Source organism: Garra rufa, chromosome 14 (genome assembly GCF_049309525.1).
Source record: "Garra rufa chromosome 14, GarRuf1.0, whole genome shotgun sequence".
NCBI lineage: Eukaryota > Metazoa > Chordata > Actinopteri > Cypriniformes > Cyprinidae > Garra > Garra rufa.
The window spans coordinates 38,715,310-38,787,398 of record NC_133374.1 but is presented as its reverse complement, the minus strand read 5'-3'; the positions used below and the strand labels follow the sequence as shown (position 1 = coordinate 38,787,398).

General features: G+C 36.7%; 2 protein-coding genes across 3 annotated transcripts; one reads left to right on the top strand and one right to left on the bottom strand.

Moving 5' to 3' along the window:
• Nucleotides 1-8,400: 8,400 nt before the first annotated feature.
• nmd3 (NMD3 ribosome export adaptor) lies at nt 8,401-27,064 on the bottom strand. 2 transcript variants are annotated; one of them, XM_073817837.1, is made up of 17 exons: nt 26,954-27,064; nt 26,104-26,140; nt 26,031-26,068; nt 25,749-25,883; nt 22,615-22,711; nt 22,448-22,528; nt 21,451-21,579; nt 20,246-20,336; nt 20,065-20,143; nt 19,765-19,861; nt 18,375-18,492; nt 17,050-17,195; nt 14,728-14,840; nt 14,569-14,641; nt 14,368-14,474; nt 9,634-9,704; nt 8,401-9,550 (listed from the first exon to the last, which is right to left on the bottom strand). In XM_073817837.1, exons 3-17 carry the CDS (start codon nt 26,063-26,065, stop codon nt 9,414-9,416), a joined length of 1,509 nt encoding a protein of 502 aa, XP_073673938.1. In that variant the 5' UTR covers nt 26,066-26,068; nt 26,104-26,140; nt 26,954-27,064; the 3' UTR covers nt 8,401-9,413. The 2 variants fall into 2 exon arrangements, with proteins under 2 accessions (XP_073673938.1, XP_073673937.1); XM_073817836.1 differs by lacking the exons at nt 26,104-26,140; nt 26,954-27,064 and having other exon boundaries at nt 26,031-26,074.
• A 16,240-nt stretch (nt 27,065-43,304) lies between these two features.
• ppm1lb (protein phosphatase, Mg2+/Mn2+ dependent, 1Lb) lies at nt 43,305-68,904 on the top strand. Its single transcript, XM_073818411.1, has 4 exons — nt 43,305-43,881; nt 63,651-63,825; nt 65,509-65,670; nt 68,448-68,904. The coding sequence occupies exons 1-4, from the start codon at nt 43,501-43,503 to the stop codon at nt 68,792-68,794; spliced, it is 1,065 nt and encodes a 354-aa protein (XP_073674512.1). The 5' UTR covers nt 43,305-43,500; the 3' UTR covers nt 68,795-68,904.
• The last annotated feature ends 3,185 nt before the right edge of the window (nt 68,905-72,089 follow it).

Genomic DNA, 72,089 nt, shown 5'->3' with positions numbered 1-72,089 from the left:
TCAGAACCAGGACCTGGGCACTGGCCCAGGATTTTGTTAAGTGGAAAAGCACGACCCAACCTGGTTCCCAATTGGGCTCTGGCCCCAATGGAAAAGTGGGATGGTTGAGTTTAAAAATGGGAATGGGAGAAACTTACAGAAGGACAACCATCCACTGATTTAGACAGTAGCCAGACAGAAGCCTCTCCTCAACACATGACACATGACACATAAAATCCTGATTGGGCTTCCTCAATTCTAAGTGTCAAGTCTGAGGGAAAACAGACACAGCTGTGCAATACCATCCTAATGGTAAAGCATGGTGGTGGTAAGGGTGTCTTACAGTAACAGACTTGGAGATTGGTCAAGTTTTCCATCAGGTTCAGTTTTTAACAGGACATACTAAGCTCACAGTCAAAGTGATGTAACAGTGTCCCAGACATAAATCCAGTCAAACATCTCATTAGAGACCTACAACAAAAGGCTGTCCACTAACAGCTCCCACCAAACCTGACAGAGCTTGAGAGGATCTGCAAAGAAGAATGACAGGAAATACAATAAAATGACAATAAAATGACACCATTCCAAGAAGGGAATGGAGTAGACCAAAAGCAGGCGAAATTGCATAACGTGGTTGGGAACAACTGGTATATTGTTCGCCCTCCTGATTCAAGACAAAATGGTACATGCAAGTCAAACTTTGTGAAAATCCTTAACCTCTCCAAGATTTCAAAAGCTGATCACTTATGAGGCAGGACATACATCATATTAACAGTTTTTTTATTAAGACCCTGATAATTGATAAAGGGACGTAAGAAGCAATCCTTCTTTTCACAAACAACAATCCCATTAAAGAAAGGATAATGCTGGCCTCTTGTTTAGGGGTGGAGCTGTGAGGCAGGATATTATAGCCGACTCACAAACATCCAAATTTGTGGGCAGAAATGGGTTCAATGTCTGGACCAGAAGTGTGACAAACTCAGCATCCACAAAATTCTCCTCTGCAAGCAGCACACAGAATACGATATTTTCCAGCAGTCAACAGTACCAAGGTACTTGAGGACCTTTCCTGGTCCCACTCCCACATTGCTTCCTGTCTGTTCTACAATGTCCTATCATAACAGAAGCAAATAAAAAAGACCAAAAATAAATCTGTAAAGGGGTCATCGGATGCAAAATTCACTTTTACATGCAGAACATGTAGTTTGTGTGTTGTCAGTTTGTGTACACAACCACCCTACAATGATAGAAATACACCCTGTGGTATTTTTTTAATCTTTAAAAGTAATATCCCCTTTTTAAAATCAGGTCATTCTCAGCTTCTTGTGGGTGTGACATCACACAGACAGAGGCCCCTCCCACGATAGTTGACTGACATGAGCACCTTACCTTAGCCCCGCCCTCACCGTGCTTAAACAGTCCGACTCCGATCGCCATTGTGTGACTCAGGTGCAGAGGAAGACAAGAATGTCTCAGATTGAGCGATTGAGGTGTTCTGTTGTTGGATGTAATAATGAACACAGCAGTCGTCATTTACTCCCGACATCTGAGCCGCTGAAGATGCAGAGGATTAACGTTACTTTCATTTTTGAAAGGAAATCACTGATCCCTATCTAAATATGCGTTTATGTTCGTTTGGTTATAGACTTCTCATTAAGACCCTAAAGAATCATATCAACTTGTGGAAAATGGGCATCCGATGACCCTTTAAAAAAAAGTACCAAGGCAAAGTACCAAAAGCGATATAAGTAGACTCTAATGGCATTATATAGACAGGCAAACAAGTAACAGATGGACAAAATCAATAAGCATTGGTGAAAACAAATGAGTAAATATGAAAACCAAGGTACACTGGAACTAAATTAAACAGAAAATGCATATAAACTTAGGCTGGGCATACACTGTGCGATTTCAGCAGTTTCTGGTAAATACAAACTCTCACTGTATGAATAAATCACATACGATATAAAGCCAAAGTTCACAATTTATGTCTTGCACTATACTCTCCACTCGTCAATCTGTGACTTGACTGTTCACTATACATGTAAAACAAACACGTGGGATCAACTGCGTAGCCAACATCACTTCCATCCAAACCACACGCCAAGTCGCCACGGTTTAAAGGTTTAGTTCACCCAAAAATTTCAATTACCCCATGATTTACTCACTCTCAAGGCATCCTAGGTGTATATGACTTTCTTCTTTTAGACGAATAAAATCCGAGATATATTTAAAAATGTCCTGGATCGTCCCAACTTTATAATGCCAGTGAAAAGCTGTGGATATTCAATAGTTCAACAGAAGTCCTATCTGTTACAAAATATTACTTCTTACCTATAAGGCCCTTAACGGTTTAGCTCCTGCATACCTTACTAGTTTTCTACCACGCTGCAATCCATCACAGTCCCTAAAGTCGCAAAACTCTGGACTTTTGGTAGTGCCTAGGATAGCAAATTCCACTAAAGGATGGAGAGCTTTTTTGCATTTGGCTCCAAAACTCTGGAACAGACTTCCTGATAACGTTCGGGGTTCACGCTCTCTGTTTAAATCTAGATTAAAGACACATCTCTTTGCTTGGTTGGAACAGCAGCTACGCTAATTATTTCTCTATTTGTTTCTCTGTTTCTGCCACAGGATGAACACCCCGTGGTAACTAGGAATTACACAAGCTTCAGTCTGGATTCAGAATACAGATGATGTCAGCCCTGAAACAACACAGCACTACAAAGTTTTGCTATAAGTTTGTTTGCAAGATATAATAATTACTGTTAATACTGTTTATCATCTGTTTGATTACATCATTAACTGATTTTAACATACATCTATGCCATATGTACATCAATTTGACATAGTCACCACTAGTAAGCTACTAAATATATTGTAGAAACCCAAATTTTCTGCACAGCTGCTTTGCAACGATTTGCATCATGAAATGCGCTATACAAGTAAACTTCAATAGAATTAAAGTCCAATAAAGTGCAATAAATCCAATAATTTCTGGTTAGAATATGCTAGTCTCACGAGAACTGAGTTTTGTTTACAGGAGCAAAGGAAGCAAACAGTGGCTTGGCTTTTATCGAAACACCCTGAAATTTTTCTTTACAAATCCTCGTTTTTCTTTCCACTGGTTTTCTTTACAAAACCGGTGTTTTGTTTTGATTTCTCCTCTGCACTTCCGCATTCATCACATCTCAGGCTTACATCTTACATCATCCACTGGAACGCCACTCTCTCGTGAATGTTTGTACGACAGTTAGCGGACGCTATAGAAATTGCGGTTTATAAAGTTTAAAATATGGATATTTTTCTTACACAAATGCATTGATTTTCTTCTGGAGGCCTTTATTAACTCCCCAAAGCAATGTGGAGTACCTTCTATGAAGGATGGATGCATTTTATTAGACTTCTATTGGAATCTTTTAAATCTTCTATTGAATCTCAGAAGCCATTCACTGCCATTCTAAAGCAAGACATTTCTAATTTATTTATTTATTTATTTGATTATTTAACAGGGACAGTGCATGGCCCTTAGCCTTACCAGAATTAGCTACAAGCTAAATTTCATCTGTAGTCCCTGGAGTAACATACAGTTAATCCAACAAACACATATAAATATGCCATAAAAGCATCATCACACAAGTAGCCTTTCAAACAACAACAAAGTTTCACACTCTTAACGCACATTAAAACACAACAGCAGGACAAAAATTAATAGACGTAACAATGCAATGTTAGGATATGACAATAAAGAGATATAGTAACTCTGTATAGTAGTTATATAACTCTGTATTTATCTGAAAGAAAAAAAGTCATATACACCTAGAATGGCTTGAGGGTTAACTTTTAGGTGAACTATCCATTTAAGTTCTGATTTCGTGCAGACGCAATGAGGAAAAAGTTGTTTAACTGTGTGATACCCTCACGAGGGGCGACCACAATTTCTGACATGTCAGAAATGCGTCTGATTGCCAGTAAAAAGAGGTTAATCGCCTCTTGTTACCCCCAAATGCAGCACAAAAAAAAAACACACACATAACAAAGGTGAAGTTTGGCATGACTCAAGAAAGAGTTGTACAATTTAGAAATCCGCTCAACAATGTATGTATCCTTACACACTCTTTAAGAAAACCAATGGTTATGAATAGTTATTTCCAAATGAATTATTTTTGAATGTTAATGGTAGTTTACGGATGTGCAGTTGGCCTGGAACAAAATCCATCCACAAAGTACAGGTCATGGCATTTTCATCTGAATAATTATTAGCAGCTGCAGTGAATGACTGTGAACAAATACAGACATACTGGGTTAAACACACCCAATCGTATATGCTGTAATATCCTGTTCTTTCCTGTTGTAAATGAAATTACAATGAGCTGAATGCAGACATGCCCTGAACTCAGTCTATTCATCTCACCGACTACAGGGAATAAAACACACACTGCATTACCGCCCACTCTCTGTTTACTCAAGGCTAACTTTTGAAGGAATGTGTTTAATGTATAAAACACTGGAGGGTATGGAGTGGACCAGAATATCAAAAAAGTACTTTAAGGCCACGTGGTAGATTTATCTGTATATAACTGATCTTTAATATACATTTAACAAATAAAATGGACATTCATCTAAAGTGTTTCATCATTCTACTTGAGCTGCTAAAGAAGTCATCAGTGACTGTACAATTTAGACAAACTTTCATTCTGAAGCAAACTGGTTAACAGGTATAACAGTCAGCAATTGTTCTCAGTGTAATAAAATAATCCTATAAAAGCCATCAAAGAGAAACCTCTACAATTCATTTCCAGCAAACACCTTGATTTCACTCTGACGTCAAGACTTGATCAAGATGCTGCAATATTGCCAATAAATTCCGATTGGCAAAATCTTCCAGTGGTAATTGAGTAAAAATAGGACGTTAATCCCACACTCAAATTAGTTTAATGTATATGTAGGCAAATATGTTTGACATTAAATTTACATTAAAACAACTGTTGGGGAAAGTTACTTTTAAAAGTAATGCATTACAATATTGAGTTACTCCTTAAAAAAAGTAACTAATTACGTTACTTTTTATGGAAAGTAATGCGTTACGTTATTTTTGCGTTACTTTTTAAATCTGGGCAGGGCTTGCTTGTTTGTTTTTAATATAAAAAGTTGTATTTTTGTCAAATGTAAAAGCCTTTTCACAGCAAAAGCCTTAGGCTTAGAGAAAAGTAAATCTCCGTCTGTACAGTAGACCACAGAAGAACAAATGCCAACTCTTCAACAATAAAAAAGGAAAACAAATGTTAGATTATCTTGAGTAATTTGTGCTTATTAGTATGGATGAATTGATCATCGAAGGTCGGCAGCAAAGACATCGGTTAATAAAATGGGATTAAATACATAAAGGATATTTGTATTATTTAACATATTTATTGCAGGGTTGTGTTGAATTTCAGTGTTTTTATTCATTTTGAAGAACACTGTGTTTGTTTAGTGAGTGAGATGAATTAATGCATGTTCACATTTATTCTAGAACTAAAGTCACATCTTACAATTTCTCTCAACATGGGGACAGGAGAGCTTTTAATCAATAAATGGGGGAAAGTAACTGGCGTTACTTATTTGAAAAAGTAACTCAGATATTTTCTTTTCAATTAAAAAGTAATGCGTTACTTTACTAGTTACTTGGAAAAAAGTAATATTACATAACTTGCGTTACTTGTAATGCGTTATCCTCAACACTGGCCATGTCAAGTTTTTGATGTTAGTTTGATTTGTACATCTGACCTGTTTCTTGATGCCAAATTGACGTCTTTTCAATATCTACTGCACACTGGGTTAGGTCCTGTAATGATGGAATTTGAATATGTAGGGAGTGGTGTTATCCGCAGGGAACTAACACCAATGTAACAATGTAACGGTGTGAAAATTTCTTATCAGAATTATAGTGACCAAAATGATCACGGTTATCAGTATTATAATGGTATTGTTAAAATGCACTTTTATATGTTTTATATGCAAGTTTGATATTTTTAATCAACAGACAACAAATAAAAATACTTTTTGTTTGCATAATCACTAAAACAATAACATGTCCAATGATGTCCGGATTTCATTGTAATGTAAATGTTCAAATAAAGCTTTGAAAAGTTTCATAAAAAGGTAAACCTCACATTTCAGCGTTTAAATAGAGAAAATGGTCAAATAGAGTCAAAATGGTAACTGATTAATAAATATGTATTTTATCTGCTCCATAAATAATTCTAGATCATGTGTCTGAATTGTTTAAATGTGTAGAATCCACAGCTTGTTTTTATCAACTGGTCAAAACTTAGGCTACAGAAGGACATGCAAATTTGGTGTGTTTTTTGGCCAGATAAAAACTGCACACAAGCTGAATGTAAATGTGAGTGTCTGTAAATCCCCTCTATGACAGGTGGCGCTTATGGAAAAGCTGAATTAGAGCCGTTTCCCATAAGTGGACAAAGCAGTTTTGTGATTAAGAACACTTCTTTAGGTATTACATAGAGCGAAGATGAAAACAAAATGCCATTGAATCTTTTCTGAAGACAGCCAGAACCTTCAGAGGTACATTCATATAATTAATTTATTCATAAATGAATTGGTATAATTCCAGATTTGTTTCTGCCGGTGGGTGCCCAACCCCTAATTGCGAAGTAATGACTTATAGTTAGTTGCATTAGTTACCAAATAATACATTCTTTCTATGAAGGTTGCATTTCACTAAATAAAATACAATAAGCACTTATTCACCGGTACACAGGACCAAGTTTAAGGGTGAACACGTAATCTTTTAAAATAACGCCAAAAACTGCTTCAAATGAACTGAAAACTAGAATAAAGTCATAAAAGCTGCAATCCATTTCTTTATAGTTAACATGAACGGAGAATATCTCATGTTTTTTTCCATGGGTGCTCAGGGATCTGCATCTATGCCCTTAGCACTCTTTTAAAACATCCCAGCCTTTCCGCCCTCTTTTCACACAAAATGAAAGTACTCTGCGTGCTGTGCGCAAACGGGACTGTTACTTAAAACTGCTTTATGCTGTCCAGCAGTGGTACACCATGTTCCTGGAGGCCCTCCAACACTCCTCATTTTGCATCTCTCCTTTATCTGACACACCTATTTCAGGTCTCGGAGTCTCTACTAATGAGCCGAAGAATCGTGGTAATCACATATGGTTGTAATGATAATTAAAATATGAAACGGTAATACTAGATCAATTCTAGATTCTTTGTCTTTTGTTCATGGCCCTAAATATTGTAAGCTGAAGTGATATGGATATTGCAATATGTACATTTGCAGTATTTAGATAACACTGTTATTTCATAGGCAAGGTTCATGTAGCTTTAAAAAATGAACTTTGATATTTATATTTTTGGACAAAAGCTTTGGTGTTGAATGTTAACATCCCTACTGGAGTGTAGCAGACAACTTTGTCACATAAACTTACATAGACTGGTGGCGGAAACGTACATATCTAACCATTTCTAAATGTGCAATGAGCAGTGTTGGGGAAAATTACTTGTAAAAAGTACTGCATTACAATATTGAGTTACTCCCTAAAAAAAGTAACTAATTATGTTACTTTTTATGGAAAGTAATGCATTACGGTACTTTTGCATTACTTTTTAAATCTGGCCAGGGCTTGCTTGTTTGTTTTTAATATAAAAAGTTGTATTTTTGTCAAATGTAAAAGCCTTTTCACACCAAAAGCCTCAGGCTTAGAGAAAAGTAAATTGACATCTGTACAGTAGACCACAGAAGAACAAATGTCAACTCTTCAGCAATAAAAAAAGTAAACAAATGTTAGATTATCTTGAGTAATGTTTGCTTATTAGTATGGATGAATTGGATCATCGAAGGTCAGCAGCAAAGACATCGGTTAATAAAATGGGATTAAATACATAAAGGATATTTGTATTATTTAACATTTAATATTGCATTGAATATCAGTGTTTTTATTCATTTTGAGTAACACTGGATCTGTTTTTTAGTGAGCGAGATGAACTAATGCATGTTCACATTTATTCTAGAACTAAAGTAACATCTTACAATTTCAATAAATAGGGGAAAAGTAACTGGCACTACTTACTTGAAAAAGTCACTCAGATATTTTCTTGTCAATTAAAAAGTAATGCGTTACTTTACTAGTTACTAAAAAGTAATATTATTACATAACTTGCATTACTTGTAACACTGGCTATGAAATACATAGCACATAAAGGCCATGAAACCTGACCACATTCAATAACATTATTGAAAGAATGAAATCCATTTGCCTGCTTTTTGAACTAATTTTGGATCAAGAATAGTTTCAGAGAAATTCTGACAAGACGCGAGAGGCTTAAAGGTGTAACAGCAATTGTTAAAGAAATACAGTCAATGGTAAAACAAGAAAACATCCAAACAAAAGCTGATCTTCTCATATTTTTTATAGGAGAAGTGTTATACATGGTTGTGCACAGAAAAGGCAGAACACTCAAGAAATCCTCAAAACCACATCACTGCAACTGTTGCTGGATCAGTGAATGCCTCTTATACTCCTACAAAGAAGCAGCAGAATTGAAGACCATATTTGTAAAAAACGATCTGTCCAGATTTGACGCAAACCTGTATGAAATCAATGTCACTGTGGCAACTTCTAAAGCAGACTAGAGAGTTTGTATGGGATTAGATCCATGCAGTCCTTGTTCAAGAAGACTGCGATTCCAAACAAATTCATGATGCATAAATAAGTCTGCACTAAAACGATTCGAAATTTACCAAATTCGACTCAAGTCATTAAATACGTAATTATGTACTGATTTCACCTAACTGGGTGTTCATTAAACATCTCATTTTCTGTTGGGCAGAATTAAGCAACACTGCAAATAATGCTTTTCTTACTTTGATTTTTTGTCTTGTTTCCAGCCAAAATATCTGAAAATTCTTAAATCAAGGATTTTCTAGACTAGTAAAAATGATCGTTTTCAGAATAAACAAGTCAAAATTAAGTGTTTTTGCTTGAAGCAAGCTATAAATAATTTTGATTTTTTTTCTTAACACATGGTAGATTATTTTGCTTGTTCTAAGCAAAAAAATCACTTAATTTTGGCTTGTTTTTTCTATTAAAAAAAACAAAAAAACAAGATAATTTTCACTCGTCTAGAAAATCCTTGTTGATTTAAGAATTTTCTGATATTTTGGCTGAAAACAATCAAAGTAAGTCATTAGGTTTTTAACGAGGATGAGTAAATGACAGCATTTTCATTTTTGGGTATTTGTCAACCGGCTGTCATATAGAGACAGGGTTTAAATATTGTATTTATTGTAGCATATTAAAAAAGGCAATTCTCTCTAATGAACATGACAATGAGCCATGACTGTGCGGCTATAGTTTTATCCTTTACAAATGTCTGACACCTGTCCTGCTCTGTGGTGGTTTTGTTCATTCATCAGTCATCATATCAGCTCCTTCTCCACCGGTGGCGTCATTCAGGCTCAGATCCTCCAACATCTCTGCCAGAGAGATCCTGGGGGCACCATCATCATCCGTGTCGCTTTCCACAGGGATCCTTGAAGTATCTGTACAAGGGAAAATAATTCTGATATGAGTACAGTGAGAATACTTATTTAACAGATGCATGGTCAGTGGTGCATTTCTTCACCTCTGAAGATGTTGACGTTCTTCCTCAGCATCTCATCTTCCTCCAGGTCCTCCAGGAACTCATTGTATTGCCTATGAGAAAAAAATAAAATAAAACAGGCAACACGTTAAATAAGATAATGATGATTGATTTTTTCATTCTGAAACACACTTGATGTTTCAATTTGAATTTAAGCAGTTTTGTTGTACTAAAAGAATATAAATTCTTAGACTTGTTTAAAATACCAGTTAAATATCATGATTCATTTCAAAACAACAAGAAAAACGAATTTACTTTGAACACTTCTTTATTTAAAATGCTTCATTAAAATACTAAAGCTAATTAATAATTAGGCTACATGCCATTAAATAAAAAAAAGACATATTAGCTGCTGCTGTCGCCATTATTTGTGCTGTGTGAATGGCTGTATATCCACATCGAGTAAAAATGTCCAGAGCTTATCACTGTTATTGACAAAATTTATTGCAGCGTCGATATGATATTGTTTATAACCCAACCCAACCTTAAATATAAATACAGGCTTCCTGCTGATATTCTGGAATATTCTAGTGTTTTAATGCTTTAACATCACTACTCACATGACTAATGTAATTCTCTGAGTCAGATGAAAACTTATGTTTTAATGTCAGTAACATGGAATAATCAGGTTTTTTTTTTTATAAAGCCTAATGTTTTACTTGCATTGCCGGGTTTCTGGTTTCCATGTAAACAAAGTCAACAGGTTACTTCAGTCTGATTTTATGGGAGGATATATGTGACCCTGGACCACAAAACCAGTCATAAGGTAAAATTTTACAAAACTGAGATGTATACATCATATGAAAGCTCAATAAATAAGCTTTCGGTAACACTTTATAATAACTATCCGTTATAACTAGTTAATAGATCATTAATAAACTGTTAGTTAATGGGTTATAAATGACTTGTTAAATAGCAGTTAATAGTTTGTTAATTATTTATAACTGTGCCTTATAGATAGCCAATAGATGACTTACAAGCTGTTAGTTAACAAGTTATAAATGACTTGTTAACTGTATTTTAATGATTTATAACTATACCTAATAAATTAGTAATAGATCACGAACAAGCTGTTAGTAAATTACTTACTAAAGACTTGTTAAGTATCATTTAATAGTTTATATATGTTAGTGGGACGTTATTCTAAAGTTGCAACTATTCTTCATTTATTAACTGTTAGTAAATGAGGAATAGTTGCAACTTTAGAATAACGTCCCAATAACATACATAAGCTAATAACCAACACTTAACTAATACATTAAGTCACACTTTACAGATCAGTTGTTCATAGTTAACCATCTACTATAAAAGTGAAACATGGTAGAACAGCAAATGGATTGCCGCTGGTTCACTCAGTATAGAGGGTCCAAGGTGTGATAAAACATGTTCGTATCAATAATGCCAATGGCTAGATTTTTATTTATTTTGTTTTCATGTTTAGCACAAAAAGTGCCCAAACCTCAGAAAAGCCTATGGGTGGAACAAGGTTGAGGTACAAAAATTGTGTATTTTAAATATCACATCAAATTTCTGTAGCTTGAACTTGTTCCATCCATTGGCTGTTCTACAAAGTACAAAGTCACTGGTATTAGTAGATGGTTAACTATGAACAACTGATCTGTAAAGTGTGACTTAATGTATTAGTTAAGTGTTAGTTATTAGCTTATGTATGTTATTGGGACGTTATTCTAAAGTTGCAACTATTCCTCATTTTATGGGATTTATTAGGTATAGTTATAAATCATTAAAATACAGTTAACAAGTCATTTATAACTTGTTAACTAACAGCTTGTAAGCTATCTATTGGCTATCTACAAGGCACAGTTATAAATACTTAAACTATTAACTGTTATTTAACAAGTCATTTATTACTCATTAACTAACAGTTTATTAATGGTCTATTAACTAGTTATAACGGATAGTTATTATAAAGTGTTACCAAGCTTTCTATTGATGTATGGTTTGTTAGGATAGGACAATATTTGGCCGAGATACAACTATTTGAAAATCTGGAATCTGAGGATGCAAAAAAATCAAAATACTGAGAAAATCATCTTTAAAGTTGTTCAAATTAGGTTCTTAACAATGCATATTACTAATCAAAAATTACATTTTGATATATTTACAGTAGGAATTGTAGAAAAAAATCTTCATGGAACATGATCTTTACTTAATTTCCTAATGATTTTTAGCATAAAAGAAAAATCAATAATTTTGACCCATGCAATGTATTTTTGGCTATTGCTACAAATATACCCCAGCGACTTAAGACTGGTTTTGTGCTCCAGGGTCACATATATCAGGATACTGGTGTATATGTACAAGCTCGATGAACAATATATTTTTACAGCATTTATTAATCTTTGTCAATGAAAGTGAAAAGATTACTCCATTTCCAAAATAAACATTTCCTGATCATTTACTCACCCCCTTGTCATCCAAGATGATCATGTCTTTATTTCTTTAGTCACAAACAAATTGTTTTTTGAGGAAAACATTCCAAGACTTCTATGGTGCCCTGAGTTTGAACTTCCAAAATGCAGTTTAAATGCAGCTTCAAAGGACTCTAAACGATCCCAGCCGAGGAAGAAGGGTCTTATCTAGTGAAACGATCAGTTATTTAAAAAAGAAATGTACAATTTATATGCTTTTTAACCTCAAATTCTCATCTTGTCTTGCTCTGTGTATTCCGGTTCAAGACAGTTAGGGTATGTGGAAAAACTCCCATCTCATTTTCTCAACTTCAAAATCATCCTACATTGCTGCAGAAGTACTAGACCAAACGCCTTTTACAAAAAAAGGTAAAACAGTAGCTGCGTTTCCATTACCCTTTAAATTGCGCAAATTGAAGTTGCGAATTGAATGGAAACAGGTCAATTGACCAAAAACTCCCCAAAAAAAATTTACGCACGCATGAGGTACTTTTTTTTCAGGCAATTCGAAATAGGAATATTTCGCAAAACAGCAATGGAAAGGTTTTTTTCGCATTTACAGGTCACATTCGATTAAATATAGCCAAAATCCCACAAAAATTTGTTGCCATGACTTATGATTCATGAGAGGAAAAAAATAGGTTTTAGTCACATAACATCGGTTAATGGAAACACCATAATTTCGCAATATTTTTAATCAACATTTATAAAACATTGCAAAGCTAGACATTATAAGCATTTGTGAATAATAAGTGTAAGAAGAATAAAGTTAAAGTCGGCAACACCAAAGCTCCAAAAATATTTTTTAAAAAAATTTTTTTTTAAACTATTGCATAGCGTACGTGACGTTTCAACGTTTTTTTTTTTTTTTTTTTTTGATATGTTTGGAGCTTTGTTGTTGCCGACTTTAACTTTATTCTTCTACTTGTTGCTTTTTAGTCGAGCCCCCATTTGAGACTGATGTGTGTGCTTTTGTTTTGCTTTTTGTATAATAAGTGTATAAATATTCTTTTTTTTTTTTTAAGAAAATGACCTATTGTTTTGCTAGTTAACACTCTTTTTTTTCAGCTGGGATCATTAAGAGCCCTTCGAAGCTGCTTTTAAACTGCATTTTTAACCTTCAATCCTTTGAGCACCATAGAAGTCCACTATATGGAAAAAAATGTTTTCCCCAAAACAAAAAAACGAAAGACATGAACATCTTGAATGACAAGGGGATGAGTAAATTATCTGTAAATTTTTATTCTGAAAGTGGAGTAATCATTCGTTCACAGTGTATTAAAGTTAACAGATAGCACATTTGACTGTAAAAATGTATTAGAAAATGTCAAAATTAGGATGAAATCAGATTAATAAATTCTTTAGACGCACTGTTCCTTGCAAACTAACATAGCTATTAAAGATTAACAAATGAGAACTTACAGCATATTGCTGCCAATTATTATTGATGTGAAAAACAACATAATTTACACATTATATGTTTTGATGAAGCATGATAAAGCAGTTTTTGTTGCTTCTTTATATTAATAAAAGTAACTAACTGATCACATTCATACCTCACACTACAAAAAATGATTTTCTTACTTAGATTTTTTTGTCTTGTTTTCTAGCCGAAATATCGAAAAACTCTTAAATCAAGAAGTATTGTGTTTTTGCTTGAAACAAGCAAACTATTCCACCAATGGGGTAAGAAAAATAATCTTGTTTTCTGTTTAAAATAAGATTTTTTTGCTTACCCCACTGGCAGATTATTTGGCTTGTTTTAAGCAAAAACTCACTTCATTTTGACCATTTTGTTCTGAAAACAAGACAATTTTTTACTTGTCTAGAAAATCCTTCTTGATTTGAAAATGTTTAGATATTTTGGCTGGAAATAAGACTAAAAAAATCAAAGAAAGAAAAGCATTTTTTGCAGTGGATAAAGTCTATTAGGACAAAGCACAGACAAAATTTTAATAATAAAATAAATGCAGTAGACATTCAAACTGTTATTTACCTATTAGAGTTTTATCCACACGATATCTGAATTGTAGTATCCTATCCTATATATATATATATATATATATATATATATATATATACTGTGTGTGTGTGTGTATATATGTATATATGTGTATATATATGTGTATGTATATATATATATATATATATAGTATATATATAGTATATATATATTTTTTTTTCTTAGTATATATATATATTTTTTTTTAGATTAAAATTGAACAAACACACCTATGATTTATTACTTTTTCATTCGTGTTTCTGGCATTTTCCTCGTACTCACTTCTCGTCATCTGTGTCTGTAGCGTCCTTCTCTCTGTCCATCTCCCTCAGTTTCCACACTCGGTTCTTCATCCTCTTCATGCGGTCATAACTCTTCTTTATCAGCACCTGAACACCAGCAGCACATCTTATGAGTATTATTAATTTTAAAGTGTTCTTGTACAGGCCCATCATCATTCACATGTATACGAGCATGTCTTACCACATCAGGAACATGGTGAGGGTTAATCTTATTGAGGTACTCATCATTGATATTGGCATTGGCAAAGTCAAAGCTGAGGTTAAAAACAAAAGCATGTTACAATCAACATATCCACATGTTTTCTGCATTACTTCACTGCAGTGGTGCGTGTGAACTGACCCCAGCACCAGATCTCCGATGTTCAGCAGGTGACCCAGGAAAGTTCTGCAGTGGTACTGATGACTAGAGTCCATCTCTGACGTCTTCTGAACCCAAACCTCTGCCAACATGTGCTGCAAACAGAGACACAAACATCACTGGATCTGTGGAAATACAATCAAATGATGCACCAGATCTATTTGTCCACTTAGGGCAAGTGTGTGTTGTACATAAGAAACAGATCAGGAATCAACAATCCTCTCAGAAAGCTCCTAATTTATCCTAAAAATTCCTACGTAGGAGTCTTTGCTTAAGAGTGATTCAGGACCTAAGAGTGAAGAAAAGACTAAAAATTTTATCTTAGCCTTTTGAAGACTGTGATTGGTTGGTTGTCCAAAAAGGAAATAAAAGAGTACTTTTAAGTGTAGAGTCTAGTATAAGCCTTCACTTTGAAATTTTATAGCATATAGCATATATTTTCCTGTTTTACCGCACACACACATATTATACGTTTATGTATTTTTTTATTTACGACGCTGTTAATGTTGTATTTTCAATTCAATTCAATTCAAGTTTGTATAGCGCTTTTCCCAATACAAATCGTTGCAAAGCAGCTGTACAAAAATGTAGGCTACTACAATATATTTAGTAGCTTGTTAGTGGTGACTACTGTATGTTAAGTCGATGTACATATGATATAAATATTGAAAATAATAATGGTGTAGTGATTATGTGTTGCAATCAAACTTGTAGAAAATTTGTGCAGTGCTGTATGTATTTAATAGGAATTTGAACAGCAACACATTACGGTTGTGAAAGTGCTGTAATGGTTTGTGTGATCTCTTTGCTTATAGAAGCATAGCTGCATTGTTTCCAGTTGACAAATATGTTCATGTAATAAATGTAGTGAATACTTCTGTTTCTTGCACTTTGGTATTTCTGCACTATGTCGGAGATGTTAAGATGTCTCTAATAAAATCGGTCACAAACATTATCTCATGTGTGGCATCTTACTGTCATGCATTGTGTGCAAAATATTTATTTTCCCTCCTCATGTTTTGTCCATTTTCTCCACTTCTAAAGAAACTCTTAAGCCTCTTAAAAGTCCTCATCTGTACTCCGAACAGTTTTAGACCTTAAGACCTCTTTTAAGGGTTAAGATGCTTTCTGAATTACTTTTTTCTTTGCTAAAATCTTTTCTTTAATTTTAAGAGGAAACACCCACATTTCTAAGAATTTTCTTAGAACTTTGTCACTAGGAGCAACTGTTTGCACTAAGATTTTTTATGAATACGGGCCCAGGGCGTCAGTTCACTGCTGCTGATTCTACACTACGAAACACATTTAGCGTACACAGCAGTATTGATTATAATGGGTTCTTTTTCCTTTTAATGTGAGGACACGGTGTGAGTCAATCCAGAGAAAATCAAAGCGCTCAGGTTACACTGGAGCACATCATTCTGTGTTCGGATCAGAATAAACCCTTTTGTGCCTCTATGTATCGAGTGTCAATTAGACAAGAAAGTGGCATCTGAGAAGCCAAACATGCTTTTTCGCGTTTTTCACCCATGTATTTTGATAATTTTTTTCACCATTGCATAAATGAAATAGCCAATATTTGCTTTTTTTTTTTTTTTTTTTTTTTTTTTAGTTGTCTTGCTTTTCAAAAAAAAATTACAAACGACAATTTGAAAAATACTTAACACTTTACATTTGTCTATACATGTCTACTAGAATGTTAAAAATGTTTAGTTTACCTTTTTGTTTTGTGAAACCTGCTTTTGAATTGTAAATCATGCTTGCAGTCATTTTATTTATTTTATTTTTCTGCAGGTCTCAAAAAAGGTCTTTAAAAGTCTAGAATTTAAGCTTAAATATCCTGCAGATAACCTTGTCTTGAAAAAAACATAAATAGTTTTTATATTTAATTGTCCGGACTTCGGCTGGAGAGGAGGGTTCATTACTGGACCTCGAGCTGTTTTAGTTGAAGACCCCCGATTTAAAGCTAGAATTACTTTATAAGCCAATTAAACAGTTTACCTGGCAACCATCTCAATCTTAAGGAAAAAGCTGAAAACACCAGCTAAGTTCAAGTTTGGCGACCTCTATTGAGATATTCTGCTCAAAAGAATTGTTTGTGCTGTTTGCTGTGACTAAATCTGCAAGCAAACCATGCAAGTTCTTTTGATTTGTACTTATGTTTTTTTAACAGAACAATCATGATTAACCATTTAAACTCATCAATCAGCCCTAAAGAACACTGTAGGGACAGTTTGTTGTTCATTGGTGTATGTAGAAGCTGTTCACTCTGATTTCTACAGGAGCACACTTGACGTCTCTTACCTTATTGGATTTGAGACCAGCGCCGGCTCCTAAGCGCTGATCTCTGATAATGTCGATGTCCATGACGATGAACTCCTCCAGCTGACGCGGGCTACACAGACTGCTGAACGGGTGACGCCAGAACGTGTTTCCATCCACCTCAGCAACTGAAAATCAAACACGCGTGACAAGAAAACATCACGCTACTTCATTCTCTTAAGACCTGGGCCAACTTGCAAACCATACTGCAGTCAAAGTTAAAGGAGAAGCATGTAAATCATGCACTTAAACTGTTTAGGGTTAGTATTTTTTTTTATGTTTTAGAAAAATTATGTTCTGCTAGGATATCGTGTTGCAAGCTACTAGAGAAGAGAGAAAAACTCCCCAACAAGCACTTGAACAATAAATCATTGCCTTTTGAACACAAGTACAAATTCTTACATTAAACTGTACATTAAAAACAGGGCTCAGGGAGAGAATGGAGGACTGACTGGAAAGTCTTGTCAGGTTTGTTAAACATAGATCCTCATAAGGGACACTAGGGGATGAATACAATTAACTAGCAGACCGTTAACTTACCAATTAATACTATTAGTCAAACTAAGAAGTGATTTTAAAAAAACGTATGCAAAAGAAAATATACAGAACGTATATCTGTACATTTTTGAGATGCACTGTTGCACTCGCGTCTCACACACGAGATGCATAGAATTAAAGTTCATGGAAAGTTATAAGAGGTTCAACTTTTAGAAAACAGTCTTGAGAATTTCTTGTTTTATTCCATTCCACTGCATCTCGCATGTTTTTAAGTGCAATCTGTGTGTTAGTGCTTTGGCTTTTTGTATTAAGCAATGCATAAATACATTTTGTTCAGAATTATTTATGCAATTTGTGAAATTATATTTGATTTATATATGTTAGTTTAGACGTTATGAACTTTTCTTATAGACAGTCGTTATTTCAATGCATTGAATAAACTATTTAAAGCAACACTCCACTTTTTGTGGAAATGGGCTCATTCTCCAACTCCCCCCCGAGTTAATAAGTTGAGTTTTACTGTTTTAAAATCCATTCAGCCGTTCTCGGGGGGAGTTGGAGAATGGGCCTATTTCCAAAAAAAGTGGAGTGTTGCTTTAACGCGATGCATTTTTTTGCTTATTCTGCCCTGCTGTGGTATCAGGAGACAAGTCAAAAGTTTGCTTATTTAATTTGCATACATTTGCAAATTGAGCAAAAAATAATCATCATACATTTTTGCCAAATTTACAGAGACATCATATCGCACATGAGAAAGGTTTGAGGGACTGGGTTAGTGTTATTTCAGCTGTAGGTGTGCAGTAACTCACTCTGCAGGGTGTTGGGGTCAATCAGGTGAATAGAGCTGGTGACCCGGATGCAAACACACACCTGACCCATGTTACCCAGACTCTGGGCAAGACGTGGAGACAGACACACCACGTTATCCTGCAAAACAGCAGAGAGAGATGTAAACAAGAAACATGGGTTTTGTTTATTTTCTAAAGTTATGCATTTAGGGATGCACCGAATGTTCAGCAACCGAAATTATATAATAAGCGAAAAGGCCGAATAAATTATACTGAACAATGATGTTCAAAGTCCCAAGATGAGAATCATTCGGAAATCTGCTGCTGCCAGCAAAAAGTAGGACTGAGCTCTTCTTGCGGGTTTACCACAAAATAAAAGTCAACATTCATAAATGTGACCCTGGAGCACAAAACCAGTCTTAAGTCGCTGGGGTATATTTGTAGCGATAGCCAAAAATACATTGTATGGGTCAAAATTATAGATTTTTCTTTTATGCCAAAAATCATTAGGAAATTAAGTAAAGATCATGTTCCATGAAGATTTTTTGTAAAATTCCTACTGTAAACCTATCAAAATGTAATTTTTGATTAGTAATATGCATTGTTAAGAACTTAATTTGGACAACTTTAAAGGTGATTTTCTCAGTATTTTGATTTTTTGCATCCTCAGATTCCAGATTTTCAAATAGATGTATCTCGGCCAAATATTGTCCTATCCTAACAAACCATACATCAATAGAAAGCTTATTTATTGAGCTTTCATATGACGGTTACATCTCAGTTTTGTAAAATTTAACCTTATGACTGGTTTTGTGGTCCAGGGTCACAAATGTTAGTATTGGCATTTTACTGTTGTACTATAAAATAAAATAAAAAGTAAGACAAAAATAATGCTAACAATCATTCCAGCAGCTCTATTAATACATTTATTCTAACATTCTTCTTTGCTCAGCAAGGCTGCATTTATTTGTACATTAAAACACATGCCTGATTCATAAAAGTCTTAAAAATGGCTAAAGAATATTATTTTACTAACTTGTGGTTAGGCTACAACGTCTACTAGAATGTAAAAAAAAAAAATCAGTGTTAAATAAGTATTTTTAAATTGCTGTTTTTATTAATAATTTTTTTTTTCTTTGAAAAGCAAGACAAAACTGTAAAAAGCAAATATTGGCTATTTAATTTATGCAATGGTGAAAAAGATGCATGGGGGGAAAAACACGATTAACTGTGTTCGTTAATCAGCCTTCAGACCAGTGTGTAGTTTTGTTCGGCTTCGGCTAAGAATTTTCATTTTGGTGCATCCCTAAATGCATTACATGTGAAATCAAACATTCAATAAAAAAAACAAACACTCACCCAGCATGAACGCACATGTGAAATGTGGAAAAAATGAATGAATGATGCTTACCTTACACACAGGAACAATCTCCAGTGAGAAGGTGCTTTTGTAATTGTAGGTATTGGAGTGAACATCATGAGAGATCAACCGCTGAGATGCCTTCGACCTTCACAAACAACATTCACTATTAGTTTAACAGACCAAAAATAAACCTCATCACAATAGGGGTTTGATTAGATACAAGCCATCAGCTCTGTCGTCTGCCTTAACGGTTCTTATACACTGAATTGAACCCAGTGATTGTTAGATTTTCAAACATATGAGTGAAAACATGACATTTTGAACATGTACTGAATATGGTTTTCTAACCTGCAGGGAACTGTGCACTGCAAGAAATCCACCATCTTCTGAGCGTGCTGCTTGGTGGCATAGTAAAAATCAATTCCCTCTAAAAACACACAGACACAAATATTAAAAAGGAAGAGCATAATACAACATAAAACCGCATCAGACAAACACTGAGAGGAGAGGGGGATGATAGGAAGCATACCATGAATCTCTTTGATGCGCACTGTACTCTGATGCAGCTTGTGCTTCAAAATCAGCTGCTCCAAGTAGTAGAATGTCTTTTTGTGGACTGTCTGTAGAATAAAAACAGTAAATAATACAACGTTGAACACACAGAGAAACTTCAAGTAAACACAGAAAGGAAATATAAGCGATACTGACTGAAAGCAGAAGTCAGGTATCAAATGAGCGAATTACAAAGAAATAAGACAAACAAATACAAAGAGCTTAGGTTGTCAGGTAAGTCCAACAGTAGTATTAATGTAAGAAATATTATAGAAATTAAAATTCAATATAAAACAAACTAAAATTAAATTAATTAGGTATTGTAAGTCGCTTTGAATAAAAGCGTCTGCTAAATGAATAAAATGTAAATATTAGGCTGCTATCACTTTAAGACCCGATTATCAGCATCTCAATGTCTCTTATCATGCATTTAATTCAGTGCAACTTCACATTTAAGGGGATACACTGTAGGCAAAAATGTGTTGTTTTTTATGCACCTATCAAGTTTGAGATTTTGGGTTTTTGGTTTTTCATAAAAAAAATTTCAGACTAGTGGAAAGGAAACATCCAAAAAACACTGTTAAGTGTTTCTTTTATAGCACTTCATCTATTTGTGTCAATAGATTTCAATTACTATACAGATTTTTAAAGGCCAAGAGTTTTTTCTCCTACACTGAGCCATAAATCTCCACTTCAGTAGCTCTTACACACACCACACTTTACATTTTTATTCCTGTCTATATCCTGAAGGATTTTACAGAGGGATTTGATCAGATATTATTTGCTTGATTTTATACATTTTATTCCCCAAAAAACAAAAAAATATATTGTTCTCTGTCTAAGTATTTTCTGAATTATGGAGTGACAAAATGAGATACCCAAAATCCCCCAAGAATTTTGAAACTGACTTCATCTTCGTTTAGAGTTTAGTTCTAGAAATGTATTCAAATTAACGCATATTTCTATATATAATGGCTCATTTGCATATTTAAACCTAACATTTTAAAAAACTTGTAATACAAAAAATGTTGCAATTATAAGTATAATCAATCAACTGAGTAAGTAAGGTGATAACTATTAGTTTTTTTTTTACCCTATTCACCTGCAGTGTCTTAATTAAACATTTTAGGATTAAATACGATTAAATATTTCAGCTCTGCTCTGGGCATGTGCTCCAAGTACCTTCTGTCTGACTTGCACGACTGCTTTCCAGAAGTCTTTGGCCTCCACCCGATGGCAATCCTCACACATCTGAGCGTGAATGAGAAACTCCACCACAAACACCTGCTGCAGAATGGCTCCATTCATGACCTACAGACACATGCGTCTCATTAAAACAGCTCTGACTGTAAATCTGGATCATCTCAGACCCTAGATAGCGCTACTTGATTATGGAAAAAAATATTTTGGTCAATATTGTAATCACCATTATTTAACACGATTTTGACTGGGTCCAAAACTATGTGTTAGCGATTCATTTAAAGATATCAATACAGCAGAAAAATCAATACTGAATACTTTTATGCAAGTCTAAAGTAGTCTAACAGCTGACTACAGAAACTGAAAATAATTATTTGAATGTAAAATAAAACAGCGTCTTCACTGTAAGATTACACATGCTTTGTTTGTTTTTAAAAACTACAAAAAGTCCTTCATTCAAGAGCAGAGAGTGATTTTTCTTTGTATTTTACGTTTTATTAACATTAAGCACAGAGACGACAGAAGGAACATTATTTGTTGCCGCTTTAAGAGCCGCACGGATCCAATATACTGTTACACACGCATTACGATCATTTCAGGCATTCATGAATAATCACAAAGCGCATCGTTTACAATATTTTTGTGTGTATTTGACCATTAAGGTGCGCACCTTGAGCTAAAATATAATTTTACATGACCGTGTTCTGCTCCGTCTCTGAGCGCACACACAGAACAGGGCAAGTTTTCTTTTGCACTTTTAAAAACACATCAAAGAAACATTAATAAATCAAGCACATCTTGTTTTATGAAAGTCACGTTACATGATTTAGCTGATTTGCATGTGAAATTAGGCTTTTATGAAGAAGCACCGCTGGAAAAGGGGCCAGAATGGGGCGCAATAATCATTTGATCTGGATTACTGTATTTTCATGATCGTTGGATTAACTGCACAGCTCTAACTCTAGATCTCCTACTTTACCTCTTTCTGGATGGTCAGCTTCATCTTGATTCTTTTAGAGTGCGGTTCGGTCCATAAGAAGCCAGCATCAATAAGTCTCACCTTGATGGTAATAAAAGAAACACAATGTGAACTCAGCATCAAGCGCAGCTGTCCTGGATACAGTGACGATTCTGGGAGTCACCAACCTTTGCCATGGAGGACTTGAGTTTCTTAAGACACAGAGCCAGAAGCTCCCGGGACTCCAGAGTGCACTGAACCCACGTACCTGGAGGCTGCAGGTACCTACAGAAACAAACAAACAAAAAGACGTGATCACACACTTGTGTCAGAGTTACAGTCATCATTCATTTCTAAATCATTTTCCTTTATTACACTTATAAAAAAGCTGACATGCTTTAAATATCCAATATTTGGGACACACACTTTGACCATTTCTCTCGCATTTGTGACTAAAAACTACTAAAAAGTATTTAGGAGCAGCAGTGCAACTGACCCCATCAGCATATTTGTGTTTGCGCTGAGGGGAGCTTCAAAGGTTTCTAAGAGTTTTTGTAATGTATCACAGACATATCTGACCAATCCTTTCGTAAATAAAGTGTAGAGAGAGTAAATACGAGATTGATTGTGCAGCGGAGAGAGAGAGAGCACAGTTGATTATAATAGTTTTGTGATGAGCGAACTAAGCTTTTAATGATTTTTAAGGGAGTTTGTAAATAAGATATTGATTTAATACAACAGTTAAATAAACAAGTAGTTAATATTAAGTGACTTACATTGTCTGACAATAACACTATTGTCTGATTTTGCTGTGTTTCGTCGTCAAAAATAGTCTGAAACGAGTCACAACTGAGCCGCTGCGCATCTCCATTCAAACACAGCAGTGTTTCGTTTATGAATGAACATGTGTTTTAAAACTAATCTAGTGAAATGATTCACTTGCTTTATTCCTGAATGAACCAGCTGTTCGATCGAATCAAATGAATGATTCAGTAAATATCTCAGTGTCTTGCTGCCACCTGCTGGCAGTTATTTTAAATTTTAGATTTAAAACATTAATCTCAACAAGAATTTAGCCATTTGATTGCACTCCTGCCACCTCTGAGCCTCATTAAACATATGATAATGTAAAAACAAAGGTTTAATCAAAATTCTCCTGTAAATCACTTTAATTAACTGTCACCCGTCCACTCTGTGGGACGCCTGTTTACTTCACTATTTTGTGATAAAATCCTCATCTAATAATGACAAAACATTATATTGTTGGAAAAGTCTAAGGCTCCTAAATAGATATTTTACATTTTTTGTGTTACAAATCACATAGGAAAAATAATAGATTAATTTATGACAAGAGTGCACCTCAGAAATCTACTTCTGCCCTTTGTCACAATCAGACTTCCTCGTTGCCTTTTTTCTATCACACTTTAGAAATCATAAGAAATGATATATCAGCTGAAAACTCTTAATCTCAAAATTCATTCTTTGAAAGCCATTTAAAAATCAGACATTGCATTAACATTAAAAATGGTCATCAAAATCATATGTGACCCTGGACCACAAAACCAGTCTTAAGTCGCTGGGGTATATTTGTAGCAATAGCCAAAAATACATCGTATGGGTCAAAATTATTGATTTTTCTTTTATGTCAAAAATCATTAGGAAATTAAGTAAAGATCATGTTACATTAAGATTTTTTGTAACATTCCTACTATAAATATATCAAAATGTAATTTTTGATTAGTAATATGCATTGTTAAGAACTTAATTTGGACAACTTTAAAGGTGATTTTCTCAGTATTTTGATTTTTTTGCACCCTCAGATTCCAGATTTTCAAATAGATGTATCTCAGTCAAATATTGTCCTATCCTAACAAACCATACATCAATGTGTACATCTCAGTTTTGTAAAATTTAACCTTATGACTGGTTTTGTGGTCCAGGGTCACATATTACAAAATGTTTTCATTCATGAATTATACCAATTTAACTTTGAATTCTTCATTTTCGCATCTCTGTTCAAAAATGGGAGCGACAGTTAAGGGGTTAAGGAGTCAAATATCAGCTCAAATATCATATGGGAAGGCACATTTTTGGATTATTGTTTAGAATGTGCTCCTGAAATTTTGACTGTGCAACTAAATTTTTAAAGTTTGCTCACAAGAAAAGTAAGCATAGAGCCCTGACATGTAACCATATTTTAGATGAACTGAAACACTTTTCACATCCTTGAAAAAATACTGCCATTTATTTGAATTCATTTTAAGTTCAAACCAATTTAGCCAAAACAGTGTCTCTCATTGACTAAGAATGATTGCATGGATTATTGGTTATTTATAATATACACACAAGAGACCTTGAGATCGCTGCTCCCAAACTGTTGAATTTTCCCCCTTTGGTTTTAACATCTAAGGACTGTAGCTAAAACCTTGCTTTTGTTTAAACGCCTTTGCATTGCTTTGTTTTTAAGTGTCTATCACATATTTGGACGAAATATATTTCAGATTAAAAAGTCTATGTATTAGCTCTCATTTGAACACATTTATGAGTAGGTGATTTTTGCATTTTTTTGTACATTTGGAATACATTTTAATATGAAAGTCATTGATGGATCATGATTTATTCGCAAAAGCATTTGTATGTGGGACATCAAATAAAATGTTAAAAGTGATTTAATATACATTTAATTTTTGGGGGGATAATAAACTATCAAAACATGGGTGAAATGATGTTCCATTGTCCTTCAGTGAAGCAGATATATTAATGTAAAAATGATACTCTGAAAAAAGTGCTCATACTAGCTTACTATACTTGAAATTATTAAATACACTTTGCTGACAAATGAGTAAAACCTAGAGAATTAAAGGATATCAGCAAAAATTTAAAATGACAATTAGTTAGTATTTAGGGGCATCTATTATTTTAATATTCTGGTTAATAAATATACTTGACAAAATAGTTGGGTATAGAAACTGTTGTTACATTGAATGACATTTTAATGAGTGTTTTCAAAAAAGAAAAAATGTATGGAAGAAAAAAAAATGTCAAGCTGTATTCAACTTTTATTGTTTTGATGCTTGAATCGGGTCACTGAATGACGCCCATTAATTGTCATTTATCCATTCAGTCATTCTTGGCAAGAGTACATTAATATCATATAGTTTATTATGATGCTTTTGTCTGCTTTTTATCATTTAAAGGGATAGTTCACAGAGAAATTATAATACTACCATTATATACTCCTTATAAGACACTTATGAGTTTATTTCTTGTGATGTTTTTCTCACTAACTCCACTTTGAGTCCATTATAATGACAGAGCGTACCGTTCACATTGCCGGCAGAAATGGATGGAGACTTGCTTGGGAATTCCTTCTGAGATGTCCACTTGAGTCCTCAAGCAGGAGACACACATGTTGGCTGGGTTTGGAGGAATGGGGACGCCACATGTACAGCAAAGGCTGCAAACCCACAGAAAGGCAATACGTTACTCAGAAATGATCCAAACTATTCAGAACATACGGAAGAAAAATGTCTACCAACACTGTTATGAGCTGTCAGTATCACAATAACATTATACTCATGAGATTGACACCTGTAATACTCACATATTGCCTTGGTTGTTTGATGGCGGGGCTTGCATGTACTCCATGACTAAAATAACAATGTTAAGACGATTACTGAAATCACTTTAATGATTAAAAACTCTCAGAAAAATCTAACAGAAGAGATCACAATTTAAGACGAGACACTGCAGGTGAATAGGGTAAAAAGAAAATAACTGATAGTTATCACCTTACTCAGTTGATAACTGCAAACATTTTTAGTATCACAAGTTTTTTTTATGTTAGGCGTAAATATGCAAATCATCCATTATTTAATGAAATATGCACTAATTTGCACATTTCTAGTACAAGAATCTAAACACTGGATCAAGTCAGTTTCAAAACTGACATATTAGAGTCAAATGTTTTTACAGAGATTTTGTCACTCCATAATTCAAAAAAAAAAAAACTTAGAACAGACAGGAAATGTTTTTGTACTATTTTTGGGGAATAAAATGTATAAAATCAAACAAAATATATTTGAACAAATCCCTCTGTAAAAACCTTCAGGATATAGACAGGAACACAAATGTAAAGTGTGGTGTGTGTAAGTGCTGCTGAAGTGGAGATTTATGACTCAGTGTAGGAGAAAACACTCTTGGTCTTTAAAAATATGGATTGTGATTGAAATCTATTGACACAAATAGATAAAGTGCTATAAAACACTTTATAAAACACCAAAAAGACCAAAACCTAAACTTGACAGGTGCATGAAAAAAACTGATTTTCCTCCCCTTGAATTCAAAATACTAAAAACATTCTTGGAACTGGATCCCTGTCTCTCCTGAGCGATGTTTCATATGACTGTGGTTATTTATTTATGGATGATTTTGGGAATCCTGCGTGTATAAGTGCTGTTTAGTGAGATACATGTCACTATAAGCCGCTAACTAGTACAGAAATACTAACGTTAAATCCATACTCACTGTGCTGCCGAATAGACGCTTATTAATTCAATTAGATTAATGTTTTCGCGAGAATATCACATGAAGACAGCACATGTGTCTGCGCTTAGACCGACGCCCGCTGATGACGCCACGACACGTTGTCAGAATGACAGGACCCCGATTGAGGTGCCTGACTGCGCCGGAATGTAAATGCGAGTAATACTGGCACCACTGCATCTCAGAGAGTTTGTTATTATCATGTTGAAGTCAATTCGCTAATTAGAGATCCCATTAAATTCAGGTAAAGCAGAAGCAATGGTAATGCTGAAATAATGTAAGTTAATCTTGGTTGGATATTTGGAATAAAGATATTTTTAAGAGGCATTTAACGTATACAAAGTATACTGCATTTTCAGCTGTTAGACCTTTTCTGAGAGGTGTGTGCCTTTCTAAATCAGACTCATTCAAATGAATTTGCCACAGTCCCACTCCAAGTGTAGGAACATCTAGAAGCAATATGAATGCTCCTGAGATAAATTTTGAGTGTCCCAGAAAAGGGTATGAATACTTATGCAACTGGATTTTTTTATTTTTAATAAATTTGCACAAATGGTACAAACCTATTTTTTGCTTTGCCATTATGGAGTAGGGAGTGTAGATTGATGTGGAAAACAAGTAATTTAAAGTAGTTTAACATAAGGCAGCAACATAACAAAATGTGGAAAAAAATGAAGGGGTATGAATAATTTCGCAAGGCACAAGATCAAATAAATATATTGTAAAATTCACAAACGTTCAAAATTCTTAAAGCTTTCTTATTCAGAGTCTCGAATGCTGTTGATGTAAATACATATTTCAGTCAAACCATGAAATTGTTTTTTTTATTAGTAAATTCACACTGATGAATGTGAAATTTGGTCAATAGAATGAGTAAGTTAGTTAAGTAAAAGAACTGTTCCTCTTTGTCAGGATAGTCAGTAAAAAGACAAAGATGAGATTAGAGCACAGTTTATCAAGAGACATCTTTATCGGTTTCAAGGTAGTCACTTACGAACCTATTCATGTTAAATTAAATTCAGATAATATTGTTTGTATGCACTATATAGCAGGGTGTGTGTGATTGTCTTGCGAATAATTCTGAACATTTCTGAAAGTTTGTGTGCAAAAGTGCACTCTGATAACATAATAATAACGATCAACTTAACAATTACGCTTGCAACTAATTACATTTGAAAGCACATAGCCTACTCTGTGCTCAAAATGAACCTAAAACGTAAAATAACATGTCTATTAGCAGTGTTGGGCATGTTACTTTAAAAAAGTAATTAGTTATAGTCACTAGTTACTTCTCACAAATAGTAACTGAGGTAGTATCTGAGTATAGAACTAATTACCAGGGAAAGGAACTATTGTGTTACTTTTTTTATTCAAATTTGTCAAATAACTTGGATGCCCCCAATATTAAATATGTTAAATAAATGAAATTTAAATTAAATTACATTTTTAGTTTACTCATTAGACTAATAAAGCTTAATGGCACCTGTCTTTTTTTAATATACCTGAAAATACATTTAGCATCAGTTAGTCAAGCATAATATGACATTATGATAATTTAGCACTAAACTTTAGTAATTAGAACTTTAGCAATTAGAAAAAAACATGTATGAATGGACATTTGTCATGGACTGGTGGTGGTGCTTAAGATATTGTTTGTAATTTCTAAGTGTTTCTATAAAAAGGGGGGGGGGGGGGCTAAAAGTAATACTGATAAGATAACAAACCTTATACGAATTCTACTACTAATAACAATATTAAACACACTAAGGATTAATAAGATGCTGAGTCATGAATAATAATCACGTTGACTGCGTTCGCTCAAACTGATTTGCTGAAATCAAAACAGGGACGATAATAGGTGAGTGCCAGCCAATGAGATTGCAGTTTGTGCATTAGCTCCGCCTACTACTGGAGAAACCGGCAGTTCTTAAAGGGGTCTCTGGATGCATAACTCACTTTTACATGTTGTTTGAACATTAATGTGTGTTGGCAGTTTATAAACACAACCACCCTACAATGATAAACATACACCCAGTGCTATTTTTTAATCTTTAAAACAAAGTAATATCCCTTTTTAAAATCAGGTCATTCTCAGTTTCTTGTGGGTGTGGCAACACACAGACAGAGGCCCCTCCCACGATGGTTGATTGACATGAGCGCATGACAATGTCCCGATCAGGTTTTTTTGCCCTCGAGTTCGAGTCATTTGATTTTGAGTATCTGCCGATTCCGAGTCCCGATCCGATACTTTTATAATACATAAAAAAAAGAATAAAGAAGAGTGAAGAAACAGATCCAGGATGTTCCTTATTTAATTCACCTTATTTTAACATTCAACAACTCTATTAACAAACAGAGCACTTCTGTGAGGTAGCTTAAACAATCAAGTAATAAATTACATCAATTCTTCACTTCTGGACATTAGTGCAACAGTAAATATAAAAAAGTCTAATATAAAAACAAATAGCACCTCAACTGAAAATATTCGGCAGGCATGTAAACAAATAAAAAAATAAAAGCGCCACAGTGTTTGCTTTGTTTCTGTGTGGAGTCAAGAGGTCTAACTCTGTGCCGCCGCATAACTATAGATGTGTTAAAAAAATAATGAGAATATATACAGTCAGGTCCATATGTGACTGTAACAATGCTGGATCAAACAAGGAGAATGAGGATCTAGATGCAGTAGTTTATTGGGAATCCGTGATGAAACAACAAAATCCAGAGAAACAGGAACATGATCAGGAACTCAGACACAGGAAAGAGACAACCATTACACATTTAACAACCGACAAACTACAGAGGAAACACAAGGACTATTTATACACAGAGCATGGGCAATGAACTAATTGGTAACCATAGAAACTAACAAGGAGTGGGTGTGGTAAAATGAGTGTCCATGGTGACAAACAAGGGAGCAGAGTGGCAGGGAAGCAAACAACAATGAGAGACAAAGACTACAAACTAAAAGTCTTCAAACACAGACACAGAAACACAGACCAGAATCGTGACATAGCCCCTCCCCAAGGAGCGGCTTCCAGACGCTCTAACCAACTTATACAACCTGGAGGGTGGTGGAGCGGAGGCGGAACAGGGGGAGGGATGGAGGGCCAGGTCCATGTAGGGGATACTGGAACTATGTACTGAGGCGGAGCTGACAGAGGGAGAAGCCATGGCGGAGGAAGGGTTGGCTCCTGCCTGGGGCCGACCGACGGAGGTGGAGCCGGTGGAGCCCGAGGCGGAACCGGAGAGTCGATGGTCCTAGGTGACACCGAGGATCCGGAGGGCCAAAGCGGAACCCAAGGCTCTGGCGACCCCGGCGGAGATGGAGGTCCGGAGGTACGCAGCGGAGCCGGAGTGACAGAGGATCGAGGCTGTGCCCACGGGAGGGAGGAGGTCCACAGAGCCGGCAGGACGGAGTGACGAGGCGCAGCCGGAGGAGTAGAGTCCAGAGGCGAAGGTGGGGCGACGACTGACCGGGGCGGAGCCGGAGAGACGATGGAGCCCGGAGGAGCTGGTGGGCCGACGGCCGACAACGGAGACGAGGGAGCACAGAGCCGGGGTGGAGCCGCAGGGTCGGAGGGCCGAGGTGGAGTCCAGGACTCTGAGACTGGAGGTGATGGTGAGGGATCCTTCAGTCTGGACACCGATGGAGACTGGCAGTCCCACGGCAAGTCCTCTGCACCGAAGGTGGGATGTGGGTGAGCAGAGGGACTGTCAGGAGACAGAGGTGGCGGGACTGGAGCAGCAGGGAGGGTGGGTGGGAACAGTCCATGCATGAGCTCCGTGACCAGAACCGGGCAGACAGGAATCTCAGGACGACTGGATGGAACCAGCGGAGGCTCTGGAAGGCTGGGCGGAACCAGCGGAGGCTCTGGAAGGCTGGGCGGAACCAGCGGAGACTCTGGAAGGCCGGGCGGGACCAGCGGAGACTCTGGAAGGCCGGGCGGGACCAGCGGAGGCTCTGGAAGGCCGGGCGGGACCAGCGGAGACTCTGGAAGGCCGGGCGGGACCAGCGGAGGCTCTGGAAGGCCGGGCGGAACCAGCGGAGACTCTGGAAGGCTGGGCTGAACCAGCGGAGATTCTGGAAGGCTGGGCTGAACCAGCGGAGATTCTGGAAGACTGGGCTGAACCAGCGGAGACTCTGGAAGGCCGGGCGGAACCAGCGGAGACTCTGGAAGGCTGGGCTGAACCAGCGGAGACTCTGGAAGGCCGGGCGGAACCAGCGGAGACTCTGGAAGGCTGGGCTGAACCAGCGGAGATTCTGGAAGGCTGGGCTGAACCAGCGGAGATTCTGGAAGACTGGGCTGAACCAGCGGAGACTCTGGAAGGCCGGGCGGAACCAGCGGAGACTCTGGAAGGCTGGGCTGAACCAGCGGAGATTCTGGAAGGCTGGGCTGAACCAGCGGAGATTCTGGAAGACTGGGCTGAACCAGCGGAGACTCTGGAAGGCCGGGCGGAACCAGCGGAGACTCTGGAAGGCTGGGCTGAACCAGCGGAGACTCTGGAAGGCTGGGCTGAACCAGCGGAGATTCTGGAAGGCTGGGCGGGACCAGCGGAGACTCTGGAAGGCTGGGCTGAACCAGCGGAGATTCTGGAAGGCCGGGCTGAACCAGCGGAGATTCTGGAAGGCCGGGCGGGACCAGCGGAGGCTCTGGAAGGCTGGGCTGAACCAGCGGAGACTCTGGAAGGCTGGGCTGAACCAGCGGAGATTCTGGAAGGCTGGGCTGAACCAGCGGTGATTCTGGAAGACTGGGCTGAACCAGCGGAGACTCAGGAAGGCTGGGCGGGACCAGCGGAGACTCAGGAAGGCTGGGCGGGACCAGCGGAGACTCTGGAAGGCTGGGCTGAACCAGCGGAGATTCTGGAAGACTGGGCTGAACCAGCGGAGACTCAGGAAGGCTGGGCGGGACCAGCGGAGACTCTGGAAGGCTGGGCTGAACCAGCGGAGATTCTGGAAGGCCGGGCTGAACCAGCGGAGATTCTGGAAGGCCGGGCGGGACCAGCGGAGGCTCTGGAAGGCTGGGCTGAACCAACGGAGGCTCTGGAAGGCTGGGCTGAACCAGCGGAGATTCTGGAAGGCCGGGCGGGACCAGCGGAGGCTCTGGATCGAAGCTAGCAGACATCTTGCGAGCGGACTCGAGCTCACCCACAGTAAACGGGGATTGACAATGTGACATGACAAAATCAATGAATTGTGCGAGTGTCCAACTGGGGTCCTCTTCAGGTAGGTTGTAACTGATTTCTGGGTCGAGTCCACTCCAGAAACACTCCTTCAGCATAGTCTCCTCACATGGTGCCAGGTGGCTATATGTGATAAATTCCTCCACATAATACTCAATGGGACGACCGTTTTGAAAAATGCTGCAGAGTACACTTACAGGGTTGATCAAACTTCCTGCTAGATCCATTTTTGGGTCAGTTGTTCTGTAACAATGCTGGATCAAACAAGGAGAATGATCTAGATGCAGTAGTTTATTGGGAATCCGTGATGAAACAACAAAATCCAGAGAAACAAGAACATGATCAGGAACTCAGACACGGGAAAGAGACAACCATTACACATTTAACAACCGACAAACTACAGAGGAAACACAAGGACTATTTATACACAGAGCATGGGCAATGAACTAATTGGTAACCATAGAAACTAACAAGGAGTGGGTGTGGTAAAATGAGTGTCCATGGTGACAAACAAGGGAGCAGAGTGGCAGGGAAGCAAACAACAATTTTTATACAGCGCTTTTTACAATACAAGTTGTGTCAAAGCAACCTTACAGTATTAAAATAATAAGATAAAATGTCAATAAAAGTGCAAAAGTTCCATATTGCAGCAAAGTCAAATTGGAGAGGACTCATCTGGTTCCCATGGCCTTGTGCCGGTGGCTGTTTAGGGTAGGAGTTCTTTCTGATGATCTGTCCCTGGGGCTCATCTAGTTGACACGGTATCCGCTGACATTCGGCTGTAGGTGTTTATCCACCTCTTGGTACGGACTGGATCCGGGGGACTGCAGTGACCATCTGATCTGGGTACGGACTGGATCTGGTGGCTATGGTGACCTGGGAATAAGAAACAAACAGACTAATATTAATGTAGATGCAAGAGTTCCAAGTTGCCACAAAATCAGATTGGAGAGGACTCATCTGGTTTTCGCAGTCTTGCGTCGGTGGCCGTCTAGGTGATGGGGTCTTCACTGATGATCTGTCTCTGGGGCTCATCTAGTTGATGTGGTCTCTGCTGACATTCAGGGCTGTAAAAGGATATCTCTAGGTGCTGATGGGTACAGACTGGATCCGGGGGACTGCAGTGAACGTCTGATCTGGATACATGATCGGTGGCTACGGTGACCTCGGAATAAGAAGGAAAGATACTAGTATTAGCGTAGATGGCATTCTTCTTCTGATGCAACGAGTACATCAGGTGTTTTGGGAAGTGTCCCTGGTTCCGGTTGACCTAAATAATGCAGCCTAACAATCCTTTAACAGATTTGGATTGAAAAATGTATTAAGTGTAGGCCAGGTTAAAGAGATGGGTCTTTAATCTAGATTTAAACTGACAGATTGTGTCTGCCTCCCGAACAGTGTAAGGTAAATTGTTCCAGAGTTTGGGCGCTAAATGTGAAAAGGACCTGCCGCCCGCAGTTGATTTTGATATTCTAGGTACTATCAAATTGCCGGAGTTTTGAGAACGCAGCGGACGTGAGGGACTATAATATGATAAGAGCTCGCTCAAGTACTTAGGAGCTAAACCATTCAGGGCTTTATAAGTAATTAGCAAGATTTTAAAGTATATACGATGTTTAATAGGGAGCCAGTGCAGTGTTGACAGAACCGGGCTAATATGGTCATACTTTCTGGTTCTAGTAAGTAAAAGTCCTCAAACACAGACACAGAAACACAGACCAGAATCGTGACAGTGACCCTGGACCACAAAACCAGTCTTAAGTCGCTGGGGTATATTTGTAGCAATAGCCAAAAATACATTGTATGGGTCAAAATTATTGATTTTTCTTTTATGCCAAAAATCATTAGGAAATTAAGTAAAGATCATGTTACATTAAGATTTTTTTGTAAAATTCTACTGTAAACCTATCTAAATGTAATTTTTGATTAGTAATATGCATTGTTAAGAACTTAATTTGGAGAACTTTAAAGATGATTTTCTCAGTATTTCGATTTTTTTGCACCCTTAGATTCCAGATTTTCAAATAGATGTATCTCGGCCAAATATTGTCCTATCCTAACAAACCATACATCAAAGCTTATTTATTGAGCTTTCATATGATGTATATATCTCAGTTTTGTAAAATTTAACCTTATGACTGGTTTTGTGGTCCAGGGTCACATATATATTTGGACACTGACACACTTTTCATAATTTCGGCTCTGTATGCCACTAGAATAGTTTTAAAAATGATACAATCAAGATGAAATTGAAGTGCAGACTTTAAGCTGTAATTCAAGGGGTTGAACAAAAATATAACACAAAATGCTAAGGAATTACAACCATTTTTATACACAGACCCCCCATTTTCAGGGGCTCATAAGTAATTGGACAAATAAATATAATCATAAATAAAATGTTCATTTTTAATATTTTGTTGAGAATCCTTTGCAGGCAATGACTGTCTTAAGTCTGGAACTCATGGACATCACCATAGACTGGGTTTCAATCCTTTGTGGTGCTTTGCCAGGCCTTTACTGCAGCTGACTTCAGTTGTTGTTGGTTTGTGGGTCTTTCTGCCTTTAGTTTTGTCTTCAGCAAGTGAAATGCATGCTCAATCAATTTGAAATCAGAAGATTGACTTGGCCATTGCAGAATATTCCACTTTTTTACCTTTAAAAACTCCTGGGTTGCTTTTGCTGTATGTTTTAGGTCATCGTTCATTTGTACTATGAAGAGCCGCCCAAACAACTTTGCTCCATTTAACTGAATCTGGGCAGACAGTATATCCCTATACACTTCAGAGTTCTTCCGGCTGCTTCTGTCTTCTGTCACATCATCACTAAACACCGGTAACCCAGTGCCTCTGGAAGTCATGCTCATGCCATTACATTGCTCCACCATGTTCACAGATGATGATGTTGTAGGCTTTGGATCATGAGCTGTTCCAAGCCTTCTCCATACTTTTTTCTTCCCGTCATTCTGGTACACATTGATTTTAATTTCAGCAGTCCAAAAAATGCTTTTCCAGAAGTGGTCTGGCTTTTTTAAATGTTTTTTGACAAAGTCTAATCTGGCCTTGTTTGCACCTTGTGGTAAACCCTCTCTATTTTGCTCTGGTGAAGTCTTCTCTTGATTGTAGACTTTGACAGTGACACGTCTACCTCCTGGAGAGTATTCTTCACTTGGCTGGATGTTGTAAAATGTTTTATTACCATGGAGAGGATCATCCAATCATCCACCATACTGTTGTCTTTTGTGAACATCCAGGCCTTTTTATGTTGCTGAGCTCACCAGTGTGTACTTTTTCTTCTCAGAATTCACCAAACTGTTGATTTGGCCACTCCTAACGTTCCTGCTATCTCTGATGCATTTCTTTTGTTTTTGAAGCCTAACAATTGTCTGTTTTACTTGCATGCAGAGCTCCTTTGACTGCATGATGGGTTCAGAGCACCAGCTTCCAAATACAAATGGCACACTTAGAATCAGCTCCAAACCTTTTACCTGGTTAATTGATGTAGAAAAAATGAAGGAATAGCCCACAACTGTCCATGAAACAGCTTTTGAGTCAACTGTCCAATTACTTATGGTCCCTTAAAAAAGGGGGGAGGTACATATTAAAGAGCTGTAATTCCTTAACCTTTCTACCAATTTGATGAGACTGCCCTAAAAATTAAAGCTCAGAGTGTGCACTTTAAGCCCATATTCATTGTATAACTGTAACTTGAATATGTTTTGGTCAACAGCTAAAATAATAAAAATTGTGTCAGTGTCCAAATACATATGGACCTGACTGTATATATATATATATATATATATATATACTAGAGGTTGCGTTAGACTGTTCATTTTGACGGACAGGGTTGTAAAAATTCTGTCATAATTCATTATTCCCCGTCATTTTAATTTTCATATTTTAATTATAACACATTTAATTGCATTTCTTTTTGTTCACGTTTTAATTTTTAATATGTTGAAGAGAACAGATGAGACTGCTTCACTTTTCATGTTCAACACCACACCCCGCAGTGACATCGATTTTCATATTCTCATTTTAATCAGCAATATTGATGAGTAAATCCCAGTCGATCTTTTGGTCTATGCTGTCAAACAAGTACATAGTGCGCCTCCCATCCAATAAATCGTAATGAAACAAAGTCTCAAATTTCAAATTCAATTTCATTAGGAAGTTCAAGAAATAAATACCGTTTTGGCGCTCTTTAATGTGGCATGATAGTTGTAGCTTCTTAGTACTATGCGCCTGTGAGTAATCAAACGCATAGCAAAAGACAAAAGATTAGTAACAGTTTCGTTTTAGTTCTGGAGCAAGTGCTCTGTGTCCACACTGGAGCGCACTCGCCACCAACTGGACAGGGCTGGGAATTACAGCTAATAATTACACTAGATCACCCTCTGTGGAATCTGTCAAAGTGACGGACGGCCTTCAGATTCTTTTGTAGCAATGACGGACAATTTTCAGTTAACGCGACCTCTGATATACCACATGATCGGATCGGGACATCCCTAGTATAAGGTTTTTTATGCATCTTTGCAAACGGCCTTTCTTAATAATGTGCTTGTTGGCAAGTTTTGCTGCTAAACACGGTTTAACACGGGTAAATGCGGCTAAAGTAAACATTACGGCTCATAATCCCAGGCAGAGAGGGGCGGGGCGAGCAGAGCTCATTTGCATTTAAAAGACCGTGCAATAAAATGAGTTGAGATGAGCTGATTTTGACAAGGTAAAAGGGTGTTCTTTTACACTACTATTGAGAATTTTTTAACCAAAGTATATTATAGACTTTTCATTAAGACCCTAAAGAGTCATATCAACTTGAAAATGGACATCCGATAACCCCTTTAAAAGCTGAAGATTTCCAAATGAACTCTGTTATTTTGATAGGAAAATACAATAAAGAATATTGTTTACATGTAGCGTGTCAATTCTGCATGGTATAAAAGACTATCTCTCTCTGTATCTTAATAAATTTGTAATTAATGTTTTCAGCTGTTACATCTGTTACAACTTCAAACATTACGGTCAGACTTTCTCAATCTTTTATCATTTGAATTAAGACTATTTAATATAATTTAATATTAAAACACAGCCACCACAAAATTAGACCTCTTTTTACTTTGAGATTGTTCTGAGGTTAAATAGAGTTTTAAAATCATAGATATGACAGGAAGCATCTAACAATGTCAGTTAGACAGTTATTCTTAAAAAAATCCTAAAGAGTTCATCTTTAAAAAAAAATAAAGCAGACACAGAACACAAACCCAAATAGGAAATAAAACAGTTATGGAATAGTCATGTGTCCTAAACTCCTGAAACATTGGTGTCTCATTTTAGAGCAGTTACTGCAATTTGGGAAAGAAATCAATTAAATCTGTATGTGTGTGTTTTTAAATATTCAGATGTAATTTAATTACGCTTCTTTTTTCTTAGCAATTGTATTACAGTGATTTTTGTAATTAAACTATGTAACACCATTACATATAACCAGTTCCTTCCTAACATTGGTAAAGAGACATTTATGAAAGCACAGACTTAAATAACATTTGAAAAGTTATTATACATTTATTGAATTTGTGAAAATTAATAAATATCATCTGTGCAGTGTAGAAAAGAATGAGTTTATTAAATACTGAGAAATATAGACAAAATGTCTCTGCTAGGGAAAAAACTAAAATAAAAAACAGCTAAACCTATAGCCTAAAGCTGGAATGGTCTGGCCAGTCTTGCAGTTTCCATTTCATAAATCTAATCTCCTTAATTTGACACAGAATGGGAGCCCAAGTAAAATTTAAAAGCATTTTACCAAGAAAAGTCTGTTTGTGGCCATGCTGGCTGCTATTTCAGCTTTGCAAAACCAACTCAAAATGTGGAAATACCTAAATCTCAAAACATTTTTGACAAACTCGCATAACACATTTCAAACCAGCAATAAAATCTGATGTGAACAGCCTCGTAAATGTTTTTTTAAGCTAGCATTAAAAAGCATCTATTTTGGGTTAGTCCGGCCAATGCAATAAGGGCGAGTCTCAGCTCATGTTCATGTGCATTTGTGCTTTTGTTGACATACAATGGCGTCTATGTGCCTGTGTCTGTCCACAAAACCACTCAGACACATGTCATTTTAGGTCTCAGAAAGATGCTCACGAGCCTCCCCGTTGTGTTTATAGAGGCACTATTTAGAAGGCAAGACATTCTAGAGTCGTCATATTGCACATTGCAATTCAGGTGCAAAAATGTTGTACTGCCAAATGTTTAGTTAGTATAGTTTACTTACACAAGAGTTCTAGTAACTAAAAAAGAGCTGTGATTCTTTACTTTAGGTTTACTCTTGACTTAGTATTGCTACTCACTGACTCCCAGAGTGCATTGCGGCATGAATAAATTATGCAGTTATCAAGCATATTACCCCAAATATGAAAGGACTGTATCAACCCAATTAAAAGCTTCTCAAGGTATTTATATGGTTTATAACAATAAAATAGTAAAGGGTCATTAGTTAACATACATATATATATATATATATATATATATATATATATATATATATATATATATATATATACACAGTTGCAATCAAAATTATTCAACCCTCCAGAGACTGTAGTAGTTTACAAATACAAGCTTAAAAAAATTGCATAACCAATTACTGGCATATTAAAAGTGACAATGTCAACATATAATGTAATATTTTTGAGTTTGTTTTTTTTTTTGCAATCAAAACTATTCAAAAAAGTGCAAAAAAGGCAGAGCTTATGATCAGAAGAACACCATCTTCATCGTCAAACTTTGAGGTGGACCAGTCCTGTTCAAGGGGTGTTTTATTGTAGCAGTAAGTGGAAATCATGACCGTATGAAGGACATCATGGATTCTTTGAAGTATCAGGCCATTTTGGCAAGAATTGTGATGCCTTTGGTGCAAAGACTGAAGCTGAAGATCAATGGACTTTTCTGCAGGACAATCATCCCAAAGTATCCAAATCTACTTATTATTGGTTCAGGGTTCAGTCATAGAATGTTCTTGAGTGGCCTGTTCAGTCTCCAGATGTAATTCTCATTGAAAACATTTGGTTGAATTTGAAGAAAGCAGTGGCAAAGTGAAAACCAAAGATTATCAGTGATCTGAAAGCTTTTTAAGGCGAGGAATGGCCCAAGATTGAAGCAGAGAGGTGACAGAAGCTTCAAAGCACTTACAGGCAGCGTTTATTGGTGGTTTTAAAGAATTAAAGATTCTGCACAAAATTTGACTTTTAGGGGTTGAATAATTTTGAACACAAACATTTAGAGCCAATTTGATTTTTTGTTTTATTATTCATCAGCTTCCATTTTCAGAATGACTCAAATGTGTATTTATACATTTCTCTAATAGTGTACTGATGCCTTTGTTGAGTTGCTTTTACAAAATTGTGTTCATGCAGCAAAATGTCTTGCAGGTCAAGGGGGTTGAATAATTTTGATTGCAACTGTATACATAATGATTTAATTAGAAAATAGATCACTTTATTAAAGCGATCTGCTTATTTTGCTTCCCTTAAAATCAAATAACTCTGATTTCATGATGCATTGCTGCATCAGCTAGAAGTAATGTACAGATTACTCTTTTGTTGTTTTTGATTGCTTCCATTGTCCACTTTTTGTAAAGCGTCTGCTAAACGTCTAAATGTAAATGTAAGAAAGTTATAGTAAAATAAAGAAAGTTCCAAGTGCCCAACCAAAGAGAACACTAATCACTAAAATGGTAAGTTTACTCGAAGCAGTAAATTGTTTTAATTGCCTTGAAAGTAGCTGTAACTTATTAAAACCTAGTAAGTGTAGCAACTAAGTAAAGATATCTAACTAAATATAAGTAAGGTAAACTATTGGATTTTACAGTGCAGCTTTCCATCTTTTGACTCTTATGTGGCAGGTGGCGCTATTACACATCTTCTGAAAGAGCACACGAAGGAGGATTTGTGTTGGATAGTTGTTGTTTTTGTTGTTTGCATGATACAGATGAGGACATCAGTGAAAGACAGAACCCAGTGATCAAAGCTGAACCACAAAACCAGTCTGAAGTAGCACAGGTGTATTTGTAGCAATAGCCAAAAATACATAGTATGGGTCAAAATCATCCATTTTTCTTTTATGCCAAAAATCATTAGGATATTAAGTAAAGATCATGTTCCATGTAAATTTCCTACCGTAAATGTATCAAAACTTAATTTTTGACTAGTAATATGCATTGCTAAGAACTTCATTTGGACAAGTTTAAAGGCGATTTTCTCAATTAATATTTAGATTTTTTTTAACCCTTTGATTTCAGATTTTAAATAGTTGTATCTCGGCCAAATATTGTCCTATCCTAGCAAACCATTCATCAATAGAAAGCTTATTTATTCACACTATTTATTCATTCATTCATGTATATGCATATATACACACAAAACTGGGTAGATTACTTACAAATTGTACTCCATTACTGATCGCAGATTACATGATAAAAACTGTAGTTAGTACACAGGAAAAATGGCAGAGTTGTTAATATTTTTAATATGTTTTTCCTCAAAAATAGTTGTTTTTGCTCTATTTTGAGTGTACAGAGTAAAAAGTGTCACTAGAGTGGGAGCAAAATTTCAGAGTAACTGTGACTCCTCCCCTAACTGTTCTCATCCCTTCCTTGATCCGCCATTACTGTTAATCGCGACCATCGACTGCTGCTGCTTTGGGTTCAGATGACGGCACGCTTCTGCTGGATGGGAAAGGAAGTACAGTTTCAAAGTTTTGTTATTTTCATAATATTCGCCTCTGCTTTGAGCTCTGAGTCAGAACATTTTATAAAAACATTTTTTTTTTATATTACAGAGATCGCTTCTCATGTTAGCTTGAGAACTAAGTTATGCGAAGTTATATTGAAAGCAAATAACTTAGCTAACATATATATTATGAGAATTGGATTGTAAATGGACACCAGTAAAACTAGCTAACATTAGCTGCCTATCAATGCTGTCTACTAAACTATTGTGACAAGCGGCTCGAGTTGTGCACCACATGTACTTGACTCGGAAAAGAGTTAATGTTAAGTTAATGTTACACCTAGCGAGCGGCACGGTGCAGCACGAAAAAATACAATAAAACCTATTTTGCTGTCTACACTGGATGCTACGCGGCTCAACATTGCAAATCCCCGACAGTAAGTTAATCAAAAGACTAGAGAATGCCAAAGACATGCCACTCATAGGCTGTACCCGAAATCGCCCCCTACACCCTATTCACTATTCCCTACATTAGTCCACTCGTACAGTTCACTTGAAGGAGTGAATGAAAACGAGTGAGTGAATTCGGACACTAAGCGCACCGGAAGGACTGACGCTTTTGCATAGTATTGCTTACTGTTTAACAATCATTTAAAACGGACAGTTCGAGTAGTAAGATTAAAGGATTTATCTTGAACTATGTCAAGGAGTTTATGTATAAACCTTGGTTAAACAATTTAATAATCAATTTACAACAAATGTGTACCTGTGTTGTACACTGCATTACGCAGTGGAGGAGCGCGTTGTAAAATGAACGGATGGATGATTCAGCTGCGGGCGCCATCGTCTGGTGAGACGTGGGAATTCAGTCGGCGCGTGACTCTCACAGTGCATTATGGGTTATCTCTAGCTGTTGAGCGTACAACGGTTGTACACTCGTTTTTGCGGTGCATTGTGGGATTGAATGAGTGCACTCGAGAACGTCCACTATGGTTTCGAACACCACTTAAAATGGCTGTCCCCTCAAATAATGCCCTATTTGAGGGTATAGGGGGCGATTTCGGATACAGCCATATAGTTTTGAATGAGAAAAAATGAAACGTTCATTATGGCCGCGAAGCCCCGCCTTCTTGATGAAAGAGCCAATCGTTGATTAGTAAAGTCAGTGCCTCCCTGCAGCTGCCCTTAGAAGTCCCGGTTGCTATAGAAACAATTGCATGCGCACTGGATCAGCTTGCCTGAAAAATTAAGTGTTTTTAACGCTATTGGAGCACAAGGAATCATATTTATGAGGCAGTTCTTGTCGGATTTCTTTGGAGATTTAAAATATGAATTTTACATACATGACCATAGTTACTTGTGGTTGGCTTGGATGTGCGTCACTCAGAAAACAACAGGCCAATCAGAAGAGAGGCTCATGAATATTAATTAGATGGGCCAAAATTTACCTATTCTTGACAGAGCTCCTAAAAAAGGAGCTGTAAAAATATATTGAGATGGATTTTGGCACTTATACCGCAGATATATATTCTTAAGGACATCAACAACAACAAAAAATCCTCCAGAAATGTGTACAATATGGGACCTTTAAAGGTCCACTGATAAGCAAAATACAACTATTTGAAAATCTGGAAGGGTGCAAAAAAAACCAAATACTTAGAAAATCGCCTTTAAAAAGTTGTCCAAATTAAGTTCTTAGCAAAGCATATTACTAATTAAAAAGTTTTGATATATTTAAGGTAGAACATTTACAAAATATCGTCATGGAACATGATCTTTACTTAATTTCCTAATAATTTTTTTTTTTTGGCATAAAAGAAAATTGTATAATTTTGACCCATACAATGTATTTTTATGTATTGCTACAAATACACCTGTGCTACTTAAGACAGGTTTTGTGCTCCAGGGTCACATTTATACATAGCTTTGTGTATTTTCATATATCATATATAAATATTCACAGCAATGTTACGCAAACAAACTTTTATTTTGAATTCGATTAATCGCGATTATTAAAGTTAAAGGCACTACTACTGTTTTCATTTACTTATTTTTTTCTCAGTAATTTAATTTCGCAGTAAACACTCAGACTCGCAGTTTCGTAGTTCCTGTTTTTTATTAATCATACACTACTCCAGCAGAGCTCGGACTTTTATTTTGACAGCTTTCGTGTATTTCTTCATGTAGTAGAATTAAAAATAAACTCGTGTGAGACCATCTTCTTGTGTTAAAGTGTAAGATCGCAGCTGTTTTGTCTCACTGACAGTGACAACACACATCTCTCTGGAACTGACGAAGAACGCCTGTCTGTCAAACATCAGCACACACGCGCACACACGGGAGCGCTGCATCGAGCTACATGCACGCGCAACGCGCGCACACGCTATACAGAACACCTGCACGCGCTGCCGCGTCGGAGGACTAAACGCCATTTATTTACCATTTTTGAAGGGAGGAAAGCGTTACATCTGACTGTTATTTTAAAAATAGAATCCGCTAATCGTTTTCAAAAGGAAAGTCTTGACGCTGACAGGTTTTGATGTGCGCGCTGGAGGAGAGCAGGAGTCTGTCTCTGATGTGCTGCCGTCATTAGTGGAGTGTGCGCGCGCTGGAGGAGAGCATGAGTCTCCTGTCTCTGCTGGCTCGGATCATGCGCTATCTCCTGCTGCGGCCGGAGACTCTGCTGCTCTTCTGTGTCAGTCTGGCTCTCTGGAGTTTCCTCTTCCACACGGATGAGGTGAAGACCATCGTGCAGTCCAGCCGCGACGCGGTGAACATGATGAAGGGCAAGGTGGCGGAGATGATGCAGAACGAGCGCGCGGCTCTGGACGTGCTGGATGAGGAGTTCTCCAAGACATGGCAGTACAAGAGCAGCAGTGCAGCGGTGTACTCCATCCAGGGCAGGAGGGATCACATGGAGGACCGCTTTAACATTCTCACAGATGCACTCAACAAGAGCCATCCCACCATCTTTGGCATCTTCGATGGTCATGGAGGAGAGGTAAACATCTGTCTGTCTCTCGGTCTGTGCATGCATCTTTTTTTTTGTAAGCCATAAGCTGAGACACTAACTAAAAACAGGTTTCTTCGATAAAAAAGGTACAATTGTCGATTATTGGGGGTAACGCATTACAAGTAACGCAAGTTACGTAATATTACTTTTAGGTTACTAGCAAAGTAACGCATTACTTTTTAATTGACAAGAAAATCTCTGAGTTACTTTTTCCTCGTATATATTGATTAAAAGCTCTCCTGTTACTAAAGATGTGACTTTAGTTCTAGAATAAATGTGAACATGCATTAATTCATCTCACTCACTAAACAAACAGATACAGTGTTCTTCAAAATGAATAAAACAGTAAAAAATGAATGCAAACCTGCAATAATTAAATATGTTAACTAATACAAATATCCTTTATGTATTTAATCTCATTTTATAAACCGATGTCTTTGCTGCCGACCTTCGATGATCAATTCATCCATACTAATAAGCACAAATTACTCAAGATAATCTAACATTTGTTTTCCTTTTTTATTGCTGAAGAGTTGTCATTTGTTCTTCTGCGGTCTACTGTACAGACGTCAATTTACTTTTCTATAAGCCTGAGGCTTTTGGTGTAAAAAGGCTTTTACATTTGACAAAAATACAACTTTTTATATTAAAAACAAACAAGCAAGCCCTGCCCAGATTTAAAAAGTAACGCAAAAGTAGCGTAACGCATTACTTTCCATAAAAAGTAACTAACGTAATTAGTTAGTTTTATAAGGAGTAAATCAAAATTGTAATGCACTACTTTTAAAAGTAAGTTTCACCAACACTGATTACAATTATAACCATTTACATTGATTAAAATAGCTTTATACCATTGTTTGAAGCAACTGCATGGCATAATTTTAGGTAAAAATTAAAAAGCAAGATGAAATACTTTTATTGCTTTTGTCCTTGTCACAAATGTCAACGATACATTGGTTAAAAAAGTCAAAATATGCAATATGCATAGGGATATGCCGGTGTCAATGTTCATGTTGCGATTAATTGTTCATGCTTTTATCACGGTATACGGTATAATCACAATGTTGAAATGTATTTGCAAAAAAAATAAATTAAATATTTAGACACACTGGTGTGATAAACAGTGAAATTATTGTGAATTTTTGGTTTAATATTGTGTTTAATATTATTATTCATGAAAAATAATTTTTCACTCAAAAAATGAGGTGCCTACTTTCAGATAAATGAGGCCTATGATTAATCAGATGCAAATAGAAACACAAAACCAGTCTTAAATGAAAGAAAACAAGTTGACAAAAAGATTGAATCCAGTATTAGGTGATGATATAGCATAATGAGAGATTTATAAGCAATTGTTTGGAGTCCGGTCATTTTTGACTGGAAATATCAAAGGTGTGACAGGACTCCAAACACAACCAGAGGGTTAACTATGTAACATACTTTGTTGTAAAATTCTCATGTATTATGTTTAGAAATGAGCATTTTATTTGTCTATTTGTCATTTTTAGTACTTGTTGGATAAAACACAGTATTATTGATCATTATTATATCACCAGAGTGAATGCATCTTGTGTGAGAGTGTGTTTATTTGAGTCTCCAGAGTGATTACCAAATACTGTTGCTGAATACTGGCCTGAAACGTCACCGAGTACATTTGCATGTTCACCAATAATGTGATTATTGAAAATCAAATTAGGAGCTTATTGATCAAATGAAGATGTTTACATGATGTGCAAATCCCACAAAGACATTGTGTAATTGTTTTTTTTACCACATTTATTCACTTTTAACTGAGAAAAAGCTGAATAAATTGGTTGCCACAAGAATACGTTTGTCAAAAGTCTGTTATAAATTAACAGAGTAGCTCAAAATCCACCAGCTATATGCATAATAAAAACAATGAATTGATTTATTTGATGTAACACAAAACAAAAACAACAAAGCAAGATAATTGGTTCAATAACTTTTGCACAAGCAAAGCCAGTTTTAAATTATATTATATTTTTAGGATAGGAAAATATTTGGCTGAGATACAACTATTTGAATATCTGAGGGTGCAAAAAAAAAAAAAAAAATCCAAATATTGAGAAAGTCACAATTAAAGTTGTCCAAATGAAGTTCTTAGCTTCTTCACGATTGAAAATGAAAATGAGTAAATGGAAATCTGGTTCATGCAAAGAATATTATTTCCTATAATTCTGGAAACAACATTGAATATGTGCACAAGAAACTTGTTGACTGCTATTACCTCAAACTAAACTTACATTGCTTTACTCGAGAGATGCTGCACAATACATTTCAAACACTATTGGCAGATGCTTTTTAAAGCAAGATACCTTATCATTGATACCTATTGAATTTAAATCTGAATTTTTGTATCGAGGCAACATTTGATAAAAAAAAGCAAACCTTTGTTTTCTGCCTCATTTTAAATAAATTCTGATGCATTTTGAGTCTTAGTGAGTCTCTTGAATGATTTGGAGCATTTTATAAATGTATAATGAAACCTACATTTTAACTAATTAGTTACTCAGTTCAGCATGTTTTGAGTGATTTACTAAAAAAAAAAAGAATTCTTAAAATAAAAAGTCTGTTATATCAGAGCATGTGACCGAAGTGATGAAAAACTATTTCCAGACTGAGTGCATTTCAGCATGGAGGAGTGTGTGTGTGTTTTGGTTACTGAAGGTGTAAATGATGAACATACTCCTTCAACACACTTATTACAGCTAATAAATGCTTTGTGCACATTATAAACCGAACTTTCAGAAGTGAGTAAAATTGTGCGCATGTAATCTCAGGGCTCAGGGGAATGTGGATGAACGTGTGGGTGAGCGTAAGTGTGAACATTTGGATGAGTGCATGTGTTTAGATGAGCATGTGTGAGCTTCTGGTGACATGTGGGCGAGCGTCTGGATGATGAGTGTGCATGTATGGTAATGTTAGGATGAGAGTGTGGGGTCATGGTGTGTGTGAGTGTGTGGTTGAGCATTTATGTCTGAATGTGTGCTGGTGAACCAAATGAGTGGAGTAAATCATTTGAGTAGACGGATCATGTGTGGGTGGTAATGTGTATCTGAGTGTGTGAGCATTTGTGCGACCTGTGGGCGAGTGTCTGGGATGTGAATATTTGGATGAGCTATTGGACAAGTGTGTTGGTTAGGATGGATAAGCCTTTGAGTGAAGAGGGGTGAGGATGTGGGTGACAGTGCATGATATATTGGTGTGTCAGCCACCGTATCGAAGCCTCAAGACACAGCCGGGGTATTCTTCAAATGGTAGTGGTGCTGCACTGTTCACAGATGCTGTTGGAGATAATCCAATACCTTTTTTTCCAGACTGAGTACGCTTTCGATACCTTCATTTTGGGATGCACCGAATGTTCGGCAACCAAAATTTTTCATAAGTGATAAGGCTAAATAAATTCTACCAGACAATGGCTTGACATGATCAAGTATAGGCGCACTAATGCAGCAAAAACGTAGGCAGTGTGGAAGCATTTAAAACTGTCAGAGAAAGACATTTTTAATTTATGCATTGGCGAAATACATGGGGGGGCACACAAAACACTTCGGCCAAGAATTTTCTTTTCGGTGCATCCCTACTTTTATCACTTTTGTCTTTACATTTGTAATTAAAAAATATTGGTTAGAGAACCCAAATTAAATTTGTTTAGTAAATAGCTGTTCAATCATATTAATGCTTAAACGTTACTCCACCCCAAAATGAAAATTTTGTCATTAATCGCTTACCTCCATGTCGTTTTAAACTCGTAAAAGCTTTGTTCGCCTTCGGAACACAATTTCTGATATTTTGGAGGAAAACCAGGAGCCTTGTCACTGTCCCATTGATTCCCAGGTAAATGCGACTGTCAAGACCCTAAAAAGTATAAAAGGCATCGTCAAAATAGTCCATCTGCCAGCAGATCATTTAATTTAGCAAACACTATGAGTTTAGATTAAACCATGCTCCTTGATGATTCAGAAAATACAAATTAAAGGATAGAGATGTTCCAATACCCTTTTTCCCTTCCCAATACCAATTCTGATACCTGGGCTCAGGGTATTGGCCGATACCAAGTACTGATCCGATACCTGGGTGTGTATTTGTATAAACAGCTGTAGATACTGTATAAATTGATCGCATTATTTTATGCTTTGCTTTAGACTTATCCCTTAATAAAACATGAAACATTCTGTTTCTATGACTGGATTTTGCGATTCCATCCATGTTTTCCACATTGCGGAAATTAGGGTCCTACATATGAGACATGTTGCCATTGTACTGCCTGGTTGGTCCAGTCTGAAATGCTGCCAAATAGCGGACATATGCTATCACGTTTGTATTTCTTCTTTGCTGCTCTAAACAGTGGTTGCTTGTGGTAATACAGCACAACTTCCTGTGTTTGCAAGCTAGTGGGCAAAACTAGGTCTTGTTTAAGAAAATCGTATCGGATCGGTACGTGGGTTCAAGTACTCACTGATACCGATGCTAGATTTGTTTCGTGGTATCGGTGGCATTTACGATACTAGTATCGGAATTGGAACAACTCTATTAACCGGTGCCAGTTTGAAAGTCAAAAAAGAAGGTATGGGAAACACAAAATGAATACCTGTGACTCTTGACGATAAATTGAGGTTTTAAGAAGGAAAGTGATCAATCAGTGCAAGAATCTTATCTTGCACAGTTCTGCTAAAGAGGAATCTATCATCCTCAGGTTACCCCACTAAAGGCATTGTAGACTCACCGAGAGGATGTGGCATCTCGCTGAACTTCTTGGTTGGTGTTATGTCCAAGACGAAGGTTGTCTTCATAGGAAGATTCTTAAAGTCAGCTTGTTAAAGAGGCTTTTAAGGTACTGTCAAGCACTACCTAGAAACCGCACACACTAGTGCAGGGATTGGCAACATAGGTCCTGGAGTGCTGCTAGCCAGTAGAGTTTAGCTCCAACCCAAATCAAACACAACGAGCTAATCAAGGTCTTCAAAATGACTTACCTTGCTCCTGATCTACTGCAAACCATAGGTGACAATCTGTTGTTTTCCTGCTGGCAACAAAGTCCACTGGACACTATTCTGTATCTCTCTCAAACTGATTGAACCACAGTCTTGACAAGATTGACAGTCCAACAAATTGTTCCTCTTACCAGGAATATGCATCACTCTGGTTGACTGGTGTCTTTCTGCCAAAGCATCATTGCTTGTATCAGTTGGAATCATGGCTGAGACCGTTTTACACTTTGATAATGTATGAGAAACACTACATTTGCACCAGTACGGGTCTCCTTGGGAGTCCCTACCTGAAATGCCTTAGGGTAAGAAAAACTGTCCACAACTCCAAAAGGTTGATATGACATCCCTTTAGCTCTGGGCTCCCTGTGTAAAGGTCCCCGTATGCCAAGATACTGCCACAGTCCTCCTTATCCTGTTGGCGCCGTGTGTTGTTGACCACCTGCCAAGGTGTCTTGGCGCACTGTAGCCAGTCATCCAGAAATGTAAGAATCAGCAGGTTGCCATGTTGCAGTGGTTCCAGTGCTACCTGAGTACACTATATAAATATGCACAGGGAGAGTGATAGTCCAAATGGAAGAACACAGTACTGGTATGTTCTGCCCCGAAACTGCAGCAATGGTCTGTCATGGCTTTCAGAAGACCTCTAGTCCATGTACAGTGCAAGTGACGCAAATTTCATCCCCGGAATAGTATGCGCACCATCCAATTTTTGCAAATGCACGTACTTTGTATGCACAGGTCGCACATGTGCATTGATTTGGTTTTGCATTAATCAGTTGTTCCACAGGGTGGCAGCACTGGCCCAGCCATTGTTTTACAGTAGAAACAAAACTACACAGACAGAACAACAAAATAGCGGAGACTCCACCAACAACAGATGCCCACATTGACAAGCACTTGTGTGAGAGGGTTATGATTGAACTGCAAGCCACAGCCATATCACCCTGCAGCCCAAGACCGGTTGCTCACTGAAGCTAAGCAGGGCTGAGCCTGGTCAGTACCTGGATGGGAGACCTGGGAAAACTAGGTTGCTGTTGGAAGAGGTGTTAGTGAGGCCAGCAGGGGGTGCTCACCCTGTGGTCTATGTGGGTCCTAATGCCCCAGTATAGTGATGGGGACACTATACTGTAAAAAGGCACCGTCCTTCGGATGAGACGTTAAACCGAGGTCCTGACTCTCTGTGGTCACAAAAAATCCCATGGCACTTCTCGTAAAGAGTAGGGGTGTAACCCCGGTGTCCTGGCCAAATTCCCTCCACTGGCCCTTGTCAATCATGGCCTCCTAATAATCCCCATTCATTGAATTGGCTCCATCACTCTCTCCTCTCCACCTGTAGCTGGTGTGTGGTGAGCGCACCGGCGCCGTTGTACTGTGGCTGCCGACGCATCATCCAAGTGGATGCTGCACACTGGTGGTGGTTGAGGAGAGTTCCCCCATATGATTGTAAAGTGCTTTGGGTGTATGGCAATACACAATGAAAGCGCTATATAAATCCATCATTCATTCATTCAAATATCACACCCGATGACGCACTGGAATTAAACAGATTCCTATGGATGCTTCCACATAGACCGCGAACATTCGCACACAGAAAAAGCATATGTTTTTTTAAAAACCTGTCCGATGAATCTTTTCAGCTTAGCAAAGTGAAAACACGGCCGTCCAATAAGATTTGAGCATTACATCACGTGCCCAGAGCAGCTTCTGTTGCACAAAAGGACAAGAGTGGTGGCGTGGTTTTGAAAACCAGTCTAAACAAACACAGAAGAGGAGTATTCCTAGAGAGAAGAGGATGCACTCTTGTTATCATCGCATCTGAGAACAGATGGTTATTCTCACATGTCCTATAGATGATATATATTCTGTATCTGTTTTGTATGCAGCTCATTGTATTTTTATAACAATAAAGGATGCTTATGATAAAAAGCAGTGTGGCATTATTAAACATACAAAGGGTGCATGTCTGCCTATTATAGAATCAAAATCAACTGCAGATTACAATCAGAAGTTATTACAAGCACTCAATGAATGAAGTTAAATCCATATACAAGATACATATCTGAGGAAAAAATGCATTATTGCTCAATTATTGGTTAAATTATCAGAAGACGAACATTCGGTTTGCGCTCGGTGTGAAATCACCATTTGTCAGCGATTCACCTCGTGTTTTCCCATTGCGCTCAGTGTGGATAGGCCTTTAGTTTAAGAGTACAAAGGCATTTTTATCGATCACAACTTCTGCAGGAAAATAGAGCAGACACTGGACAAAGATGAAGCTTTCTATAATCCATTGCGCTGACCTTTTTCCTCTGTTTCTTAACTGGAGGCAGGCACACAACCTGGCAGTAAAGCTTGAGGGCTCTGGACTGTTTGTAAGTTCAGTCTTCAGGTGGGCTAACATAGTTAAAGATGCACATTTCTTCCTTAGTGGCCCCTCAGTTAGGGCTGTGCAATTAATCGAAATTTGGTTTCGATTTCGATTTCGATTTCTGCTTCAAACGATCATGAAAATGCAGTAATTGAGATGAAACGATTATTCCTCAACATTCTGCCCCCTTACAAGTGGTTTGCTTTTGCTCCTCCATAAAAGCCTAATTGTGACCCTGGACCACAAAACCAGTCTTAAGTCGCTGGGGTATGTTTGTAGCAATAGCCAAAAATACATGGTATGGGTCAAAATTATTGATTTTTCTTTTATGCCAAAAATCATTAGGAAATTAGGTAAAGATCATGTTCCATGAAGATTTTTTGTAAAATTCCTACTACAAATATATCAAAATGTAATTTTTGATTAGTAATATGCATTGTTAAGAACCTAATTTGGACAACTTTAAAGGTGATTTTATCAGTATTTTGATTTTTTTTGCACCCTCAGATTCCAGATTTTCAAATAGATGTACCTCGGTCAAATATTGTCCTATCCTGACAAACCATACATCAATAGAAAGCTTATTTATTGAGCTTTCGTATGATGTGTACATCTCAGTTTCGTAAAATTTAACCTTATGACTGGATTTGTGGTCCAGGGTCACAATTTCAGATGCAAATCAGAAATCATGTAACGTGACTTTCATAAAACGGGACGTGCTTGATTTATTAACGTTTCTTTGATGTTGTGTTTTAATAGCGCACAAGAAAACTTACGCTGTTCTGTGTTTGTGCTCAGAGACGGAGCAGAACACGGACATGTAAGGGATAATGTACAGGCAGCCGGTAGTTATCGCAGAAATAAGCCCCGACAGTGTGATCTTGTATCACACTGAAGGGGCTTATTTCGCGATAACTACCGGCTGCCTGTACATTATCCCGCTTATTACACGGCTACTTGCCACATAAGGAAAAAAACTGGACATGAATATGAATTTGAAACCTTTTATTGGCATATTTGTTTTAAATTAACATTTTTATCCTTCCGCGAAACGATATAGTACCACGTTACTAACATTCAAACTATGTACGTTAGTAAGACAATTTAAATAGATTAATGTCGAAATTTTCCATTGTTAATTGTGGTTGTCCAGTGTTTGTCACAAGATGGCGCCAAACGGTAATCTTTGTTGGCACGGAGGGATTTTAAACATACAAGTAGTACCGGCTATGCGTTATTACTTTGGAGCGGTGATTATTTGAAAAGAACGAACCTGCAAATGTCTCAACTGACCAATCAGAATCAAGCATTCCAAAGAGCCGTGTAATAAGTAAAGTTATCTTTTACCTCAAGGTGCCTAAACGCTCAAATACACGCAAAAATATTTTAAAATGAGGCGCTTGGTGATTATTCATGTAAACTCTTGTCAGTTATGTCTTAAATGATCATAAACAGTTGAGAATGAAAATACGTGTGTAACAGTATATTGGATCCGTGTGGTTAAAGCGGCAACACATGATATTTCGTCCACCATCTCTGTGCTTAAAATGAATATGAATAAAACATAAAAATACATAGAGACACATCACTCACTGCTCTTGAATGAAGGATGTTTTTAGTTTTAAAAGAAACAAAGCATGTTTAACTATTACAGTGAAGACGCTGTTTTATTTTACATTCAAATAATTACATTCAATTTCTGGAGTATTGTTAGACTACTTTAGACTGGCATAAAAGTATTCAGTATTTTTTTTTTATTTGTATTTTTTTCTCGTTGTATTGCTATCTTTAAATGCATCACTATGTAAAGTTTTGGAGCCTACCCTCAGCTTTATCTGCTGGTTGCTTACCGTCAACAGGTCGCTGACACCAAAAGGCATCAGACTGCTCTCGAACTAAGATGTGTCCTTTTAAATGTTATTTCCCCTCCCAACATCTGTGTTCCTCTGGAGATGGAGGTCTGTTTCTGCTGAGCACATGTTTGGACGCCGCCGTCTGATGGAATTCTTTAGACTCTGCAGCTGCAGCACATCCATTAGTCTAGATCCATTTACTAAATCTGTCTAACAGACTAGTTCAGATTTGTGTGCAAGATAAGCATTGGCCTAACCTGACTCAGGTCAGAGTGTAATCTGGTTTAGCTCACACTCACACAGCACTCATGTCCTGCTATACTGCAGTTATATGTGTGTGTGTGTGTGTGTGTGTTTGCTGACTGCTTCTGATTACAGTTGTGAGGTCAGTTTTAAATCAGATTGTCAGAGGATGAAAGGAAAGCCCCGGCAGGAATTACTCCAGCACATTTAGCTAATAAACACAATCATATGGACAGAATATTTTCAATTCAGAGAGAATTGACACCCTTTGATCAAAATCAAAAGCATATGATGAAGTGCTTTGTGATTTGAAACGTTTAACCCCAAAATAGAAATTTTGTCATCATTTACTCATTATCCTTATGTTGTAATGAATGATTCACTGGCAGTGAATGCTTTTGTTAGGTTAAAAAGAAGATGTGATTTCAGAGAAATGCTGTGGTAATGCTGACAAAGTTAAATCGGTTAATTGAGTTGTAAATGCTAAATACAGGAATTCCTCTGCACCAAGTTACATTTAAATAAACAAATTAAGTTGAATAACTTTCAACATTTCTTTTACTTAAATGCAGCTAAAATAAATTGATTGCAACCACTTACCTTAAAAAAACATAGTAAATTCAATTAATATTTTTTTTCACATGCATCAGAGACTGGATAAATGTCTGTGCAAATCGTCCTGATGCTTGCTTCATCATTTTCGTACATTTGCAAATCACACTAATGCTTTCATTAAACACAGTGCCTCTTTAAACTATTGTATATTGGGTTTTCCAACAACAATTACACAATTAATTGAAAACAAGTTAGTGCTGTAATACATACCAATGGTCCAAATATCATTTTTTGCCTTGAGGTAAAGAATATCTTTATAAGTGCATAAAGCGAAAACTGAAGTCAAACTTTTAAACATTTAAAGTACTTCACAGTAGGATAAGCAAATAATACAGAATGAAAGTAATTTAAGTAATTTTAAAAATTGTGTAGACACTATTTTCTCTCAGAAATCACTTACAATTTAGTAATTACAAAGAAACATGTTGAATTGAATTGGAGACAAACTGAAATCGTAAATTCTCATAAAACATACTCCTATGTCTTTATTTCCAATTTTGAAAAATAATTTGCAGTCTATATAAATAATAAACAAACACAAATAAGGAAATATAAGCCTCTTTTTTGTTGATGATTCTCTAGCGAGTCCAGCTGAGTTTTCCATTGAATTGTATCTATAATGTGGCAGTGATTGTCCAGCTTATCCACTTACTGGGTCACACAGTCCTTAAAGCACACATTGTCTACCAAAACATCAGCGTTCCCCATAATCAGCGTTTTGTTGGAACGTTCTAGAACATCCCTTACTCTCATCCGGGCTGAAGGTCATCAGGTGTGATGGTGAAAATACAGCAGCTGTAAAACTTTCATCAGAAACAGACACGAGGGGAACAGATGTGAAACTGTTATTCACTAGATCAAGCATTCCTTCAGACAGTAAGGCCCCACCAGACAATACAATAAGGTTGAGTTCACATGAACTAGAGGGGATATTTTAACAGTATTTTTAAGAAATCATCTATTATTCGACTGAAAGTCACAAAATGCAACACAACGCTGTTAGAATTTAGATGCAAAACTATAATAATAAACTTTTGCTCAATAATATTGAGTCTAAAATTTTACTTGTTTATTTACAGTGGTGTGAAAAAGTGTTGGTCCCCTTCCTGATTTTTTAATTCTTTGCATGTTTGTCACACTTTAATGTTTCAAACAAATTTAAATATTAATCAAAGGTAACACAAGTAAACACAACACGCAGTTTTTGAATTAAGTTTTTTTTATTATAAAGGGAAAACAAAATCCTAACCCATATGGCCCTGTGTGAAAAAGTGTTTGCCCCCTAAACTTAATAACTGGTTGGGCCACCCTTAGCAGCAACAACTGCAATCAAGCGTTTGCGATAACTTGCAATGAGTCTGTTACAGCACTGTGCAGGAGTTTTGGCCCACTCATCTTGGCAGAATTGTTGTAATTCAGCCACTTTGGAGGGTTTTCCAGCATGGACTGCCTTTTTAAGGTCATGCCACAGCATCTCAATAGGATTCAGGTCAGGACTTTGACTAGGCCACTCCAAAGTCTTCATTTTGTTTTTCTTCAGCCATTCAGAGGTGGATTTGCTGGTGTGTTTTGGATCATTGTCCTGCTGCAGAACCCAAGTTTGCTTCAGCTTGAGGTCACCAACAGATGGCCGGACATTGTCCTTCAGGATTTGTTGGTAGACAGCAGAATTCATGGTTTCATTTATCACAGCAAGTCTTCCAGGTCCAGAAGCAGCAAAACAGCCCCAGACCATCACACTACCACCACCATATTTTACTGCTGGTATGATGTTCTTTTTCTGAAATGCTGTGTTACTTTTACGCCAGATGTAATGGGACACACACCTTCCAAAAAGTTCAACTTTTGTCTCGTCAGTCCACAGAGTATTTTCCCAAAAATCTTGGGTATCATCAAAATGTTTTCTGGGAAAACTGAGACGAGCCTTTATGTTCTTTTTGCTCAGCAGCAGTTTTCGTCTTGAAACTCTGCCATGCAGGCCATTTTAGCCCAGTCTCTTTCTTATGGTGGAGTCATAAACACTGACCTTAACTGAGGCAAGAGAGGCCTGCAGTTCTTTAGATGTTGTTGTGGGGTCTTTTGTGATCTCTTGGATGAGTCGTCGCTGTGGTCTTGGGGTAATTTTGGTCGGCTGGCCACTCCTGGGAAGGTTCACCACTGTTCCATGTTTTGGACATTTGTGGATAATGGCTCTCACTGTGGTTCGCTGGAGTCCCAAAGCTTTAGAAATGGCTTTATAACCTTTTCCAGACTGATAGATCTCAATTACTTTCTTTCTCATTTGTTCCTGAATTTCTTTGGATCTCAACATGATGTGTAGCTTTTGAGGATCTTTTGGTCTACTTCACTTTGTCAGGCAGGTCCTATTTAAGTGTGTGAACAGGTGTGGCAGTAATCAGGCCTGGCTGTGGCTAGAGAAGCTGAACTGAACATTTTAAAACTGCATGTTGTGTTTACTTGTGTTATCTTTCAATATTTAAGTTAGTTTGATGATCTGAAACATTAAAGTGTGACAAACATGCAAAAAAAAAAATAAAACATTAAGGGGGCCAATACTTTTTCACACCACTGTAATTATTTTATAAAATCAATATAATGCAATCATAAGAAAGCCTTTCATATTGACTAGAAATATTGTCTTGTTTTTGTCATTGTTTATGTTTTTGAAAGCACCCCTTTCAAACACTTTTACAAAATGTGCCTCTTAATTTACAGACAGTTGACATTTTGTCAAATTCTAAAATTAAAATAAAAAACAATGGATAGTTCTGTTACTGTCATGAGATTGCACACAGCAATTATATGTTCAAAAATACAACAGATATATCCATTACAAGCTACAAAACCGCTTCAGTGGGAAATCATCACCCCCAATAGTCAAGTTTCAATCCACTTTTTGCTGTTCTGGTACTGACAAATTGAAAATATGGGGGGAAATGATTACTTAAAAAAAAGTAAACCCTTAAATCAATATTTGCTTTGTCATTGTTGAACTCATTCCATTTAAACTTGGCTGCATAAATGCATTTCAGCAAAATGGATTCAAAGCTACAAATAGCAAGCACTGTGCAAAATAATAGAATTTGTTTTATTATTACTGAAGTGGAATTTTACTTCATTTGATTTTATCTATTCACCATAACAGAAAGGGGTTACAGCACAAAAGGGAGCAGCTGTTATGTGCTTCATTGAAAACCACTGAAACCACTGAAAACACTCAGAACCACTCACAGCACTCCAGCATTGTGTTGGTGAGCTTTGCATGGGCAAACAGCACTCTTCCTGAGCAGTGATTTTTCTCAGAAAAATGCCAGATCTAGTTGTCGACAATCACTTCCAAACACAGGCAGGAACAACAGATGTAAATAGACTTGTGGACGCTCACACACTGCTTTCCATCAGCCAAAGCCGTGCGTTTTACTATTGAAATCAACTACCTGCACATGTAAAAATGTTTAGATGCAAACCACAGTAAAAGATGTGAGTACAAATGCAAAAACACTGGTAACAAACGTATTCACTTTAAACCACCTGTGCAAAAAAAAGTACAAAACGTGAAAACATTTTGATATCGTGCAAATTATCAGGAGTTGAAGCACGTAACGCTGAAATCCTATTGTAATTGTTAAAATGACCAAGGACAGTGTTGGGTGTAAGGCATTACAGGTAAAGCAAGTTATGCAATAATATTTCTTTTTCCAAGTAACAAGTAAATTTACTTTTTCAAATAAGCAATGGCAGTTACTTTCCCCCATTTATTGATTAAAAGCTCTCCTGTCTCCATGCTGAGAGAAATTGTGAGTAAGATGTGACTTTAGTTCTAGAATAAATGTGAACATGCATTAATTCATCTCACTCACTAAAAAAACAGATACAGTGTTCTTCAAAATGAATATAAACAGTGAAATTCAACACAAACCTGCAATAATTAAATATGTTCAATAATACAAATATCCTTTATGTATTTAATCCCATTTTATTAACCGATGTCTTTTCTGCCAACCTTCGATGATCCAATTTATCCGTACTAATAAGCACAAATTACTCAAGATAATCTAACATTTGTTTTCCTTTTTTATTGCTGAAGAGTTGACATTTGTTCTTCTGCTGTCTACTGTACAGACGTCAAGTAGCTTTTCTCTAAGCCTGAGACTTTTGGTGTGAAAAGGCTTTTACATTTGACAAAAATACAACTTTTTATATTAAAAAAAAACAAGCAAGCCCTGCCCAGATTTAAAAAGTAACGCAAAAGTAACGTAACGCATTACTTTCCATAAAAAGTAACTAAGTAACGTCGGCCTGATGGGGCGCTACAGCGATCAAAAACAGTTTGTCAAGTGTCTTATGTTGTTGGAATCCTTGGCTCACCGCGAGACAAGACAAAACACACACCTCGGATTTGTCTGCAAAATTTAGGGTTATTTTGATTTTTTTTTTTTTTTAACTACTTTTGCAAATTAGTGCTAGGTTTTTCACCCAAACGGAATCAAAGCAGTGCAGGAAGAATATCAATCATTATAAGAAAAAAAGTTGAACTTTCGACTCTCCATCGCAAAGGGATGCAAAAAATGCTCAAAAGGGGCAGGGTTGCCTTTACTAAAACAGCTACAACTTTTGAATGAAATGAAACACAACACACATGTAAGAGCTGAACCTGAGGTCAAGTGAAAAAAGTCACAGAGCTTAGCCACTTGGTGGCACTATAAGAGGGAAAAAACATAAAAACAACCATAACTACACAACCATTTGTCCTATCAACAATACACACACACACACGGTCTTGGTCCAAAGTAGAGGTCTGAAAAAACTGAAGCCTGAACCCGGCCCATACCCGAGATCATCTGACCCAACCCGACCCGAGCGACACTGTTTAATTAAGAGCCCGAACTCAAAATTGGTGTTTACAGTGAATAACTAAACTATTTTTTTTTTTTTGCAACAAATACAAATAAACAGTTTCATTAAGACTCATGACCAGTTCAACATACAAGGCAAAAAACTTGACAGTTATGAAATTTTACAAACAACAAGTGCAATGGTCACATAAATTCCGCCAAGTTTTTTAATGGTTGTAACGACAAGATAATAATTCTTCCACTGTGCAGTTTGCATTGTAACTGTAAAGTTTTCCTGATTGCTGTATCGCATTCATTGCTCTAACCTTGCTAATGTGCTTATGCCGATTCACAAGCAAAACCTCAGACCTCTAGTCCAAAGTGCCACAAGCGTTTCTAAGGACATTTGCGTATATCAAAAAACACGACCACCATTGGCCGATGAACTTTAAGCACCTAGACATGGTTAACAAAGGGTGATTGGAATGAAACTTGGTGGGCCTGTTTGACTCATGGCCTTAAAGGTCTGTGACAAATTTGATGGGTAAATGATTCTATATCCTCATTCCGAACAACTTTGCCTCTAGAACCACTGCTGTCAATCACATCGTTTGTTAAATGATTCTTAAACCAACTTTTTTGAACTAGTCCTAGGTTTTTCACTCGGTCTGGAAAAAAACACTGCAGTGCAATTCTCTGAACTCTGTAGGTCAATAATTATCGAAAAAATAAATACAAATTAAATGTATCCTTTGGAAAGCTATAACAGGGTGGTTATAGTTATAGAAAAGGGGCCTGTCCAAATTTACCCAAAATCCTATAAAGCCTAAATGAAAACTTAAAACTTCACAAAACCTGGCGAGCACATGCGACAGGTCATTCTAAACAAACGTGCTTTTTAGCAAGTTTTAGGGAGATGGGACCAAAGCTGATGCTGTAACACTGAAATGTTAAAAACATCACATTTTTAATGGTAAATTACCAGGGTTTGCCAAAAATGTTTTTTTTTTAAATCTTGATGTAGGTGGTTACAGGCTTGCTAAATAATATCTAATGTCTTTTATTCATATGTGCTTAAATGTCTTACAGCTCTTGAACCCCAGCAATCAGTGCTTGCAGCTTTATTTTCTCTTCGTTTTTACACAGGTTTGTTTCTGAAGCCTCAGTTGTTATTTTTACACCAGCGGCAACAATTTTGCCTCAATAAAGTCTTGTGAAACGGTATTATTATACTCGTCAGGAGAACAGTGTTTGTGAAGAGCATGTGAGATAAAAATATAAAACAAAACATGCAATGTGTGGAAAAAAATAGTCACTTGTTATTTGTTAGTACTTGTTATTTTGCAATTTTGTCAGTGCAGATTTGTTTTTTATATAATATTGAGGCTGATTAACCATTTGATATCTAATATTCTGTGTAGAATTAAAATGGGTTGAATATGTTGTGTGATCAGGAGACATGATATTGAAGAACTGATCCTGGTTGAATTGTGCATGTGATCTGAAAATGATCTGATCTGAAATGAGTCAGGAAGAGCAGTCTATTGACATTTAGATTAAACAATTACATGTGCAGATGATTTGTTTACAATAATAACAGTAGCCTGTATTAACCCCTTAAGGGTCACCCCCCATTTTTGAACATAGATGTCAAAGTGCACTATCCAAACTTAAATTGTTATAATTCATGAATGCTTTTGAAGACAGACCTATTGTTTAAAAAAAAAAATCTGCAGATTACTGCAGAAGTAGAATCTTTTCAAAATATTAAAGTATCAAAAAGTTCCAGAAGTTTAAATTTACTGTCAAGAAAATTCACTGTATCAATTTTTATATTTTATTTAAAATAAATATTTTACAAAATATTTTTGAATCCAAAACTGCTATAAAATGAAAGCCTTATGTCTCAATAAATTATGTTCCAAATTTCAAGTTCATAGAAAAAAATCTCACAGTGGTTGCTGTGAGATTTTATTTAGGGCGTTATACCAACAAAACCTTTATTTAATTTTTTAATGAATTTTTTCTGTCACAGATGTCTACATTTCTCTGTCAGTATTACTTCTATCAAAAAATACCACCAGAAATGGAATCTCGAGACTCAGACCTTTCTGACGATACCTATGTTTTTGGTCAAGATTATAAAATCTTTGAAATGATACATAATTTATGATGATTACTAAAATATGTGAACAAGAAAAAGACAACGAAAACCAGTGACAACTAAGGGGTTAGGAGAATAAGCCGGGTCGGTTTTGATCTCATGCCGTCTTCTGTATGTCTTGTTAGACAGTAGACAGATGTGTGAGCTTATTTTGTAAATCTCAACAGTGCCTGTAGTTGATGAAAAACCTTATATGTGACCCAGGACCACAAAACCAGTCATAAGGTTAAATTTTACAAAACTGGGATGTATGCATCATATGAAAGCTCAATAAATAAGCTTTCTATTGATGTATGGTTTGTTAGGATAGGACAATATTTGGCCAAGATGCATCTATTTGAAAATCTGGAATCTGAGGGTGCAAAAAAATCAAAATACTGAGAAAATCACCTTTAAAGTTGTCCAAATTAAGTTCTTAACAATGCATATTACTAATCAAAAATTACATTTTGATATATTTGTAGTAGGAATTTTACAAAAAATCTTCCTGGAACATGATCTTTACTTAATTTCCTAATGATTTTTGGCATAAAAGAAAAATCAATAATTTTGACCCATGCAATGTATTTTTGGCTATTGCTACAAATATACCCCAGCGACTTAAGACTGGTTTTTTGGTCCAAGGTCACATATTTGCAATGCCAATTCATGCTTCATGCATCATGTAGTTCATTCTGATGTGTATTTGATTGTTGTCCAAATCTAGAATATACCGAGAACGATTGGACAGCGTCTCCAAAATGCTCTGGTAACCTATATTTAGAGAATGTGTGTGTGTTTGTAAAGCTGTCCAGGTATCATGTCAAAAAGAACTGGATTATTCGATTTTGTTGTGCAGTAATTGTGGATGTTGGCAGCACAGATGAGCAGAGATCTGATAAACATGATCACAGGTTTGCGTGAAATTGGCGTCTAATGTGAATTTAGTAGCTTTCATCTGCCGCTCGGTTCAGCGACTGCAGATGATCATGAATGCTGGAGTCTAGGCCACTGATGTGCATGTAATTAATATTCCTCTGAGGTTTGTCGGAGCGCAGGAAGCACCCGAGCTCCTGGAGGGAGGATCTGATGGCAGGCCACCAGCGCTGCTATTTTTACCAGGGTTTATATCAAGATTAAAATACTTGACCTCAAACCATGTGTGTTCGTAAGACCTGTTTACACCAAGACTACTTTTATCTTTGAAATTTGGTGATACGACAAACACAAAGGCCCCGTTTACACTGTCAGTTAAATGCGACCCAATTCAGATTTTTTTGCTCATATGTGACACAGATTGGATCTGTTCTATGACAGTGTAAACAGGTAAAGAAAATCAGTGTTGGGAGTAACGCATTACAAAAGAAATATATTACAGTAGTTTATTACTTTTTGCTGTAACGCGGTAATATAACGCATTGCTAATACAATTTGGGTAATAATATTACAAGTTACAATCTCAGTAACGCAAGTTACATCAACATATTTTAACTCAAAATTTATTCGTGAATTAAAAAAGTCCACAAGTAAAATATTTTGTCTTCCTGTTGCTTGAATTCGATGGATAAGATGACTGCAGAGACGGAGTCTACATGTGTGAGATAGACACACTCCTTTTATGGAGAAATAGCAGGAGTAACTCCTGGAAACACCTGGACTGCTGAAACTAAACTAATGAAGAGAGCTGCGGAGTCGGAGAAGAGAAAAAATGACCAAATGACAAAATCTGTTTTTATTAAATCATAGTCTGTATATAAAATGAATGAATACGTGAAATATATCTGATATAAAAAGCCCAATTAACAGTTTTTCAAAACGAAAGGAAAAGACTGAGTGACATGCTGCTGAGTTTGGTTCATTTTAGTGTGGAGCGGCGCTCTCCGAAAGTTCACAGAAAGGAAACCGAGATGACAGAAATAAAAGTAAACCCTGCAGTTTTAAATGATCTGTATGACCAAAAATGACGGAGTTATCCCGATATTCGATTTCGCCGGCGCCTCACGCACACACATCACTGCAAAAGTTGCAGTCTGTTCATTATCAGAATAAAATATTTGATTGGTGCATTACAGTATATCTGTACAGTTGGTCTCATTAATGTTAATCTAACCATAAAAGAGAGAATCCCTCGCTGCACTTCTTTCTAATAAACACATCTGAGTATTTGTTTTTTGTGCATGAATGCTTGGCTGTTTGTTATACTGTTTTTTCACATCTGTTCTTATTTATTATAGCAAAGATAAATTGTAATGTGATTATTAATATAATCATTTTTAATAAGAAAGGAACTGGAGGAAAACTTAAATTTTTGTCATTATCAACTTTGTTGACTCTATCGACTCTAACGAACTAATAATACATCATATTTTTTTTAATGTGTTAATTGTGACTCGTTCGTTCAGCACTGTTCACATATTCTCAGGAGGAAGCATGCATAAAAGATGGAATGGCAAGTGTAAACGCACGAATCAGATATGGGTTACAATTGAAAGAAAGTGTAAAAATGGACAACCAAAAAAACGGATATAGGCAGTAAATCATTATTGGGCATCAAGACCTGCAGTGTAAACCAGGCCACAATCAGTAAAACACACAAGAGTTTGTTTATAAATTGAAATGAAGCCCCCTGAAGTGTCGGATTTATTCAACAGTTAAATAAAACATCTCTGTTATCTGTTTGTTTGTCAGACAGCAGCAGAATATGCCAAGACGCATCTTCCCATCGTGTTGCGGCAGCAGCTTCAGCGTTATGAGAAGCAGAAGGAAAACAGCGTTCTGACGCGTCAGTCCATCCTCAAACAGCAGATACTCAACATGGACAAAGAGATTCTGGAGAAACTGTCCGACTCCTTTGATGAAGCAGGTGAGAGGAGGTCATCTACAAATGAAAGTCTGTGAATGTGCTCACACTGGAGAAATGTGTCTTTCCATCACTGTCTCACTAATGGATCCTCTGCAGTGAATGGGTGCCGTCAGAATGAGAGTCCAAACAGCTGATAAAAACATCACAATAATCCACACCACTCCAGTCCATCAGTTAACATCTGGAGAAGACCAAAGATGAAACAAACCATCATTAAGACATTTTTAACTAAAATAATCCATAATAACGCTTCCTCCAGTGAAAAAAGTGGTCTGGTCTGAATCAGGAGAAAAATCTGCACAGCTCAAGCACAGATTTTTACAATCGTTACAAAAAGTTTATTCAGGTGTGCTATTAGTGTACTTCTTTTAAACTAAAACTGTCTGTGCAGAACTTCAAAAACACAAGTGAAGAAGAAGCCGAAACAACAGATGCTTCCACATGTAATCTAACACAATCGTCAGACATAAAACAGCATCAAAACCATAGATATGGAAAACTGTGGAACGTTATGGAATAAAATGTCCACCCATGAAGAGGAAATAATGACTGTCATGCTTTGGGCTGTTGATCAACTCCATCCACATTTGATTATCATCAATTGTCTTTCTTTTTTTTTTTTTTTTTTGGCTTTTTGTTCAAAATGTTATTTATTTATTTATTTTTATGAAACTTACCCACATTCAAGTGTTCATAAAAAAAAGAATGCGTAAAGCTAGAATAAAATGTTTTTGTTAACAAGCAGATACCTTCTTTCTTTTGATGTTTTGTATGTTCAGATATTCATATAACAATATATATACAAGTTAATACCTAAATAGGGACATAGTAGTATACTTTTAAGTTTGCTTATGCTATACTTGCATTATAAAATACTAAACTAGTAGTTTACTGAGACAATACTTCAATGCACACTAAAAATGCATAAAAACTAGTAAACTCAGTATACCTATTCACTTTATACCATTTATACCAGTTCACTTTTAGCATACTTGCAGTACACACTGAAAACAGATGTAAACTAATTGTGTACTCAAAATGTATTACTGATTTACTTAAAGTGTACTTAAAAGTATACTTTTATATACTAGAAAGTGGGCCAATTTAGTCCCAATGAGTATTGAAATAGTACACTTCAAAGTATACTACTAGTACACTGATGTTTGTATACTTACTACATAAAGTATACTTACAAATATACTTGAACTTTACTTTAAGTATGCTTAATAAAATGATCTTCTTTTTGGTAAGGGTAGTCAAAACAGCTCTAAACAAATATGTGGCTGGATTTTGATCCAGAGACAACAGGAGACTGACTTTTTCAGTGGAGGAAGTGTTATTATGGCTCATATTTTAGCTAGAAGTGATGGTTTACAATGAAAAACATGCAGCTTTTGGCTTCATAAGACAATAATTGATGGACTAAAGTGACGGTACCAAGGATCCACTGGTGAGCAAGTGTTCTGTAAGCAGTCCACAATATCCAATATAAACAGTATAGTATCTGATAATCAAAATCAGCTCTGTTTCTGGTCTCTGTTCACTACCTCAGTGGGAAATTGTCTTCAAAGATGTATTACACGCTGCCTCAGAGTTGTAGCTTCAGTGAGGCATTTTGCTCTTTTTTTCTCCAAACACTGTAAATGCTAACGTCAGCTCCTGTACGGTTTCTGTCTCTGTCAGGCACCACGTGTCTAGTGGCTCTGCTATCTGAGAAAGAGCTGACTGTAGCTAATGTTGGCGATTCAAGGGCAGTTCTGTGCGACAAAGACGGTAACGCTGTCCCGCTGTCACATGACCACAAACCCTACCAGCTCAAAGAGCGAAAGCGAATCAAGAAAGCAGGTGAGTCGCTTCCAATTGGTGTGGCCTCATGATACAGATTTCATTTTTATCTTTGGGTCTGTTGTTTTTGTTTGTGCTGTTGCTTGTAATTTGTTTATTTGTTCTTACAGTGCCGCCCACTGATATTGGCACCCTTGGGAAACATGAGCATAGGTGGCTGTACAAATAAATCTGCATTGTTTATCCTTTTGATCTTTCATTCAAAAAATGTACGAAATTACTAACCTTTCATTGAAGTAAAACAATGGAAAGTGGGCAGGGGGGAATCTCATTATGAAATAAATGTTTTTCTCTAGTTAACGTTTGCCACAATTATCGGCACCCAGTTATCGCAACGTCCTTTTCCCAACAACAGCTCTGAGTTTTCTCCTGTAATGAGTTTGGAGAACACCTGACAAAAAGATCAGAGACCATTCCTTCAAACAGAATCTCTCCAGGTCCTTCAGAATACCAGCTCCGTGTTGGTGCTTCTTCATTTTCTACAGGGGTCAGTCATGGCAGAAGCTTTATTCTGTGCTCAGTGACACATTTTTGTGTTGATTTTAATGTTTGTTTTGGATCATTGTTGGAAGATCCAAACATGGTCCGTTATAAGATTTCTAACAGGCCGTCAGGTTTAGTTTTTGTATCTATTGGTATTTGACAGAATCCATGAAGCCATGTATCTAAACAAGATGTCCAGGACCTCTGGCAGAATAACAGGCCCACAGCATTAAAGATCCAGCAGTGTATTTAACCGTGGGCATGGGGTACTTTTTATCCATTTGCACCAAACCCATCTGGTGGGTTTGCTGCCAAAAAGCTCATTTTTATGTTTCATCTGACCATAGAAGCCAGTCCTGTTTGAAGTTCCAGTCGTGTCTGACAACTTGTTTTTGGGTGAGCCAGGAGTTTTTTCCTTGAAACCCATTTGAACAACATGTGGTGATGTAGGGGCTGTTTGATCATTTTGTTTTATGCTTTCTGACCCAAGACTCAACAATTCTCTGCAATTCTCCAGCTGTGATCCTTGGAGAGTCTTTGGCAACTCAAACTCAAACTCTCCTCCTCCTCATGTATTAGGATGATATAGACATGAGTCCTCATCTAGGCATATGATTGGAACTTCTTAATTAGTTCCCTGATGGTAGAAATAGGGGTTTTAAATGCTTTAGCTCTTTTCTTACAGCAACTTTCTATTTTGTGAATCTGAACAATCTTGTTCTGTACATCAGAACTATATTCTTTGGTTTTGCCCCTTGTGATGGATGATTAAGGGAGTTTGGCCTTTGTGTTCCTCATATTTATAATCCCGGAACAGGAAGTCTTGGCTGGACCCACTTTCAATTGTTTTACTTCAAAGAAAGTTTAGAATTTTGTGAATTTTTTGAATGAAAGATCAAAAAAAAATGATGCAGATTTATTTTCACAGCTACCTTTGCTCATATTTACCACGAGTGCCAATATCGGTAAGCGGCACTGTATGTATTTTATCACTGACTGTTCACTTGTCTTGGCTCTAAAAAAAAGTTTGAAGTCTCCATTAGTTTGGCTAGTAGTTTTTGCTGTGGTATTAAAATTTAACTCACTGGTATCTAAAATTTCAGTGGATTCTATTTTGGAATACAATGTTACATGAGTCAATGCAGCAAAAACAACTTGACAATGTTTGAAAAGTCTTTGAAAGTCCTGGAATTGCACTATACAGTATCTGTATGAATCCTGCAAACAGAAAATACTCCAGTTCATGTTAGATGAAGCTGAAACCGTTTCTTTGACATCTATTGATAAGACATTAAAGGAGTAGTTTACTTCCAGAACAAAATTTAGAGATAATGTACTCACCCCCTTGTCATCCAAGATGTTCATGTCTTTCTTTCTTCAGTCGTAAAGAAATTGTTTTTTGAGGAAAACCTTTCAGGATTTTTCTCCAAATAATGGACTTCTATGGTTCTCCAAGTTTGAACTTCCAAAATGCAGCTTCAAAAGACTCTAAATGATCCCAGCCGAGGAAGAAGGGTCTTATCTAGCAAAATGATTGGTCATTTTGTTTTTAAAAATTTTAATTTATATACTTTTTAACCTCAAACGCTCATCTCAGGCTCTGTCTTGAACCAGCTTTTTTTCTGGTTCAAGACAGTTAGGGTATGTTGAAAAACTCCCATCTCATTTTCTCCCTCAACTTCAAAAATCAGTTCAAAATCATCCTACATGGCTGCAGAAGTACTGATCCAGCGTTTACAAAGTGATGATTTTGAAGTTGAGGGAGAAAATGAGATGGGAGTTTTTCAACATACCCTAACTGTCTTGAACCAGAAAAAAAGCCGGTTCAAGACAGAGCCTGAGATGAGCGTTTGAGGTTAAAAAGTATATAAATTGTCATTTAAAAAATAATAACCAATCGTTTTGCTAGATAAGACAAGCACTTTTGGGATTGCTTAAAGCTGCATTTAAGCTGCATTTTGGAAGTTCAAACTCGGGGCACCATAGAAGTCCACTATATAGAGAGAAATCCTGAAATGTTTTACTCAAAAAACATTATTTCTTTACGACTGAAGAAAGAAAGACGTGAACATCTTGGATAACAAGGGGGTGAGTACATTATCATTATCATTCATTAAAAAAAAAAAAAAATTGTTCTAGATTTGAACTTCTTTAAATTGCAGTGTAAAAATGTTCTGCAACTCTTAGGTTATTTGCAGAACTCTGTGTTTGAGAGTGAGTAATGTTGTTTTGAACGAGTAATAGTCCTGCTGAAGTAATCCCACAGTAATTAGTAATTAGTTTTTCTGCTTTAGGTGGCTTCATCAGTTTCAACGGCTCATGGCGCGTGCAAGGTGTTCTCGCCATGTCACGTTCACTCGGCGATTACCCGCTGAAGAACCTGAACGTGCTGATCCCTGACCCTGACGTGCTGACCTTTGACCTGGACAAACTAGAGCCTCAGTTCATGATTCTAGCGTCCGATGGACTCTGGGACGCCTTCAGCAACGAGGAAGCCGTGCATTTCATTAAAGAGCGCCTGGATGAACCGCATTTTGGTGCAAAGAGCATCGTCCTCCAGTCGTTCTACCGCGGCTGTCCAGACAACATCACCGTGATGGTGGTCAAATTCAAGAAAAGAAGCCCTAAAGCCGCTGGGTAGTGAAGTCTCAGCGCTTGCATCAAATAATGTAATGAAAACATATTTTAATGAATGAGTGAGTGAATGAATGATTAACATTATGCATAAGTTTAACGTTAGATAAAAATGTATTTTTTGGAGAAGCAACTATTTGAGTTTAAATTGAATGCAATTGTTAAAGGGGTCATCGGATGCAAAACTCACTTTTCCATGTTGTTCGAACATTAATGTGTGTTGGGAGTTTATAAACAACCACCCTACAATGATAAAAAAAATTTAATCTCTAAAAGTAATATCCCCTTTTTAAAATCAGGTCTTTCTCAGCTTCTTGTGGGTGTAGCGACACACAGACAGAGGCCCCTCCCACCATAGTTGATTGACATGAGCGCCTTACCTTAGCCCCGCCCTCACCGAGCTGAAACAGTCCGACTCTGATCGCCATTGTGTGACTCAGGTGCAGAGGAAGACAAGAATGTTCTGTTCTGTTGTTAATAATGAACACAGCAGTCGTCATTTACTCCCGACATCTGAGCCACTGAAGACGCAGAGGATTAACGTTACTTTAGTTTTTGAAAGGAAAGCGCTGATCCCGATCTACATATGCGTCTATGTTTGTGTGAATCATTCGTGATGCAGCTTCACCCACAGCAGAAGTGAGTATAAGGGTTTTTTATGCATCTTTGCAATGGCCTTTCTTAATAATGTGCTAGTTAGCAAGTTTCACAGCTAAACACGGCTAAAGTAAACATTACGGCTCATAATCCCACAGCAGAGAGGGGCGGGGCAAGCAGAGCTCATTAGCATTTAAAGGAACATGCAACAGAATAGCTCACTCTAAAAAGGGCTGACAAGGGAAAAAGAGTGTTTTTTATCATCTGATGGACTGAGTTATAAAGTTTTCATTTTTTTTTTTTTTATCTGTCGTGTTTGGTTTGATATCACTAGTTATTACATCTAATATTTTCAATAATTAAAATTAGGCTGCCTTAAGGAGTAACCCAGCTAAAACATATAATATGATATTCTAAACAATTATGGAATTCCGAACGACTGACAAGCATTTTTTCAAATCATTTATTGAAAAATGTCCACTCGTTGGGCATGTTTGCAAAGTGTTTGTAAAAAAACATCCATCAAGATGTTTTCAACTCTGGACAAAATACAAGTCCATAATCCAGTGAAAAAGTCCATCTCCTGTTGTCTCTCATAATTGTTTACAGCTGTTTTGGCTTGAAAACGGTGCTTTATCTGTGCATTTTTCTTTCCTGATTCAGACCAGACCACTTTTTTACTGGAGGAAGTGTTATTATAGATTATGGACTTGGATTTGAGTTAAAAACATCTTAATGATGGATTTGTTTCAGCATTTCTCCAGATGTTAACTGATGGACTGGAGTGGTTTTGTGGATTATTGTGATGTTTTTATCAGCTGTTTGGACTCTCATTCTGACGGCACCCATTCACTACAGATGATCTATTAGTGAGAGTGAAGTGATGGTATTCAATAATCAAACTTTGCACAATGCACTGACTCCTGAATCTGAAAACTTTTCAATTAATAAATGCTTAAATGTGGGTCTGTTTCAGTGATTTTTTTTTTCATTCAAAACTTATTTCATTTTACAGTAATGGTAATATTTTTCAGGCAATAATGTGAAGTGATCCTGTGCTAGTTCTGTTTGAAAGCATTTTCTGTTAATACAAAGACATTTATAATGAGCTGAAGGTAAATCTCTCTTCTGTACACAATGCAGAAAAAAATATATATTTTTTTTAATTTACAGCCTAGACTTCATTCAATATGATCATTGGAAGAATTTGATCCAATTATCTTGCCTTATTTTAATTAACATGCTCTTATGATTATTATTTTTTTTGTCTGAAGTGTTTGTTTACAGTGTCCAGAAATGTCATATGCACATCGAAAGTCAATGTATTGTTTTATATATTGATGTCTCTCTGAGACAATAACTAAATGAATGTTTATATAAATATTAACACTATCTGAACAATGTAAATGGTGCATCTTACTCTTCTTTAGTAAGACTGAAAATGTTGTTTTTTTAGCAATCCATTTAAATTCTGTTGTGTTGAAGAATGGTTGAGTACATTTGTATTTGTTTTGCTGCGTTAATGAACTTTAAAAAGGGGAAAATGTAATGTAATTAATGAAAAACAAACATAAAACTATTACAAAAATAAAAATATATATTGATGAAAGTCCTGGTCTTCGGTGTTATATTTTAATATATCCATTTGCTTGTTGGAAACAGCAAATGCATCAAGGTACATCAATACACACATGCATGGAAATATACACTGCTGCACAAAAGTTTGGGATCAGTTAGATTTTTAATGTATACATTAAAATCAAATTTATTTCTGTGATCAAAGCTGAATTTTTCAGCATCATTACTCCAGTCTTTAGTGTCAGAATCCTTCAGGAATCATTCTGATTATTCTAATATGCAGATTTATTATCAATGTTGGAAACAGTTGTGCTGCTTAATATTGTTTAGGAACCGGTGATACTTTTTTCAGGATTCTTTGATGAATAAAAGGTTAAAAAGAACAGCATTTATTTAAAATAGAAATCTTTTCTAACAATATACCCTACTGGTCAAATGTTTTGGGGCATTTTTTTTAAAAGAAATTAATACTTTTATTCAGCAAGGGTGTGTTAAATTGATAAAAAGTGAATGCAAAGACTTTTTACTGCTCACTCATTAAAACAGTCTCTTGTTGCCATCTAAAGGCGGAACAATGTAACTAAAATCACCTTCACGAATTGTTTCTCAATACTGAAAACTATTAATAAATACATTTTTTTAAGTGTAGTTTATATACATTTTTATGTATTGAGTAATAATATTTAATAAACAACACACAACAAAAACAGCCATTAAAAAGTTGCTAGGCAATTCAGTCAAGAGTTAAAGGCAGCATTCTGATATACAGCATTGAATTTACATAACCATGCGATTTTTTTAATCTTCTTTTCTGGAACAAATCATAGATTAATGTGACCAAAGACTACAATTAGATTTACCCATAACGAATTATATCTCATGTCATGTGTAAGCACTACAGAGACATCAGAGTCAGCGGTAAATTCCAGAAGATCTGGCCGTGGTGAGAGCGCTCTCGAGCGGATTGATGAGTGCAGAGCGCCCCCTGACGATATGGAGCTCACACATCGGAAAACGACGAAGCAAATGTTCAAAACAAACTGCATATTTGAACCATAAACAAGTACATTCTCGCCTGAAAACCTCTTAAAACTACATTCCGTGACACAAAAAGAGTAATATTTATA

What these genes read in the sequence shown, in the direction of transcription:
- nmd3 (XM_073817836.1), bottom strand. Translation starts at nt 26,074, where the DNA reads ATGGAGTACATGCAAGCCCCGCCATCAAACAACCAAGGCAATAT. An exon ending in TGACCCCAACACCCTGCAGA is followed by an intron (nt 17,196 to 18,374) that starts GTGAGTTACTGC and finishes TTTGATTTTCAG; the next exon opens with TTGCTGAGGTGGATGGAAAC. An exon ending in GAACGTCAACATCTTCAGAG is followed by an intron (nt 9,551 to 9,633) that starts GTGAAGAAATGC and finishes TCCCTTGTACAG; the next exon opens with ATACTTCAAGGATCCCTGTG.
- ppm1lb (XM_073818411.1), top strand. Translation starts at nt 43,501, where the DNA reads ATGAGTCTCCTGTCTCTGCTGGCTCGGATCATGCGCTATCTCCTGCTG. An exon ending in TCGATGGTCATGGAGGAGAG is followed by an intron (nt 43,882 to 63,650) that starts GTAAACATCTGT and finishes TTTGTTTGTCAG; the next exon opens with ACAGCAGCAGAATATGCCAA. An exon ending in CGACTCCTTTGATGAAGCAG is followed by an intron (nt 63,826 to 65,508) that starts GTGAGAGGAGGT and finishes TGTCTCTGTCAG; the next exon opens with GCACCACGTGTCTAGTGGCT.